The 72,089-nt window shown below is 41.6% G+C and overlaps 3 protein-coding genes and 2 long non-coding RNA genes across 10 annotated transcripts; 2 read left to right on the top strand and 3 right to left on the bottom strand.

Moving 5' to 3' along the window:
* Positions 1-5,919: 5,919 nt before the first annotated feature.
* LOC147857300 (uncharacterized) lies at positions 5,920-9,777 on the bottom strand. 2 transcript variants are annotated; one of them, XR_015530610.1, is made up of 3 exons: positions 9,541-9,777; positions 6,532-6,668; positions 5,920-6,438 (listed from the first exon to the last, which is right to left on the bottom strand). It is a non-coding gene; the product is annotated as an uncharacterized LOC147857300 (long non-coding RNA). The 2 variants fall into 2 exon arrangements; XR_015530609.1 differs by having other exon boundaries at positions 6,532-6,630; positions 9,541-9,776.
* Positions 9,778-19,937: 10,160 nt separating this feature from the next.
* LOC147857301 (pentatricopeptide repeat-containing protein At4g13650-like) lies at positions 19,938-22,705 on the top strand. 2 transcript variants are annotated; one of them, XM_087328847.1, is made up of 2 exons: positions 19,938-20,910; positions 21,046-22,705. In XM_087328847.1, the coding sequence occupies exons 1-2, from the start codon at positions 20,034-20,036 to the stop codon at positions 21,867-21,869; spliced, it is 1,701 nt and encodes a 566-aa protein (XP_087184973.1). In that variant the 5' UTR covers positions 19,938-20,033; the 3' UTR covers positions 21,870-22,705. The 2 variants fall into 2 exon arrangements, with proteins under 2 accessions (XP_087184973.1, XP_087184972.1); XM_087328846.1 differs by having other exon boundaries at positions 19,938-22,705.
* Positions 22,706-24,731: 2,026 nt separating this feature from the next.
* Positions 24,732-28,365, bottom strand: LOC147857302 (pentatricopeptide repeat-containing protein At2g33680-like). The gene is made up of 2 exons (XM_087328190.1): positions 28,023-28,365; positions 24,732-27,614 (listed from the first exon to the last, which is right to left on the bottom strand). The coding sequence occupies exon 2, from the start codon at positions 27,580-27,582 to the stop codon at positions 25,183-25,185; it is 2,400 nt and encodes a 799-aa protein (XP_087184316.1). The 5' UTR covers positions 27,583-27,614; positions 28,023-28,365; the 3' UTR covers positions 24,732-25,182.
* A 5,554-nt stretch (positions 28,366-33,919) lies between these two features.
* LOC147857303 (putative serine/threonine-protein kinase PBL7) lies at positions 33,920-39,601 on the bottom strand. Of its 4 annotated transcripts, none has more exons than XM_087328574.1 (5): positions 39,438-39,601; positions 38,862-39,088; positions 38,585-38,774; positions 38,050-38,441; positions 33,920-34,703 (listed from the first exon to the last, which is right to left on the bottom strand). In XM_087328574.1, exons 1-5 carry the CDS (start codon positions 39,562-39,564, stop codon positions 34,236-34,238), a joined length of 1,404 nt encoding a protein of 467 aa, XP_087184700.1. In that variant the 5' UTR covers positions 39,565-39,601; the 3' UTR covers positions 33,920-34,235. The 4 variants fall into 4 exon arrangements, with proteins under 4 accessions (XP_087184700.1, XP_087184699.1, XP_087184698.1 ...); XM_087328573.1 differs by having other exon boundaries at positions 38,585-38,777; positions 39,438-39,600; XM_087328572.1 differs by having other exon boundaries at positions 38,862-39,115; positions 39,438-39,600.
* Positions 37,761-38,129, top strand: LOC147857304 (uncharacterized). The gene is made up of 2 exons (XR_015530608.1): positions 37,761-37,913; positions 37,954-38,129. It is a non-coding gene; the product is annotated as an uncharacterized LOC147857304 (long non-coding RNA).
* Positions 39,602-72,089: the final 32,488 nt, after the last annotated feature.

Genomic DNA, 72,089 nt, shown 5'->3' on the forward strand with positions numbered 1-72,089 from the left:
TACTAGATCACACGCATGAATCACCCACTCTACTAGGTCACACACATGAATCATCCACTTTAGGACACCAATTGTTCTAAAGGACATGGTTCATACATACACATGAGAGATGAAATGTAGCAAAACATAATGCCGCATGGAAATCATCGCCGTAATTAAAACAATTACGGATGTCGATTTAGACGGTTCAATACATGTAACTTTCAGAATTTTGGAGCAACATAGAAATTATATCAAATGATATATTTTCTTTTACTAGAATATATTTGTTCATGAAAACACTTGGCTAAGTAAGGTCAATTGGGACATGGGTCGATCCTTATGCGGGACAAGGAAGCCATCCCCTTCTTCCAATTCACAACCAAATTGGATTGCCACGTCCTAGCTGCTCAAATAGATAGGGAATAGGATGTTACAAAGATATGACACACATATCATGTCCCCCTTACAACTATTGCCAAGTTTTAACAACAATTATGGAAACAACTGTAATAAACTAGGCGAATTACCACGTTTCAATGCCTATTAATACATAGATCACTGCCGGTTGGAGTGTGGCATTGTGGGATCCTTTGCTCTCCTAATTGTGTAGCATGTCCCAATGAAATAGAATCAATCCGACACAATCTATGGGACTACCAAGAGACTCATTGAATATGGCAGGGGGGTTGGTCGACTATTGCAATTATGCTAGGTGTAAGGCACATTCAAGCGGGGGAATGTATGTTGGTTATCATGGCAAGCCCCAATTGACACATACAAACATCAGGAAGAGGGAATGACGATGGTGATAAATGCACAAGAGGTCTCGCTTTCCACCACCAACCATGTTTACTCAACTCCCATCAATGCCAAAGATCAAGTCGTGCTAGAATTGGTCAACCCAATAACAATATGGACTCTCCAAAAACAATATTATAAGTGGGTCTTCTCCAATCAACCCGTGCCCTAGGTGACATTATTCTAATAGATAGTTATAGCCATGCTAAAGAGCCAATACGATGGCATCATAGCGGATCCAATGTAGCCGAAAGACAACGATTAGACTTCATCCAACAATGGTTGTCCTCTCCCTCTCTTGAGTCAGTGGGCCTCGAGTCTCTTCTAGGAGTTGTATATAACATTCACAATTAAAATTTTTTAATACTAATTGAACGAGTTTTGTTTTTTGGGAAAAAAAGAAGAATATAATGGATAGACATTGCCAACAATTCCGCCTCTTATAAAAAACACTTCGCCCACATACATAAGGTAACATTTGTATTGATATATAATCATTCAAATTGACTCATAATAATTTCATCTTATATCTCTTCTAATAATGGAGATGTCAATTTATTACTTTATTGTTATTGGAGTGGAAAACAACAATGTGTCTAACAAATTGGGCAAAAGCACATGGACAATGTGTCCGGCCGATAGGATAAAACCATTGATAAATATAAATAGATTACTCTACATAAACTATGGAAAAGAAGTTAACCACATGGGCCATGTCTCTAACATGTAGGGCAGACAAAAAACAGGCAATATATTATGAAGTCTTAGATTGATAGAAAGTCCAAAGTTATGGTTTCCTCGAGGATTCGATGAAAATGACAAGATTGACATTAAAAGAAAAGCAATTGAATGTTTTATAACTTTGATCGTTTTGTTCCAAAATCCCTCTGAACAATTGCACGGACACAAAGAGTATATACATATGAACACATGTGTGTGCGCACATGCACTCCATTCAACTTTTAAACAAAAAACTTCAAGCGCTAGATGTACTAGTAATGCTTTTTAGTCAACAATTCCATCCAACAAGTTTCTCCATTTTCGTACCTTACAAATTATATTCTTTTTCCGCGCGTGCATGTTGCATGCACAGTACACCGGGCAACTATAGCATTCTATAATCCTCACATGATTCTCTCATTTGTGCATTGCAACTCCACCCTTTACACAAAATTCAATATGTTGTTCAAAAGGTAGCAAGTTGCAACTACTCTCTAGCTATTTCTCACGTGTGCTTCATGTTCTTCAAATTCTTTACACATCTTAAAACTTTGTAATAATCACATTCTAACATGTTACCCGCGTATGCATATTCCATGTTGTATCACTCATTTTCAAAGTAGAAATCACCACTTCATTCTAGCATCTACATACAACAAGCATTGCCTTTTTCCTCTAGGCTTTACTCATCTATTGACTCATATAGTCAAACAAGACTTAATCTGTATGCCGTACAATGATTGATGCCATACAATATCATCTTCTACTAGGGCACATGTAATTCTACGTTCAAATATGAAACACAAAGTACATATGTTTCAACGTGTGGATAGTGAGAATCGATTATCTTTTTTGACATTATAGATTTGATTACATTTCAATTACTGACCAAAAAAGATATTGTACTTTCTTATTCACGTTCTTTAGCAAATACATCATACTCTTTTTTCTTCTTCCACTTTCTTGCATGATATGCTCGAGAGTCGAGAACATATAACAGCTAGCAAGCAACCAAATAAAGCCCTTATGGGCTCAAAGAAAGTAAGTGGAAAATATTCTTATGCATCCCATAGAGAAAAATTGCAAATCTTGTATTTCCTTTTTATCTCAAATCTTATACTTTACAAGTGTAAAATCTTTATAAATATCATTAAGATAGTTGTCAAGCATCACATATGACTAATACTCTATTAGTTAAGTAAGAGGGGCACTAAGCATATATGTCAAAAGTCGATAAGCATGGTGAGGTTCTTGTGAGCATTTCTCTCTTGTTACCTAGTTCCCCAAAAACGTACATGTGGACAAAGAGTTTCCCTTCATGGCAAGCTAACCAACCCTTTGTATCTATACATCCAATTTGAAAGGGTGGGAACATTTGAATGTGATTTGTATCCCATTTGAATGTGATTTGGAAGTTAGCCCTAATGTGAGTAGGAACACATACATAGTTTCAAGCATCGTGATCCTTTGTCAAACAGTGTAGGTAAGTCTATAATGTTTTTTCCTCGGGTACTTAAATAATGTTCGCATATGAGTCAGTATGTTTTTCATCATAATTTGATTGAAGGAATGAGAAAATAAATCTATGGGTGAAGACAAATAAAGTTGGAATGTGTGTGACTATAGGTTTAGGTACATGTCACTAAAACTATCAATGGTTTGTACAAAGTTTGACAAGCCTATAACAACTATATTTATTGACCAAGTGAATTGGATGGAATGTTCCATCTATTATCAACTGCACAAAAATTTGTGAAAATATTCGAAATGTGTCAACCATGGCCCATTTGTTTGCTCTTTCTCCATGACATCAATTACATTGAGGTTAACCTTTTGCTTCCCCTTCTTGACCATGGTAACATTGGTGAAATGCATTCTGTTACATTTGTAAATAATAAAAACTCAAGCACATACATCTTAAAGAACTCATTTGCCAATCCATCCCAACTAGAACTTTTATTGTCTAAGAAATGTGATTATATTGATCTACCTCACCCTTTGTAAAATATGTGTTAAAACTCTTTGTAATCTCTTGCTATACAAGATTTCTCACTCCTAGCATAAAGGCATTAGAAGCAATATCTAAAATCCAAGTAATATTTTGCATAGTTATTCAATTCCGATCTGAATTAATAGTTGTGTACAATATTCCTTGCATTTTGTTGCAACAATGTTCCACATGCATAATTCCATTCCTCTCTATTCTTGCCACATTATATCGAGAGTATGATTAATGGAGGGCATGGAAAAAGTAATGTGTTTTCACAAATTTTACCACCCATTTCTTGCTTCATTTCATACACATGTGCATGCTAATAATTTCGCATTTGAAAATAAGGAAACTAGGAGGGTAACACAATTTGAAATTTCGGTAATACATTGTCCCTTGGCGAATAAGCTAGCAATGCATTACTTCTATCAAGACACTTCTTGCACATTGCTAACACCTCCTATGCATCTCTACCATCAATTTAGATATGGTTTGAGAATTCAACTAGTAGTTGCATCATAGATCTATGAAAAAACTCACGATGAAGAAAAGATGAATTGAACCTTGATGTGGGCTTCACTCAAGTCTGAGTAAATTGATTCATAAGTTGTATATTAAACTCCAAAACATGTGGAAAATGATAAGAGCTAACTTGACCATTAGAAGTTGTGATATCCATTATCCTTGGAAAGAACTCATCATTATGTGTTACGTGCATTCGACGTGATGTTGACGTAAATTGTGATTATTGAAAAGTATTGTAAACAATCGGGTATGATTCTTGTGTAGCGGAAGAGATGTGTGTTATGTGTATGTGTGAGAGGAATTGCCCACATAACATAGTTGATATCCCTTTCTAGAAAATATAAACCTAAATTCCTCATATACTCCATATTAACTTTATTAAGCATTAATCCCATCATATCCTAACTTTTCCCTCTTCTTCAATGCCAATGTTTCAACCAAATTTTTGAAAAATATACAAAATTTGCTTAAGAATTATGATGAGAATGTAAAGTGTTGAATTAGATGGGAACTCGACTGAATGTTGTATTTGTTTTTGTTTATACCGAGGCAAATTTACTCAATCCACAATGAGAGATGTTAACCTCATAAGGTGTTTGGAATTACACAATAGTACTACAGTATGAAGATACAATCAAAAGTCCAGCCAAATTACAATACCACAAAGTGAGAGGCACTCAACATGATTTATTGTGCCAAGTCCACCATAACTTGCTAGGGGTGTTGTTATTTCACAAAGAATAGAATCACAATCATGGATTGTACCAAAGCTTTTGGATCCAAATTCAATGTTCTTGTGGACCAAATCCTCAAATGTTTGTTCACAAATGCCACAGCTTATAGAAAATTTGGAGTTTCTGCATGGAATTTATAGAGTGCTTTGGTAGAAGTTTCTTCCGAAGTTGCAATGGTCAACATATGTAAGTTTCAAAAAAATGTTGGATTTTTGAAACCTATAACAATTAAAAGAAAGACATAAGCTATGTAAATAGATTCTCAAAATCCATAATTTTTGTAATGAAAACATTTATAAACAACTGAAATTTAGAATTAACACATGAATTAGAAGAGGTACAACTAAAATTTGTAGTAATTAGGTTGCAAATTTTGGCAATTATGAAATGCACCAAGGGTTTGCATAGCATGAACAAATTGGTCATGAAAATGAAACGTAAGCATGTGCATAATACCACATGAGATCTCTTTCAACTGAGATGCATAAACTTGTATTGCTGATTCACATCATTACCATACACCAACCAAAACATGGTAGTAAATGTTGTGTAAATGAGAGTTCTTTGTAAACTACAGCTCAATCAAGAAAGATTTCCTCAAATGTCTATAACTAAGTGAAATTAATGGCATACAAACATAAATATGAATTCTCAGGCATTGTTCAAGGCGTCTGAGTTTTTTTACTCGTCGTCAGTCAATGCTACAGGGAAATGTGTCCAGTTTCAATTGTCATCAAGCAATGCTCAAAGGATATGTTGCATGTTTCGATCATTCTTGAGCAATTGTCAAGGGATATGAGTCACATGACAATAGAGGAATCAGTTTCAATTATCATCAAGCAATACTCAAAGGATATGTTGCATGTTTCAATCATTCTTGAGCAATTATCAAGGGATATGAGTCACATGACAATAGAGGAATCATAAAAGCATCAGCCTTCATGGAAAGCATGACACAAACAAAAGGAACCCAATCCCCCCATCTATGGAAATACGGAGACCATCAACTATAGTAAGTAATTGTGGTCCTTGAAATATGAAATGCCAATAATACCTGGGAACCAAAACAGTCGAGAAATTATTTGTATCAATACTTGATGAGCCAATCGCAAGGATGTGCTAACACCATGCTTCTCTGGGAAATAACATCCAGGACTTTTTCCCAAACTTTCAAAATTTAAGTCATGATATTTCATTGTTATTGTTTTACAAGCATTATGAGTATAACTTGTGAAACCACAAACAATCATTGAAGGGACCAATGTGAACATGAAGGGTGAGATTTCTATTCACATCAAATGTCAGCATATTACATTATTCTCAAAGTGATACCCCATCATATGGTGCAAATCATAGTAGAGGTAAGGTCCAGCATGCTGATGTATGAAAGTATCAATCACAGAAGGCAGGGCATACCAAATCACTGTAACTCCCTGGACATTGTGGAAAGAAATGCTCCCTGGATATGTTATTATCTCGATGGATCTAGATATCCTTCTAACATAGCAAAATTACTTGTGGTTTAGCAGCAGCAACATAGGGAATTACAACTACGGCTTCCGTATTGAGTGGGGTTGAGGATCTGGGCCAATATCTCGAGAGCCTGTGTTGACATAGGGTCCTCTCATAGCTGCTTGAGGTGGCAAAGCTTTTGTAGTATCAACCACAGGTTTCTTGTGTTTTCCACCTCTGTTGTAATTTTAACACCCGATGAAACCTGCATATTAGTCATAGATATATAGAAGTAAAGAGAATGTCCTAAATGAATGGAGAAATACTTACACCCAGTAGAAGGGGAATGCAACCCCTGCAGCAGCAAAACCAAGGAGACCTACAGCTAAGACGGAATTTCTGAGGCGTGATGCCATGCCCTCTCCGCACCTCTGCACCCAATGACCACCATGTAAATATTTTAGCACCTACAAGTATGAAGAGAGCACAAAGAGCTGTGTAGCGCATTGTAAATGTTGGTGGTGGAACAAAATACATGGTGTAGGACACATTCCATTACCTCCGATGACTACAATGTGCAACTTCTATGTGACTTTATCTATAGGTGTTAACATTATATGCGTGCATACATATGAAGCAACATCAATTGCATGAGATTCATAACTATAACTGATGACACTAGGATTGCTGCCAAGTGTAAGAACTCCCCCAATGTAGCTTGTAAGTTGTAATGTATGAGGAAACGAATCTCACATCCTTCATATTCAACAAAAAGGATAAAATAAGGCAGTATCATTTGGGCATGGCTTGGCAATATTAGCAAATTAGATGTTGCAGAATGGTCATTGCTAGAGACTCAAAACATCTTACACAGTTTTACTGCACCATTGTAAATCTTAATAAAGCATGTTTACATCAAGAGTGAGAACATCGTATGTATATTCAATTGTAACATTTTTTCTTCTAGAATATAGTAAAGAAGGCAGTAATTTTACAAAATATTACATTAAATCCTTCCTTAACATCCATATCAAATTGCATTTAGACCAATGTTACAAATAAGTTTAAATCTAGGTAACATCCCCTACAAACTGAATTATATAAAGAAAATACCAAATACTAGTTCTTGTAAACTTTCATGCAATGGCTGTGATCTTTTCCATGATGGTCATGGAAATTTCTTATATATCTAGAAATTCCTGAATGGGTTACTCTTGGAATTTTTTGACTTCTTCAATCATTTCTTCATCTACTACACATCGGCTCATTCTTTGAGTGCAGTTTTTATTGTTTGAGCACTTTCGATGCACCTCGGCCCTTTAATGTGGAAAAGTCATGTGGTCATTCCTTGCTTCCTAGCTGACAATGGAATATTAGCCATGTGTCCATTCCCTAAAAGTTTTTCATTTTGGAGAGGATTGACCATGTCACTCCCTCAATTCTTTTGATGTGGGAGAACGAATGGCCAAATGGCTATGGCTTGTGTCATAATGAAACAACTAGACACTCCTCCATTGTTTGTTGTGAAAAGGAATGGTCATGTAACCAGTTCTTGTTTCCAGAGGCCATTCTATCCCAGTTAATCAATGAAAGGTTGCTCTCTGTTACGTCTATGTCGTAGAAAGAACCTATCTTAGGAACCTAGCTGGGATGGTATTCAATATTCAGGTGGACAAGTGTGAAAAAGTGGCTGAGCTGAAGTCTCACAAATGGCATATTGAGCTCTCATGATATCTAGCTCATAATGGTACGCTATAGTAGCTGCTGAAATTTGTGGTTTTCTAGATAAAACATTAATCAATATATTTTTCTTGCCTTCAACATAAACAATTTGAGAATGAAACATGCCCATACAGATGTTTTGAAGGTGAACTTATTTCAGTGAGAAAGTATCTGAAGGACTGACGATCAGTTTGACAATGAGCAAGTAGTGCTTCCAAGTGGAAAGAGAATGTATATCAGCCAAAAGTGCTTTTGCATAGGCAATAAAATATCTGTCTTGCATTAATACTGCACTTATATTGTTACCACATGCATCATATTGGGCGAAAATGGCTTATATAAATCAGACAATTAGCTTGATGTTTCATTTGCTCAGAAGCTGCATTTTCCTTAAGAACCCAGGTAAATGCTACTCCTTTCTTAGTTAAGCATGCTAATGTAATGCCACTTCAGCAAAATATCTTCTGGCTTAATAGGAGCACAATCCAAAATGCCTATGTACATTATGATATTCCTTGGAAATGCAAAGACTTAATGATATTCCTTGAGATCAATATTGCTGAAAATTACTGCATCTTGAACTCTAACCAAGATACTGCTGATTCTTGGAATAGGACAAACAGTTTCTTCATGGTTATTTTAGTTAATGTTATGTAGTTTATATAGATACTCCATGAACTATCCTTCTTTTGCACAAATCGCACCTTAGAACAAAAGCCTGATGAGCTTGGTTGAAGCAATCCCATTTCTCACAAATACTTTCCCTTACTTATTATCTACTCTGGTTAAGCTGTGTAACCCTATATGGTGCCATATCAAAGGAGTCCTATCAGATATGCAATGAATAATATACCCTTCAAGATGTTCTAGTGGCAATTCACTACACAACGACTCTGAAAAACGCTTCTCGTATAGATTAAGAAATTCGAACATATCTTTATCGAATTGGGATAAATTAGATTTGAACTTCTCATCATTTTCTTTAACAAAGATCAAGTACACAGAAATCTAATAAAAAGACCCCTCACTCCAAGTCAATGAAGCAATACTCACTCCCTCAATTCTCTGTGGCCGTTCCCTCAAAGATTTTGGTTCCAAATGAGGCCCATGTGGATATTCTCTCGATTCTGTTGTGAAAAGAGGAATGGCTATATGGCCACTCCTCCCGTGGTTCATGAGAATGGAACAGGTATAAGGCCATTTCTTACTTCATATCAAGCAATTAAGGCATAAACATTCCATTTCACATATGCATTCCCTGGATCGTTTTGATCAGAGGAAAGCAATTGTCATGTGCATATTCCTTCCTGCATAATATTAGTCAAAGCAGCAACTAATAACTATCTCCTACAATATGTTTGGTGGAAGATGATTGATTTGAGATTGTTTGTGATTTAATCCAATTTCATAGAAAAGAATATGGAAGATTCTTGAGACCATTGATACGCATTACCAAATATACCATCCATCCACAGGAACAAACATTTAGGACTCACAATCTCCACAATGTTGGGGTTTAAAGCAAACAAACGAAAACAAAAACAATCTAGTGCATTATTTCCATGCAGAGAACTGCATCCAAAGTAAACAATATAGAAGAATTTGAGGGTAATTTACCTGGCAGCAAAAAGAGAACAAATTTCTGGGCTCTCCGAGGTTGGAACTCTCAAAACCACAGCCTCTAGTAACAAATCTCTGAGCTTGAACCTCCGTTTGGATATACACTCAGTCAATCTCAGACCCACAGGTTCATTCAATTTTCCTTCTTAAAAAACTGGCCTTCTGGCTTTCCAGATTCTGACTCTGATCTTCATCAATGACATTCTGATCAACAAACAAACATTTAACAAACAATCTCTCTGTCTCTCTCTCTCATCTGATTGATTCACTTTGGAATTAGGGCTATATTTATATGTACTCTAATGGTAAAAAGCTTAACTGATAAGCTTTTATTCATCAACCATCAATTCACCATGGTTCAAATCTAGGCCACTCCACATACATGGTTAAGCTTTTACTCATCAATCAATTAATTCACCATGGTTCAAATCTAGGTCACTCCACATACATAGTTAAGGTTTTACTCATCAATCATCAATTCACCAGGGTTCAAATCAAGGCCACTCCACATACATACATAGTTAAGCTTTTACTCATCAATCATCAATTCATTGGGCATCCTTGACGAGGTGCTCATTACCTTTTAGAAGGGTCTCTGGCGTCTCCACATGCCTCAAAAAATCAAGCTCTTTTGGTGGCAAATCGGTCATAACGTGGTTCCTGTTGGCGAATGGCTAGGTAAAAGTGGCGGCCCTATAGGTTGCCCACTTTGCTCTTCACCTATTGAGTCTCTGAGACACTGTCTTTGGGATTGCCCTCAAGCTCAAAAGGTATGGGATAGAGTCACTCGCCTCCTTGTGGCATGGGAAGTGGAAGGAACAACATCGTGGAGTGTTGCGGCATGGATTGATCACTCAGCTGATAGGTGGACGGACGTCTTCAATGTGGATAGTTGGTGCTATTGTTGAGAGACAAGCTCAACATCGGCCGGATCGGCTAAAGAAGCCGAGGACCAGATCGGTTGGGACCGATCGGTTAGGCTGAGTGCATAAACCGGGAGGCCATTAGGAAAGATATTCCGTGAGGAATATATTTGGGAGTTAGTGTAGGAGCTCTTGATGAGCATTGAAGTACTGTCAGTATTTCGGTTAGTCCTTCTAGGACTTGTATAAAAGTGCTCACTGAGCACGTCTTATGTACAGATTGAGTATTATTGTTGAATATAGTTTTTTGTGTTTCTCTCTCTGTCTCTCCCGAGTATACTGCGTAAGCTCAAGCTCTCCATTGAACCTGAGTTTCCTTCCTTCTGTTCGGTCTTCATACTTGCTTCCGCACGTTACTTTCTACATGGTATCAGAGCGCGAGGGTTGAGAACCTCTCTGCAGCCGACACAGCTTGACGAAGAAGAACAAGAAGAACGATGGATAGAGGCATGGCGAGCTCGCTTCCAACAGAGAAGCTCGATAGAACCAACTACGCGTCTTGGTCCTACAAGATGCACTAGTACCTGCTCGGGCACGGCTACTGGAGTTATGTCGAAGGAGCTAATGACGCGGCACCCGAATCGACACACAGAGACTTTCCGTCGTGGGAGCAATCGGCGAGCAGGGTATTATACTGCTTCGCGTCGTGTGTGGGCGAACAACTATTGAGCTATGTTCGGGATGCAAAGACGCCGAAGGGTGCGTGGGAAAATCTGAAGAAGATCTTCGCCGCGAGCACCACAGCCAGGAAGCTTCAGCTCCGACAGGAGTTGAGCAACCTACGACAACACGACTTGTCGGTGGCGGACTATACCTCGAAGATCAAGGATATCTGCGACTCCCTCACCTCCATAGAGGTGAACATCGAGGAGAGCGAGATGGTCCAGATCTGTCTCGGAGGTTTGGCGTCGAAGTTCGGAGCGTTCCGAACGGTTGTGCGTACCCGGGAGAATACGCCGTCCTTTTTCGACTTACAATCGATGCTCCTGGTAGAGGAGAACCACGCGGGTGCGTCTACAAGCACGCACACCGACAACAGAATGTTGTACACGGAGGGAGATAGGCCCCGTGGACGTGGAGGACGAGGCGAGTCGGCACGCAATGGAGGCGGCCGACGAGATCAAGAAAGAAGGCACCGAAGTGATGCCGACAACAACTCCGAACCCTTCGGAAACAGGGGGAGTCGATGCGATGAGAACCGGCAAGGGAAGTCCATCGCGGAGTGCTGGTACTGTGGCAAGAAAGGCCACAAGGAAAGTGAGTGCTGGAAGAAGCGCGCCGATTCGGAGAGAACTGGTTCCGGGAACGGCTCCAGACATACCGACAAGGGAAATCGGCAGCGATCGCACTACGCCGAAGACTCTGGGAGAGCCGGAGAAGGAACTGCCTTCGTGACTAGACATGAAGCAAACTCAATGAAGCAGACCACCCCGAGATCGGACGAGGTGTGGTACGTAGACTCCGGCGCGTCAAACCACATGACGAGCCATAAGGAGTGGTTCTCGTACCTTGAAAAACCGATACAACCTGGAGTAGTCGCAACAGGAGACGACACTCCGCATCCGATCGCGAATGTCGGAGAAGTTCCCCTTAGCCATGTCGGGCAGAAAGGGAAACTCATGAACGTGCTGCACGTTCCAACAATCACGAAAAACTTGGTCTCGGTCGGACAGATCGTCGACCAAGGGATGGAGGTTCGGTTTACACACCTCGGGTGCTTCATTGAGGAAGAAGGCCGTGTGATTGCGCAAGGGCGCAGAGACGGGAGGATGTTCATCCTCGACTCCACTGACGGCGGCACCGCAATGTTCGCGAAGGGACAAAAGACCGAGTCGGACATCGACTTGTGGCACAAGCGGATAGGCCACGTCAACCTCCAACGGCTTCAAGATCTGCAATCGAAACAGGTAGTGTTCGGATTGCCCAAATTTAGTGGCCGAAAGGCACAAATTTGTGAAGCCTGCCAGCTCGGGAAGCAACACCGACTTCCCTTCCCCAACGAGCGAAACCGGAGCCGGAACAAACTCGACCTTATACACTCCGATGTGTGGGGGCCGACACAAAACGTTAGTCTTGGCGGGAGCCGATATTTCGTCTCCTTCATCGACGACCACACGCGGCACACGTGGATCTACCTCATTGAGAGGAAGAGCGAAGTCTTCGACTGTTTCCAGGACCTCAAAGGGTTCGTGGAAACTGAAACGGGACGAAAGATCAAGTGCCTGCGGTCGGATGGCGGGAAAGAGTACTTTTCCGGTCAATTCCACGGTTACCTACAACAAATGGGAATTCGCCGCGAATTCAGTTGTAGATACACGCCGGAGAAGAACGGCATGGCCGAGAGAAAGAATCGGTCGATTGTGGAAGCGGCACGGGCGATGCTGGAGGAGAAGAGCTTGCCCAAGTTCTACTAGGCCGAGGCGGTAAGGACCGCGGTATATATCCAAAACCGGATCGGAGACAAAGTGTCGGCGCACGAGCTATATTTCGGAACGAAGCCGAACTTGCGACACTTGAGGGTGTTCGGTAGCATTGCGTATGTGCATATACCGAAGGAGAAAAGGAGGAAGCTGGACGCAAAGGCCGAGAAATGCATCTTGGTCGGTTACTCAGACGAGCAGAAGGGTTATAAGTGCTACAACCCTCGCACCAAACAAGCGCGTGTCAGCCGCGACGTGGTGTTTGACGAGTCCGCGTCCTGGTACCTGCCCCCGACTACGAACCTAGACTCCAATCCGAGTTCTGACGATGAGGTCAACGAGGCCGAGATGCCTCCGAATGAGCCCGAAATCGAGACCCGCGAAGAGAGTCCGATTTCACTCCGGTTAAGTGGACCGATTGGACGACTGAGTCGGTACGACCAGTCCGATGAAGAGCCGGCGAGTAGTGGAGACTCGGTCGTGCATTCCCCGCGCAGGAAGCCGAGGAGACGGCTTACGCGCAAAGAGAAAGGGAAGAAGAAGGTGTCGGATTCCGGCACGGAAAGGAACGAGTCAGACCGACGCGAGTCCGACTTCGAGGGAACCGGTGACGGGTCTTTAAAGGTGAAGACCGTGTCGACCGAGAAGGCCTCGACATCGGCTAATGTGAGATTACGCCGATCTACCCGCCAGAAGAACCTAGTTGTGCGGTTCGGATACAACGAGTACATGGCGCATCATTATGCGTACATGACCCGTGTAGCGGAAGTGCGTGAGCCGGAGAGCTACGCAGAAGCGGCGAAGGACGCGAATTGGCGCGCCGCGATGGAGGAAGAGATGCACGCATTGGCGGAGAACGAGACCTGGGACCTAGTTGACGCACTGAAGGGTGTGAAGCCGATCGGGTGTAGATGGGTGTACAAGGTCAAGTACAACACCAATGGCTCGGTCAACCGGTACAAGGCTCGGCTAGTGGCAAAGGGATATGCGCAGAAACACGGCATCGACTATGATGAGACGTTTGCGCCGGTCGCGAAAATGACGACCGTCCGTGTTTTGCTTGCAGTAGCTGCGGCCAAGGGGTGGCACCTACATCAGATGGATGTAAAGAATGCGTTCCTGCAAGGTGACCTTGAGGAACAGGTGTACATGGTACAACCCCCCGGATTTCACTCTAGAACGAACTCCTCGGCAATATGCCGACTGAAGAAGTCCCTTTACGGATTGAAGCAAGCCCCGCATGCCTGGAACGCGAAGATCACGCAACAACTGCGTCGGTTGGGCTTCGTTACGTCAAAATCGGACTCTTCCCTGTTCATCCGGAAAGGTCGACTCGGACCGGTTAGTATTTTACTGTATGTTGATGACTTGGTCATCACCGGCGCCGACCTAGGTGAAATCGACCGCGTGAAGCTCCAGCTTGCGGCATCGTTCGACATGAAGGATCTGGGGGACCTTCATTACTTCCTCGGGATCGAAGTGATCCGTACCCCCGAAGGCATATTGATCAGCCAATGTCATTACGTGTTGAGTATGCTCTTCAAACTCGGGATGGCCGACTGTAAATTCATCTCGACTCCTCTGGACAGAACCGTCAAGCTTCGTCCCGATACGGGAAAGGTATGCGACCCGACGAGGTTCCGACAAATTGTCGGAAGCCTTATATACTTGACCATCACCCGACCCGACCTCAGTTATCCGGTCGGGGTGATCAGTCAGTTCATGGCGCGACCTACCGAGGAGCACCTTCAGTGTGCGCAACGCATACTTCGGTATGTCAACGGCACTAAGGACCGGGGACTGCTATATCGGACCGGTGCAGCCACGCGGTTAGTCGGCTACACCGATGCTGATTGGGCTGGCAACGCCGCCGATCGCCGATCCACGTCTGGATACGCGTTCTCCCTCGGGAGTGCCGCGATCGCGTGGAGCAGTAAGAAGCAGCTGACAGTTGCATTGTCGAGCACCGAAGCCGAGTACCGAGGAGCGGCTGTCGCGACATGCGAAGCCATATGGTTGAAGCGGCTACTTAAGGACCTGCAAGAGGAGGTGTCCGATCCAACGACGATCTACTGCGACAACCTCAGCATCATCCAACTCGCGAAGAACCCCGTCTTCCACGCACGGACCAAGCACATTGAGGTGCACTACCATTTCGTCCGTGAGCGTGTCCTTTCCGGTGAAGTCGAACTTCAGTACGTTCCGACGGATCGACAGACTGCCGACATCTTCACCAAGCCTCTTGGTCTGGACAAGTTGTGGCAATTCTCAGGTGCGCTCGGATTGCGTCACCTCGACGTGCCAAACTTGAGGGGGAGAACAGTCCCGAACGACCAAGCAAAGCAGAAGGAAAGGAGCGGAGACCGCGACACCGAGTTGGTTGTTGAATTCGACTTCGGATCGGCTGAAGAAGCCGAGGGCGGACCCGCCGAGTTGGTTCGGATGTTTGATTCAGACACGCTGAATCAACCAAGGCCCAAGCGGAAGAAAAGGCAGCAGAAGAAGCGTCAACACCGCAACAACAGAAGAGCTGATGAGGGCCACATGAGCAAACAAGCCGACCGGAAGGGTCGAAGCGCGCGGAGTCGAACAGGTCGAGGAGCGCGAGCGAGGCGAGAAGCTAGGAGGAACCGGTGCTGTGAAGATCCCGAAGAGCCTCAAGTTGAGCTTGAGGGGGAGTGTTGAGAGACAAGCTCAACATCGGCCGGATCGGCTAAAGAAGCCGAGGACCGGATCGGTTGGGACCGATCGGTTAGGCTGAGTGCATAAACCGGGAGGCCGTTAGGAAAGATATTCCGTGAGGAATATATTTGGGAGTTAGTGTAGGAGCTCTTGATGAGCATTGAAGTATTGTCAGTATTTCGGTCAGTCCTTCTAGGACTTGTATAAAAGTGCTCACTGAGCACGTCTTATGTACAGATTGAGTATTATTGTTGAATATAGTTTTTTGTGTTTCTCTCTCTGTCTCTCCCGAGTATACTGCGTAAGCTCAAGCTCTCCATTGAACCTGAGTTTCCTTCCTTCTGTTCGGTCTTCATACTTGCTTCCGCACGTTACTTTCTACAGCTATGTATGCACGAGAGGCAAAATTGACAAGATCCGTTTTGAGAGAGACTTGTTGTCCGCATCCCCTAGGTTCCTGGAAATTTGGAGGTTGATCGTAGGCTTCACCTTGTGGTATGTCTTGAAAGCACGATGCCTAAAGGTTTTCCAAGATCTGGTACAACCCCCAGCGGAAGTGATCATGGATATATGGTTCGCGCTTATCAGCTGCCTACGAGGGCATTTGGACAAGGCTTGCAACCACTCCAATGATGTGGCCACTGCCTGTTTGCGCTTTTGGCAGAAATGGTAGAACACACCTATGGTGACAATAGGAGGAAGTGGCCCGAGGTGGAACTACCAACCCCCACGCTAGTTGTTTTCTTCTCACATTCCACCCTCCCTTCGTTGTAGGCCCCAGGAGTCGGCTCATATTGACCGACACTAAAGACCACTACTTTTAGTTATAGGTATCTACTTACTTTAGGTAGTCTGTTTGAAAGACTATGTAAGTAGTCTCATTTTCTTGATCTTGATCGGAGGGAGATTCCCGTTTTGTGTATAAGTTTCCTTGTATAGTCTCCTTATAATAATCCTTCCTAACTAATGGGAAAGTAGCTTCATTTTGAAAAAAATAATAATTCAATCATCAATTCACCAAGGTTCAAATCTAGGCCACTCCACATACATAGTTTAGCTTTTACTCATCAATCATGAATTCACCAGGGTTCAAATCTAGGTCACTCCATAGAGTTAAGGTTTAAATCATCAATCATCAATTCACCAGGGTTCAAATCTAGGCCACTCCACATACATAGTTAAGCTTTTACTCATCAATCATCAATTCACCAAGGTTCAAATCTAGGTCACTCCACATAGGTAAGGTTTTACTCATGAATCATCAATTCACTAGGGGTCAAATCTAGGCACAATGTTAATGGGGGTGAGTGAGTGACCTCTCTTGTCGGTGCCTGATAACCTTCACCTAGTTGTTGTAGGCCCAAGCTTTTTTTGTAACCTGATATCAACTCAACTGTCACTACTATATTCATTACTGAACTAGATGTTGTTATTACGGAATGTTCGGGTGTGTTATCGGCTCCTCTTGGGTTGAGGTTGTGGGTTTTGGTGTGAGTATGTTATTCGGTTGTTGCCATTCTTCACGATTTTGTCAATTGTAACCCTCTCTCTTATGGAATCCTTGCATTTCCTAACCTACCCCCTTAACAAATACACATTTACGCACTCAGTAGTGTATGTATACCAATACACACAAATCCACATTTATCGGACATGTCATACAAATTCACACACACATTGATACATGTATGCATAGAGATTAATTGAAAATACAAGTTACCTCATGTGCACATTTGTTATCACAGGGTACTACTTGGTAGTTGGCATTTGTAAGCTCTTACACATCCATGTATATGCATGTACATATTTCCATGTCATAACACAACACAACTTCTATTGTTCGATTTTCTTCCTCTTCTTCTCCTTTCATCCTTTCTCTTCCATGAATTTAAACATCAGACTTCTATCATTCTAGATTATAATTATAATTGTTCTTTATTTCTCCCCTTTTTTTAACATTTAGTGTGACCCACATTGAATGTTGATCTAGTTTCATCCATGCTAGGATGGGTGAGAACATGGTGCCACTTGTCATTTTTTAGTTCTCACATATATATAATTTCTTCCATGCCATTTATGTTCCAAGTAAAAACACTTACACTACTACATATTAAGGAAACACACCTAATTATATAGGAATATGGGTTTCAAAACCCAAACTTGTTATTATCATTATTTACAAACATAGAAAATCTAATACTAATGTCAAAGGGGAGAATGTGCTTGGTTTGGAGGTGGTGCACTTTGTGTGCCATTGGCATCACAACTTTTGTTTTTTACTCATTTGCCATCAATAACTTGATGTATGACTTGGTGGACATAAGCTCATGCATTACACACACAATGAGTGTGATGAGGAGGTTCATGCCAAAACCTAGCATGAATGACAATGGCACCTTCAAAATAGAGTGGTCACATACTACAATTTTGGACATGAGCCATCACTGATGATGAAGACAATGGTGATACCATTCCACTTTATGACCTTAGAGAGAGTCGACAAAGAACCATAAGTCGATATTTTACTACTTCTCACCTTGTCATATTACACCATAAATACATTGTAACCCTAAGATCTTACATTATGAAGGTTATCCCGGCTCACATTAATAGAGCAATGCCCTCGTAGTAAGTAATTATGCCTAATGGAATAGATGTCACCATATTACTATTGTCAATATCTCAATATTGCCAACAATGTCATTGCCATTGGGATGTTGTCATGATGGGACTTTTTGTTGACAATGGCATGTCTCTACCATTGGTCCACCATTGCTACTAACATAATGGGGGAAGTTGTCATTGCATCCAATGATGCAAGCGACAAAAGAGAGGGAAGAAAAGAAGTGGCCCGTGGGTGATTGAGTGGGTGAAGAACAATGCAAAAGGGCTGCTCATAAAAATGCACATTACAAAGATGTGGAACGAGAGTTGAATGACCATTAAGATCGAAACTTGAACAATTGATGATCTTTTATACAAATTGAGAGTTGAGCAATGATTGATTGTAGAGCTAAGCAATAATTGACAAATCATCAATAACCATTTGCCAAGAGCTAAACCTAACCAAGCCAAGTTATAGCCAATTTGGCAATCAATAGCCATTTTTGGAGACTTGAGTGAAAGTAATGATGGAGAAATAAGTGTTGGATCTGTGCATGAGTGTGTGGAACTACCGGAGTTTCGAACCAAGAGATGGCTAGGAAAACTAAAAGAAGGCTTGAATCACTTCAAGAGGACTTGCTTCACTCAAATGCTAACACATCTTCAATGTCCCACATGTTCAAGCAAAGGTGAATGGAAAAGAGGTGATAAAGAGGCTTATTTGTGCTAAAGTGGAGGCCTTCTCAAGGTTTATATGTGGTCTTATAGCTCGACATAGCAATGGAATCTTCTCAAGGTTTATATGTGCTCTGCTAGCAAAGGCGTTATTGGCAACAATGTAGTTTTTTTGATAATATATATTTGTGCAGAGGAAACAGTATTATGTACTATTTGTATATTGCATTTGGCTTTTTATTAATACTAATGGATCATATTTTTATGGAAAATAAAAATAAAAATGCTAACACATCTTCTTCTACTAATTAGTGATGCTCAACAATACCTTTAACGTTGTCTACTTAGGTTCTATTTCCTTTGTGAAGAGATCCACATGCAATGATCAGTTGACCGACAGAATGCTCCACGCCTCCTCATTCTCATATGAGTTTTCACATGCAATGAAGTGCTTTCATGAAGTGATCCACACACAAGTATCGGTTGACACCACAAAATGCTCCACTTCCTCATTCTCATATGAGTTTTCACATGCAATGAAGTGCTTTCATGAAGTGATCCACACATAAGGATCAGTTGACACCACAAAATGCTCCACTTCCTCATTCTCATATGAGTTTTCAAGCGCAATCAATTGCTTTCATGAAGTGATCCACACACAAGGATCGGTTGACAGGACACAACTGGCCTCATTAGCAAACGAGTTCTCTCACAGTATCACAATGAATGATAAGGTTGATGGGACACAATGAAGTGATCCGCACAATGAATGGTAAGGCTAATGGGACATAATGTCTTGGCGTCTACATTCGCAATGAGTTCTCACACGATCAAGTGGTATTGAATTTGAGACATGCTTTCTCTTGAATGCATTGTTACAACTTACATACATACATACATACATACATACATACATACATACATACATACATACATACATACATACATACCTTCATACATACATACATACATACATACATACATACCTTCATACATACATACATACCTTCATACATACATACATACATACATACATCACTTCACTAGTATGTATATATCTGAATGATGAATCACATGGAGAGAGAGAGAGAGAGAGAGAGATTTGTATGGCATGAATCTATGGTGATGGGCAGAGTAGATGAAAGAGAGAATAGATGTATGGTATCTATGGTGATGGGCAGAGTAGATGAATCATCCATGGAGAGAACCTGCAGTTGCCCTTTCTGCAGGGGAAATCGAAGCAGAAGCAGAAGCAGAAGCAGAATCAGAAGCAGTCCATCCCCATATCCTTGCAGCAGGAGGAGGAGGTGTGCGGGATCTGCACCCTCCTCCTCACCCATTGTACCTCACCTTCGCCTCCCTCCTTCAAGCTTGCGGCCGCAACAGAGCCCTGCTTCAAGGCAAGCGCCTGCACTCCCGCCTCCTTGAGCTTCTCCATCCCCACACCTCCTCCCCTTTCAGGGATGATGGGCAGCTCAGAAGTAGCAGCATCATCATCCTGTGCAACCATGTTATCCGCATGTATGATCTGTGCTGTGCCCCGGGCCTGGCTCTCCGCGCCTTCCAGTCCATGCCGGCCCGCAACCGTGTCTCTTGGAACCTGGTCCTGGCCGCCCATGCCCATGCCCATGCCCAAACTGCCTTCCGCTTGCTCCTTGACATGCTACAGCAGCAGCGCGTGGACCTATCCCCCGACAAGTTCACCTTCATCACTGTCATCTCCGCGTGCGCCAAGTCTTCGCCTGCTTGCTCTCTCGAAGGTAAGATCACACATTTTCTTCTTGTATGCCACGGCCTCGATCGCGTTGGCCATGCCGCGAATGCGCTCCTCGCTTTCTATGGCATGCGTGGGCACCTCGATGATGCCTTCCGAATTTTGGGTATGATGCCGAAGAGGGATGTTAGTGCCTGGAACTCCATGTTTACTGTATGCTCCCAACTTGGGGAGGCTGAGATGGTCTTCCAGCTTTATGCTCAAATGCAGCAAGAAGGAATCAAACCTAACAAAGTCAGCTTTCTCACGCTCCTCTCGGCTTGCCGCACCCTCGCCAAATTGGACGAGGGTAAGCAGTTACATTCCCTCATTAAAACCTCAGGGATGGCAATAGATGTAGTTTTGGGTACTGCTCTCATGGACATGTACAGCAAATGTGGAGACTTTGATGCTGCGTTGAAAGTGTTCACTGGAATGCCCGCAGGAAACCATGTTTCGTGGTCAGCCATCATATCGGCGCATGCCAAGCATGGGTATGGTGAGGAAGCTTGTTTGCTTTATGGACAAATGCACAAGGAGGGCATGAAGGCCAATATAAACACCTTACTTTCACTTCTTGAGACATGCTCTGCCACCGGAAACCTGGTGGCTGGCAAGCTATTGCATTCGTGCATTGTTGATGATGACAATCACAATGAAGAAGACATAGGCAGTGGCAATAACAATGTTGCTGTGAAGAATGCGTTGATCAGTATGTATAATCGCTGTGGAAGCCTTATGGATGCACATGCTGTTTTTAAGAATACGTCCAACATATATGACACTGTTTCGTGGAATGCAATGATATCTGCAAATTCACAGCATGGAAATAGCTCGAAAGCAGTCGACCTTTTCCTGCAGATGCAAATGAAAGGTATAAAACCAACAGAGAACACCTTCATTAGTGTGCTTTCAGCATGCAGTCATACAGGCTTGCTTACTGAAGGCTTACTATATTTCTGTTTCATGTGTTATGACTGTGGAATTGTGGCAACTTCTCAACATTACACATGCATAATAGATCTCCTTGGTAGAGCTGGGTGCCTCGAAGAGGCTGAGGAGTTTGTGAAGGAAATGCCGTTAAAGGCAGGGGTTCTAGATTGGATGTCCTTGGTCAGTGCCTCTAGAGGTCACGGTGACATGGAGAGAGCCAGATATGCCGCAAAACAAACCCTTGAGCTTAACTCGTTGGTTACGGGAGCTTATGTAGCACTAACGAATATATTGGCTGTAATCGACAGTGAATGGGATGATGAGTCTGAATATTGACCAAATCTCATAACTTTGTGGGTTTTTTATGTCAAAGACTTGCTGTAATAAGGGAGCATCATATCCCACTTGCGAAGCATTACACCCCAAATTCATAGGAAAGATAGAGAATGCTTGTAATTATGGCTGACTCAGGGTATATCTAGTGGCACACAATGCATGAAGGCTGGTTACCTATGTACGGTAATTGTAAATCTGGAGGTGCATATACTAACGGCCGAGCATGAGATATAGATTCATGAGACATTTTGTTAAATTATCTGCCGTTGAGGAGAGCTCTGTTCAAACAAAACAAAAGTATTTGGTAGTTGGGCAACCAACTCAACAGGTAGTAGTAGTCAACCCGTGGGTGAAAAATTAAATAAAAAGATATGGCGACACGATAAGAATGGATGATATGCATCATATGCTTTACATGCTTGTTTACTCATGAGGTGTATTCAGTCTCCCTTGGATGTTAAATAACCTCTTCTTTCTCTCATGTTGTGCTCAAATGTCCAACATATACTCTTTATCTTAGGATAATTGTTCCATGCTCCAAACTTGTGAGAATCTCCATCAAATTGGCAAAAGGTGAGCCACTATCATTGTTATGCCTTCGTGTTTGGAATTACCTTAGTGGCAAGCCGTTAGTTATCAACACAAGGTCATGGACTCAAATATTTACATTCACACATCTTTGCATACCAGGAATGTCTTCTCTTAACGTCACGCCACATGGATGCATCAAACTAAAGATTGGGTGATACATCAACATTGGATACAAGGTACAAAAATCAATAAGAGCAAAAGCCTCTCATATGGTTGGGTGCTTGACATTATGAAATGGTTTACAAGATGGGGAGGTAAAGATTTCTTGGAGCTCTTAAAAGTATGTGATGATCAAGGATAGATTACAAGAGGCACTAATGATGAAATGACAAGATGTTAATACGTCAAAATTAGAATGTTACATGCTCTTAATGTTGGCTCCAATACAAAGTGAAAATCTGTGAATGTATCCAACTGCATCTTATTACCCCCATGAACCTTGGCTCTTAGAGAACCGTAACACTTAAACTAGCTCACACAAGTTACATGTAGGCACAACATCAGTGCATCGTCACCCAAGTATGAAGATATGCAAAGTATGCAATGAATACCTAGTGGAGGATGGATATTACTTACATGCTCAACGTATATGGTAATTTGTGAGAACTAGGAACTTAATAATACTTAAATGTGAAATGCAAATCCCCGCCAAGAAGGGTGGGCACATGTATGCATGCATTATTTTCATATGGTGGATTTTTTTATTAATGATCAGATTTGGTCTCCTCTTGGATGATAAAAAATATATTATATTATATTATCTCTCTCTCTCTAAAATGGGACAATAGATTGCAAATGGGAATCTTTCAAGAAAGTCAAATAGTTCAAGATCGTTGACAAATATAAAAGTGGTCACACTTATGTTGATTGGCATCACTTAATTAACATTGAGAACATCCCTCTCAATTGTAGCGACTCATCAATGACAATTCTAAAACCTAATCCACGTCTGACAACCAACGACGGATTGGATGCATCTTTTGTAACGATCCAACCCATCTATCCCACACTTCTTAGCCATTCATTAAAAATTGAAGGAATGAGTTGAGAAAGAGGATAAGTACCAATGTATTTTAATTTTAAACAAGGGAAGTACATTTAGAAGTATCCAAGGTTTAGAAACGATCCGTTTGGGTGGAGACTTGGCAAAAATCATAGATCTATTCTCAACATAGGTTTTAGATTAATTAGATCACCTTTATGACGTAAAGGACATTCACAGCTAAAATCTTGCATTAGTATTGTCCATCAAGCTTTACAAACTTGACCTCATCAATGAACAATTCTTTATTGTGACCTTTCTACCTCTGAATGTGGTAAGTCTGTTGTCCCAATCAATTGTAGTGCTCCCGTACATAAATCTATTGCCATCTATTTTCACCTTCAAAGTTTATTTGGATCCATGATCCAATAACATGGGTGGCATGACTACACAAAGTTTTAATTTCTAAGAAAAGCACTCAAGTTTATCAATTCATTGATTGGACATGCCAATAGAGAGACTTTTCTTTGAATCCTTTTAACAAATGTGTCAAGAAATTCAGAGATGTGGGCATGTGTTTTATAAATTTTTGAGAAAATCTCATGTCCATATCAACTCGAACAACCTCATGTGGTACTAATGTTTCAACCTCCATTCTTCGTGGACAATCATCATAACTATAATCTTTCCATGTTTCTCTGATTCTCCACATTGCAAATTGAACATTCGCTTACATGTATCCAAAGGAAACACATTCATGCAAAGATAAATGACACTAGTTCCAAATAGTGACTAGCTTAGATTGCAAACTAGCATGAGTTGCATAAGCTAACCAATTCGAGTTTTTACTTTACTTATTGATCAAAATACATGCAAAAAATTATGTATACCTTCCAACAATGAGATATAATGGAATCAAGATAATCTTCATATTCTTACATAGTAAATGTAGACATACGTCTTGGTTGGCCCAAGTATTCTATATCATCCACTTCCCATGTAGTAAGTCATAACAATTCGTTTGTCCAGCTTGCCTCATTGATGGTGACTTTTTCTCCCTTGCGCAAGCTAAATGCTATGAAAAGACTATGTGATATATTGTATTTTGAAAATTGAAGATGTCGATGTGTTTGGGAGAATGGGTTTTTCGGGGCGATTCACCAGAAACACACATAAATTGAACAAAACTTTGTAAGTCACACTAAATCACCCCATAAACACGTGAATGAACAATTTGTTTCGAAGTGTAGCTAACAAGCTATTTACATGTAAGAATTTACCTACACACTGACACACTGAAAGCGTAGGTATTTTTGGAGCCAAAACTCATCACGTTATTGACAAGTTTGGCTTTGTTATATCTCCCACATGAGAAATCATGTCCATGCAGATACATCCCAATGATAATGTCTCTCCATCTCAACCTCCACATATGGCATGACACAAGCCAACTTCACAGTAAACAGCCAAAAGAGCAGACATCAGAAAACTATGGAACCAATATGGGTTCATTCTAGGCATTATCAAATAGACTACTAGCCTTTGTCACAGGTGGGAATCCCATACTTCCAACCCACTTTCCATACAAAACTAATCTTCTGGCAAGAGTCCAACTTCCAAAAGTGGTGATCACTCAGTGATTCATGAGGAATCTGGTTCCCATAAGAATCCTTAATCACCTCCTTACACCACCTAAAAATGCATTCTCCATGCCTATTTGATTTTTGAAAACCTCTATTTTCACCGAGCAGCGCAATAACATTTTCCATCCTCAAACACATGAAGGGAGTCAGGATCTTTGAGTGTAATCTTTCGTCTCTCTAATTTTGATATAATGGCTATGGCAGCATGGCAGTCAGCACAAATAGGCATGCTGTTCATGATATGTATCGTTTCCTCTTGGAAGGCATTTACGAGAGCACATGCAATGGCAAGAAACTCACTTTTCTCAGACAGTGTAGCAAAAGCATATCCCTTTTGTGATGTTTTAAGGATGATATCATTAACCTTCGCATGGATAGCTCTATTATTTTGACAATGTATTGTATCTCTGAGAGGAAATGAATGGATATTTCCACTCACATCAACCCACACACTAGCTCCTTGATGCTTTGAACAAGCAGTGTATTTCATCCTCATTGCTTCGACCCTTTCTGCATCCTCTTGCATGCCCGCAGCTACAAAAGTATTAGCCATAAGAACATAAGCTGCAATACAACTATCATCTAGTTGTACTGTTTGATCAAAAGCCAATCTACCAAGCTCCACATTTCCCCATTTTCTACATGCACCTAATAATGCAAGCCAAACCGCTGGATAATCCGAAGATGGCATCACTTGAATAAGTGACAATACCTTGTCAAAGAGTCCTGCACAGCCAAGCACAACCACCATGCAAGTGTAATGCTCAATCTTTGGAGTAACACCATATTGTTTTTGCATGTCCCCAAAAATCATTTGAGCCTCATTCAATAGGCCTGAATGGCAACATGAGGTCAAGACACATAAGAAGGTTACCTCATCTGGAAAGATGGCTTCCTTTTGCATCTCTTCGAAACAGCTAAGTGCTTCAGGACCTAGCCCTTGTTGGGCATATCCAGAAACAAGTGCATTCCACGCGATTACATCTCGATGAGGAAGCTCTTTAAGCACATCTCGTGCTTTTGTAAGTGCACCACATTTGGCATACATATCGACCAAACCCGTACCAAGCATGATATCCTTCCCTAGGAAACCCCTACTCATAATCTCGTTGTGAATTTGTTTACCTTTGTCTATAGCGCCTATGCTGCCACAAGCCTTCAAGACACAAGTGAAAGTGACTACATCTGGAAAGAGGCCCTCTCTCTGAAGGCGTCCAAAACAGTTCAGTGCTTCGTGGCCTTGTCCTTGTTGTGCATATCCACCGATAACCACAGACCAAGAGACTACATTTTGCAGAGGAAGCTCCTCAAGCACTTGCTCAGCTTTTGCAACGAGACCACATTTGGCATACATATCCACCAGAGCAGTCCCAAGCACAATATCCCACTTTAGCAAGTTGGCATCTCTAATCTTGTCATGAACTTGTTTACCCTTTTCAAAAGCCCCTATGCTCCCACATGCCTTCAATATACAAATGAATGTGACAGCATCTGGAGAGAGACCCTCGCTTTGCATTCGTTCAAAGCAGTTCAAGGCTTTATGACCTTGCCCATGCTGTGTATACCCAATGATTAGAGCCGACCAAGACGAGGCATTTCGCATGGGAAGCTCTTCAAGTACTTGTTGTGCTTTTGTGAGCATGCCGCATTTGCAATACATATCCACTAAAGCATTCCCCAGCACAACATCACTTTCAAGGAATCTTAGGCTCACAATCTCATCATGAATTTCTTTTCCTTTGTCAATGGCTCTACAAGTGCCACATGCCTTCAAGATGCAAGTGAAAGTGATGGCATCAGGAAAGAAGCCCTCACTTTGCATCCGTTCAAAACACTTCAGTGCTTGATGAGCTTGCTGATGTTGGGCATATCCTGCAATCAATGCAGACCAAGAGATTGCATTCCTGACTGGAAGGTCTTCAAGCACTTGTTGGGCTTTGGTAAGTAGGCTACATTTCACGTACATACCAATTAAAGCATTTCCAAGCACAACATCCTTCTTTAACCATCCCCTACTCACAATCTCATCATGGATTTGTTTGCCTTTTTCTATTGCTCTTGCACTTCCGCATGCTTTCAGGATGCACGAGAAAGTGATTGCATCGGGTGAAAATCCCTCGGTTTGCATCCGATCAAAACAGTTCATTGCTTCATAATTGTGTCCTTGTGTAGCAAAACCTCCAATTAGTGCATTCCAAGAGACTATATCTCGAAACGGAAGCATGTCCAGCACCTCCTCTGCCTTGGCAAGCACACCACATTTGGCATACATACTTATTAAAGTGCTGGCCAGGTAAGGATTCTTTTCGAGTATTCCCCTTTTCAGAATATCAACATGTAGTTTAGTTCCTCTATCAAGATCCTTCTTTCTTGAGCAATCCTTCAGTAAGGCCACAATAGCAAAATCCTCACCACCATTTCCGTTGTTGTTTCGGAACCCATCTGTTGGAAGTGCAAACGAGCATCTCCTTGCCATGTTTCTAGTCTGGATTTCCATGAATCCTTAAATGTTTCGAATTGACTTCACACCTGGAACAAGAATGAATCGATCTCTTTTTTTTTTCTTGAAGTGCATCTATTAAAACAAAACGAAAATACAGAAAAACCTTGGCATCCCTACTACAATAGTGAGGATCTTATGGCAAGGTAAACCCTCTAAAGTGATGTAAGACTAGCTGACATAATGACAACTCCACAGAGATCAGATGCGAGAACTGCCAAATTCAATTTCCTACCTCACATTTCATGCTTATAAACCATCTCAAGAATCATAGATATAAATTCAGTCTCCAGTGGATCATTATAGAATGTATCTGTAACTTTCTGTCTCTCATGGGTCAATTTTAATACATATAAAACTCTCTCTCTCTCTCTCTCTCTCTCTCTCTCTCTCTCTCTGACTTCTTCAATACGCCTATACCACCACTGAAAACGTACCACGGAGTCACCATATCAGGCACAGTGTAATGCTAACAATAATGGAAACCGCGAGCACAGGGATGCAGGTTATGGAGATCATTGCTTGCCATTTGCAATCCATACGACACCCAAATGCACTTTGTGAACTTCACCTCGCTCCATCACACAAACCAACCTAGGTTATGATATCCTATCACAACCAATCAACCAAATACATATCAGTGCTGCACTTCATGATTGTAAAGCATCTCCAAAATCGTTCCACCACATGCATTGAGATCATTATCATGTCCGATCTGTATGGAACACAACTGCACTTTGTGAACATCGCCTCCATCCACCACCACAACAAACCTCAGATAGGATGTCCTCAACCCACACATATTAGTTCTGCAGTTCATGCTCGTAAACCATCTCCAAAAACCATTGCAGAACATGTATTGCGATCATTGAAGTGGACATTTAGGAAATCTAGGGTTTTTTTAAATTTTGTTTCGGTATGGATAACATGAATTCACCCATATTTTGCTCCATAGGCCGATTTTTTGGCCTTCTCGCAGACGTTAATATATCTTTCAGTCTTTCTTTCTCAACAACTGTGGCATTAGAAGTTCACATACCTTGGTGGGTACAATTTGCAGTAAATAAGGGAAATGCAATCTCCATTACCCTTCCCTCTCTGATTCTTAAGACCATATCAAGGGTTTAGGGTTTAGGGTTTAGGCGGAACCATGGAAGCTTCGTTCTATCTCCCGTTACAAAAAAAATCATATGCTATTTAGAGCTTCCATGAAATTCACAACACAAACAAACATCTCTGTAATTTCAAACTCTTCTTCTCCTAGGATTATCAAAATTCTCTGCGAATGCCCCTCCATTATCCCCCCCCCCCCCCCCCCAAAAAAAGACTCTTTTTCTAAACTTCCCCAAAATACCCCTGACTCTCATAGACTCACTCTGAAAACACAATCACGACTGGAATTTTTTGGAAGGTACTATGCATCGCATGGGCTTCAACAAGGCATGGATTAAGCGTGTTTCTTGTCTTTATAGGAATGCACATAGTCATGTGTTGTTGGCAGGAGGAGTAGAACCTCGGTTTAACATCACTCGGTCCGTCCGTCTGTCAGGGATGTCCACTTGCTCCATTTTTGTTTCTCTTGTTTGAGGAAGCAATGCATGCATTTCTATCAACACAATCTATGCGCTTGCGTGGTTTGGCGATGCCAATAAGTGGACACGATATATTGGACTCGGAGTTTGTAGACGATACTTGCGTTATATGTGGATAGGACTCTAATGAATTTGCAACATGTAGAAGGGGCTTTTGTTACAGTTTTGTACAACATCCGGAGCTAATCTAAATTGGGAAAAAAGCGTTGCATTTTGGGTGAGCAAGGAATCACCGCCTCGTTGGGTACCGCATCCTACTTTCCAATGGACTCAAAGAGGAGTCTCGATTAGTTATCTTGGAGTGCAAGCCGGGATTGATTTGGCCCTAGAATTACATGTTGTGCCGTTATTATTAACTTTGAGGAAAAAGTTATTCTTGTGGAGCCATGCTAAGCTATCTTTGGCCGGTAGAGTGATAGTTGCCAATCATATGCTACTATCTACGGTGTGGTATATAGCTTCCTCTTGGATCTTTTCAAAATCGTGCATTGGACAAATTCGAAGGCTGGTTCGGAATTTCATATGGGCAAGGGAGGATAGGATTCATGTAAGAGCGAAGGTGGCATGGTGTACGTTGATAACCCCGAAGCAACATGGTGGTTTGGGAATTATTGATCCCCTAGGTCAATGCATGGCCTTGTTGCCAAAGATAATAGTTCGTGGCCCTTTACTAGGACACACCCCTTGGAAGCAATTGCTTATGCACACACTGTATCATTGTGCTCCGGCTATGGGTGGATTATGGGGATGATAGTATAAGATGGATCTTTATACTAGACTAGAAATATATTATGACTAGGAATTGGGAAGACAAATTTTTTAATAGTCTATTAAGAGCATGGGAGCATGTACATAAAGGGTTGGGACATGGGATACCAACATGTGAGGAGGAATACGTGAGACAAAACTTAGTGTGGAATCCGAATATGTGTTTCCCGTCAAGGCACATGTTGGGGTCCTGTACGAGATTGGGTTGGGCCAAGTTCAATGCAGGGCTAGAAGCGTCGGTTGATGCGTGGAAATTCTTTCTTACTTTGCATATAAATGAAAGGTTGGAATATTTTACCTCCATGAGAGGGGGGTGGACTATGTGGGACTAGGTGCAAGTGGTTTTTGGGCACTCATCCTCTATGGTATTGTCATTTAATCCTCCCAAGTGGGAAGGGGCATTTACGAGGCTTCAAGTGATGGTGGGGGTAAAGCTATCTTTGTCTTGTGAACGGTTTCAAGACTATGATGTGGAGGAAGATGGCGTTATATGTAGATCAACGATACAACCAAATATCTTGCAATATGCTACATTCTCTAAAATAAGGGTCCTTGCTTATGATGGATCTAAGTGGATCATCGACCCACAAGTCAATATAGTCATGGAACATTGGAAATTGAGAGTTTTTGAAAAGAAACCTTGATAAGGTTGCAATAGGATCTGGGGGAATTTTGGTGGAAAGATCCATTTGACCGTTTGGAAAAACGGTGTGGTTTTTTTCAGTACTCAGTTAAGAATGGATGACACATTTTGGCAGCTCAACACAGGACTACACTATGGGCTAGTCAATTTTGGACCCATCAAGGGGTCACATCCAAAATTTTAGCAAAGTTTTGGAGGACATTATGGGCAAGGAAACAAGATAGGAAAATAAATGTCTTCCAAGGGCTAATAATACATAGAGCATTACTGGTCGGCCAATGGTTGCAACAATCAGGTGGACCAATTGCATGCATCTATTGTAGTTGCCAGATAGAGACATTGAAACATTGCTTGTGGGAATGTTAGGCTGCACAACGAGTTTGGAGAAAAGTGTTTTGTGTAGGGATGAAGGTTTTTCGTGGGGTATAGTAGTATGGGCTACGATAGCACAAATATTATTAGAATTCAAAGAGGAAGGATAAGGGTGGTGCAACGAAGTCATATGGAAATTCCTTATATGTTAAAGGCAATGCAAGAGGTATGGGGCTGTTATGCACCACCACAATGTGGTTTATTTGGAGTGCTAGATGTTCTAAGGTGTTTGATAATACTATAGTTCATTGCGTGGAAAGTGTACAGAATGTCTGGATGCATATGGTGCATACCTTGAAAGGGCGGTATGATGAAATTAAAGGTGAGACAGATGTTGCAGTGTTGCAATACCTCGAATTTATCCCCTATTGGAAGAAGGGCCCTTTTCTCACACTACAAAATGCAAGACCCATGTGGTGCTTAGCACCACCAGTATGGTTGTTCACACCACCGATTACATAACTACGTTATTGAGTGGTGGAGTGTTGATACTATCTATCTTTTAGGGATGGGAACCCATGGCAAAGTACAACATATCAAGGGAAGCTTGACGGTAGGTCAACATTCTTGTAAAAACTGTTTATAACTAATGAAAGGATATTTTCAAGGAATATATATATATATACATAATACATATATAACATTTTCAAGAGTTTAGGGTTTAGGATATAGAGATGGAAGTGTATTTGATTGAAATAAGAAAGGTATCTCACTGTATTTTGGAAAATTTCCTAATTTTAAACTTGCAAATTATTATAACAATTTGCTCCACCTTCTATTCTTCTCGAACCACTAAGAATCAACAACAATTTGGTTTCGGCTTAACTAGTTTAGCATTGTCCAACCCAAACCAATTTTGCTTTAACCAGTTTAGAGGAGTTCAAAACCTAAACCGAATCGAACCCTAAACCAATTACTAATTTATCTCTAGTTCATTTCTTCTTGAAATGGCATCTCGTTGTGTGTGTTTTTGTTGCTCTCTCTCTCTCTCTCTCTCTCTCTCTAAGTTTTTGGGAATGTATGGATGAGGTGCCTCTCTCTCTCTCTCTAAGTTTTTGGGAATGTATGGATCCAGGAAGAGGTGCCTCCCTCTCTCTATCTCTATCTCTCAATTTTTAGGAACAATGTAGGAATGTGGCACCTCTCTCTCTCTATCAATTGAAAAATATATAATTGACTTGACTGGTTAATGAAGGCTCAAACCAATTAAGATAACTCTATAATTGAAGTACTTGGGTGGCTTCTCTAGATTTAGACAATAATGAAGTAAGTTTGCAACTTTGAAGAGCATTGGGAGTATTCTTAGCAGGTTTCCAAGTATGGTTGCAATGAGGATACCTTTCCTGGCCAACTAAATAATAAAGATAAAATTGTCAAGACTTGGGAGTCCAAAATTTCTCAAACTTATTAAAGATGACATTGTTGGGTGGTATTTGTTAAGCGAATGTTCAAGATTCTAAAATGGATCCTTTCATTACAAAGGGTAACATGTCCATATCATTGTATCTGTTTTACCTTTCTCAAAGGGAGGAATCGCCGATGATGAAATGCAACTCTCTATGCATTGCTTCTTGAGTATTAACGCTAAAAGCTTGATGCAAATGTGTAGGCAATAACACTCGAGTTTATGTTAGATAGGCTTGAATCTCCAAACAAATGTTAAATAGCCTTAGGGAAAATAACTTTGTAAGATAAGTATAAAACTCACCTTTATGACTGTTCTCACTTAATCTAGAGTGCTTCTTTGAGTTTTCTCTCTTTTAGTCACTCTTGTATGAACATTATTTCATTAGTTGAAAATGGTTTTTCTCATTCCTATGGTGAGACTATTGCATTCCCTAAGCCATTAAGGTCTTCGTAAGAGTATAACTCTTAAGGATATTTTTAAAATTCTTAACCTTGGTTAACAAATGTAAGGTTAATGGCTGAATGCCTCAGTGACCAGATCAATTTTATTTCTTTAATTTTTGCTTGATTGTATTTTAATTTTTTACTTGCAGTTTCTAGGTTTCCTTAACCACATGATTATCTTTATTTGGGTTGTCTTCCTACCTAGCTAACCATACAAAAAGAACAATGGAGTTTAAGAGGATTTTCTATTTAAATATATTGAAATATTCCTAAGAAAAGTTCTAGAATATTGACAAGCCCAACAAAAAGTACTTTCAATTGCTCTCTCAAAGAAACACATGCACCCTAGAGACACGCGCATTAATGTGTTCACTCTACTTGATGCCTTCACTCTAATCATTCTAAAAACCTAGGTGAGAGATCCCATTATGCTTTCTTTGTGACATTATTCTAAAGAATCAAGCTTATAGGTCAAAAACAGTTTCGCAAAGATATCTATAGTGGTTCCTTGGAGGGCAACTGTTGGTTGGTCTTCATTGACATGAGATAATTAGATGTAAGCTTTTCGTAGGCAACAATATGTCATTTATCTATGTCTTTTAAAGCTTAATACCATCTCCCCTGCAAAACAAAAGAAAAAGATTGTTACTTTTCTCTATATTCTTGACTCCTGAATCTTAACACCTACCTCATCACAAGAACAGAAAAACTAAGGTGTCCAGATAATGGTTTGTTTGTATCACTAAACCACCTAATCAGTTACAAACTTTGACATGTAAGATTAGAAATAAAACCCACAACTTAGCTGCTTTACATAATTTGAATAAACATGCAAAAAGATGACACTCGGATATCAGAAACAATTTTACAAATGCGAGCATTCATTATCAATAATAATACCATGTACAAACCAAGATATAATTCCTGTGAAGAGCCCTAAGAAATTTTGCATACAAGAGAAATAGTAGGAACAAAACCTACCTTGCATTTTCATTAGCTACTTTACATCATTTTGATCAGGCAGTATTGTCATATAGAGTTTGTTTTACAAAGGCTAGCATTGTCAAATAATACCTGTTCTCAGTCGGAAATACTTATGAAAACACTATATACAAAAAGCATCATGATATAATTACTGTAAAAAACTGTCCAGAACAATTTCATGTTTAATTGGATTAATACAACATACACTTAAAACCGGAAACTCCATAACCAAGCATGCTATTCTGGCTTGGTATTTTACCACCCTAAGCTTTCGACTGGAAAAAACCAGGGGCATCAGGATGTGAAGACCAAAATCTGCCAACCTAATTCATCTGTCTCGAAACTGCTGAGGTTCCAAATGCCATGGGATCTTTCTGAAACTCAAGAAAACATGTATTTAAGTCACATCCATGAATTTAACCATGTTACATGATTTTTCATTACGTGGCCACGGATTTCTCTCTCCACGCTTCACCCCATATCCTTGCTTCTGCAACAGCCTGCTCTCTCTCTTTTCCACTTGCCGGAGCTCTCCAGCTTGTAAGCTCTGTCTCACTCTGGATACCTTGTCTCTCACCATCATCCTTATTATCAAGTGGTTGCAAACCACCAGCATCTCTAGAGGCAGCAGCTTGTTGCCCAACTGCATCAGATGAAGGCCTTGGTGAAGACACTGTGACTGAACTAGTTCTATTAGGTGTCAGTGAACAAGCATCAGTAGCTTGAGAAGCTAGAAAGTTGAGTGCCGTAACCACATCGGCGATCAAGGGTCTTGACGCGGCTTGCTCGTGCAGACACATAGCTGCTACAGCTAATGCTTGGAACAAGCCCCTTGCAGGATAGTGACCTTGGAGATTTGGGTCTACCATCTGACTAAACTTCCTTCTGTCTTTGAAAAGAGGCCGTGCCTGCAGTATCACTCTATAAGGAGTCAATGATAATTTTGAGATGCTTGACTCACAACATAAGAGTATCCAGCTTGGATAGATACTTCAATTGAAAGATCAATTTTAGGTATATAATCATTTCATATTATTATAGTGAAAGGCAAAAATGTTCAGAGATTACATATACTATCATGATGTACACAAAGACAAATTTTTGGTTTATTTAATTCACTGCACACTCGAGAGATCATCATTTTCCACTTCTGAAAGGTAACACCTATGCCTTATTCAATATTTGACACGTGGAAGCAAAATTACCAGCTCTGTTTCTAGCCTTACCAAACAGCCCCAGAACCAGATAATACCAGTGGAGTTTCTGGATCTTTTCAGTAGTATTTCCTGAAACTTGGTACCAGGAATCCATAATTATTGTTCTTTCTTAAGATCTGGAATAGCCCAGGACAGGAAGACCTTTGGAAAACACAGTCAAGGAGTCAAACGGATGGTAAAAGCAGCACTAAGGTATAGCAGCTTGCAGGGCAGCCACGCCAAAAGCAAATCTTAAAGCCATAAAATAGCCTTCACCACCTGTGCAGTTTTGATCATTTGATCAGTTAAAGACTTGTTCGCAGTAACCTGACTTTTGCCATTATAGCCTTGATTTCTACTCAAAAAGGGCTGATTTGATGCCACTGTATTGAGCCAATTATATAAACTCCATAGAGTTATAGTAATCTGCCCAATTAATATAGATATCCTGCTGGATATCAGCTATTGGGGTCAACTATCTTTATTTGTTTTGATTCAGCAATATGCTTTGAATATACAATTGCGGCATATTATTAAGTATGCCATTTTGGTAAGCCTGCATATTCAGAGCGAAAAACAAGAGAAAAGAATCCTTTCACAAGTCTAATCTCAATCATTTCTGCACATTTGGATGTCTAGGTTTTGGCACATTTCAATGTAAGCAGAATATTTCAGAGCGAAAAACAAGAGATGTACCTTCATTAAATGTCCATCTGCATTTAAGATGGATGGGCTAAGAAAAAACATTGGAAAGAAGGGTTGTGAGTGCTTATCTAATGGGTACAATCAGATTTGACATCAAGGGGAGCTTACAGCGTCTTGTTCTATTTTAGTACAGTTTGCAAACAAAACCACACATCACCAACTGATTAGCATCACCAACAAAACAAGAGATGTACCTTCATTAAATGTCCATCTGCATTTACGATGGCTGGGCTAAGAAAAAACATTGGAAAGAAGGGTTGTGAGTGCTTATCTAATGGGTACAATCAGATTTGACATCAAGGGGAGCTCACAGCATCTTGTTCTATTTTAGTACAGTTTCAAACAGAACCACACATCACCAACTGATTAGCAAAGTCGTCAAAGTAATGCATTGCCAAATAACACTTACTCTGACAGATCACAATAATAGTGATCAAATTTATTTTAGAAGGATTAAAAAATGGGTCCATGTAGAATGAAACTGAGCAGATTGGATAGAGTAATGTCAATTGAAGCTCTGGATGCTTTGATCAGGATTCAGATATTCATAACTAACTTTTAACATATCATCAAGTGTGGGTTATAAAATTTCTTCAAAATTATTTGAAGTTCAGTGACAACCAATCATGTGCCTTTCAATGGCCTGAAACCATGGCAAAGCTATTCAAACCAGGTTCCATAACGTCCAATAGAAACACAAATAATACCATGCAAAATCAAATCTACAAACAAGGGTATTGATCAAAGTCAAAATAATTGGACCATATCAAAGAGAAGATCTATATAAATCCAAGGTATATTGCCGGTTTATATTCAACAACACCTTCAGCAGATCCGGGCTTTTTCCTTTCTTTGTTGGGCTTCGACTCATACTTCTACTATTTTATTCTATTCTGAAATTTTATGAATGTACTAAGTGAATGCACAAATTTTGATTGCAAATAGCAATCAATGCTGCATGTGGGCTATTAAGAAATGTGGTCATGTCAAATGTTGGTGTTGAAGTTGGAAGGGAGGCAGTCTTCTCTGTCCCTGCTATTCCTAGACTCTTTAGTTGAACATTGCCTCCTATGTTCACACATCATGCCGAACATTTTGGCCATCCTTAAGCTCCATACTTAAGCTAATTCTTCACACCCTACCTCATTGATTTCCTAGTAATTTTGCGTGCACTAGACATTATATAACCAAGCATTGCTGTAAGTTTCTGTGCCATTGTGAATTTTGTGTAGCATGCATGGCATTGCTTTCTTTCTAGAAGCTGGAGGATGAGATTGTGTACTACGAGGGGTACTGCAACTATCAATCCTAAGTAACCAACCATGGGTGGCGTCCACACCATCATCAGTATCATTCATGTCATTTTTGTTTCCCACCTCCTGTATCATCTGCCTGATTGCTACATTTGCAGTCTCCTTTCTGCAGGACCCATATAATTACTTCAAAAATTTCCTCAGTCCTGTTATTAGAGGTTCTTACCTCTACGCCCATCAGTCTGATCTTGTTATTTTCTTGAATGGAACTTTGTCAGACTATTGGATCTTATTGTCAAGAATTAACTAAAGCATCTTAGATATCTATGAAATATCTATTTGAAAAAATTTATAGTAGCTCAAAACTTGTAAGGGACTGGATCCTAGACCACAAATATTCAAGATATAGTTTAATGAAATTAGAAGACATACATATCACATATTGCATAATACACATGATACATTCTATATTGGAAGAATTCTAAGAGGATGGCAAGATTAATGATGTGGTCCATGAATTTCAAAAATTTCAAAGACCTACTTGGCAAGCAGTTTCCCTTAGAAGTCCATAACATTGTGTAGGTACCTCTCTTATGAAATTGATTATTTACCTCATGCACACAAGGGAAAATTCTACAAAGTCTCCCAAATAAAAGGTAAAAAAAGGAACAATGATTAAATGGCTTGAGATCTTCATCATTCCTTGTCTCTGTGGTACTCAATATGGTGCCAATAGATAATTTTCAATGCGCAAGTCATCATAATAACGTAACATGGCCTAAGCATGCCCAAGATTAGGAACAAACCAATATACCTTCTCATTCCTCACTCAGATTACAAAAGCCAATTAAATTTTCAAACATGATAATGAATGTGTATCTTGTCAATAATTGCAGTTTGGAAATCAACTCAACAGAAATAAGTGATAAAGACCCTATGTTTAGAAATTTAATAAATAAGAGAAGTGGATGATCATCGTTTCTGTCAAAACAAGAGTCAGAAAGGTTTACACAACACCAAAAAATATTCATCGCCCACATCATTCTAGAAACAAAACATAAGGAGTTATGTGAAAATATAATATCCTTAAGAAATCTTACCCATGCGACTAGATTGTGTTCGCCTGATGGTCTGGTTTGGTCAATTGCCTGTCTTCCTGTGATCAACTCCAGCAACACAACCCCAAAACTGTAAACATCTGATTTCATTGTCAATTGACCTGTCATAGCATATTCAGGAGCACAATAACCATACGTCCCCATCACTCGCGTAGATACGTGTGATTTGTCCCCAACTGGCCCGAGTTTTGCCAGCCCAAAATCGGACAGTTTTGGATGAAAACCATCACCGAGGAGTATATTGGAAGATTTCAAGTCCCGGTAAATCACTGGTGGCTTTGCAATATCATGCAAATGCTCTAAACCTTTTGCAGCACCAGCAGCAATTTTCATGCGTGTCTTCCAATCCAAGGGTTCTTTACCCGCAGGAAGGTCTGCATTACGTTTTAAGATATGAGCTACATCGGATGTGCACATTATCAGCAACGAAAACAGCAAAAGCTATATTTTTCCATTGGGCCAGTGTGAAGAACATATAGTTAGAAATTCACACACAATGGATGTATCTTCATCTCACCATGCAAGTGATCCTCCAAGGATCCCAAAGGCATATACTCATATACAAGGAGCCGTTGATCACCTTCCGCACAGTATCCTATGAGATTGACAAGATTCTCATGTTGCAAAAGACTAAGCATCAACACCTCCACTAAAAACTCCCGGTTCCCTTGCAGCCCATTTCTGTTGAGTTTCTTGATTGCAACAACCTGCTAGATATTCATGCAAAGGTGGAGTCATGTTTCTTAATAGAAAAAGACACGGGATTTTACTCTCTCTTTTTATCTTGGTCAAACCTGTCCATCATCCAAACAGCCTTTGTATACAGATCCGAATCCACCTTCACCAATCAAGCAATCCTCCCTAAAGTTTTGAGCAGCTGAAGCAAGTTCTTTGAATGTAAACGTACGTGCCCTTATATTCAATCCATGAGGTATCTTGTCTTTAGGCATTTCAGATGGCCGTGGCCCAGATTCTGAAGAATCATTTGTTCTTTCCAGTGGAGCCACTGATTTTGTATGATCTGAAACATATGCCCCATTCGATTCATCTACATAAGCAAGTAGATCTAGTCATTCTTTCAAGAAGATGAATTCGTTTTCAAACCAAATTTAGTTACTCTCTGTTCATGCCTAGCCACTATTTCTGTGTTATCTAGCCATAGCATTCATTTATATGCAAGTGGATGTCAGACGTTTATATAACCAGGTGAATTCCGGCATATGCATTCAAAAAGAGCGCTACTTTCAAACAACAAAAAGTTATGCATAGATAAGAATTAGAAGCAGATAATTTTTCTATTTCCAAACATAATTTATATGCTTAGATGAGTGGCAGAAGCAAGAGACAGAACTGGAGATTAAGAGAGCCACCTGGTTGAACCTTGCCGATGAGTGAAGGTTTGACAGCTTGACGATGGCGTGATTCATGTTCTTTGTCCTCCTCCTTCTTTTTCTTGTTTTTGTCTTCCCAACAGCCATAACAAGTGAAGCAACCCATGGAAAGGAAGCTCACTGGGGACCAAAACAACGAAGCAGGGAAAAAGCAACAAATTTCACAATTCTTGATCTTCGCTAGCTAAGCAGAAGAAGCTGGTTGTGATCAGAACTTAGATGTTATTTTTTTTGGGGGGGGGGGGTGGGGAAACAATGATGGGGGAAGCATTGAGAATGGCGGGGGGACAGCGATGATTCGCATTTTCTCTCACAGATTATGGGGTTGTGAGATGTGATGTGATGAATGTGAGGAAGGAAGCAGTGGAAGGGGGCAAAGAAAACGATGAGGATGATGGTGGTGATGGTGATTACAGACGACAGGGGCGACTGAGATTAGGTCAAGAAAGCCAAGATGAAGATGAAGATGAAGATGATGAGGATGAAGGTGAAGATGAAGATGAAGATGAAGATGAAGATGAAGATGATGAGAAACAGGGGGAGGGGGGCAACAGATTATGATCTGAGGAGGAAGGAGGAAGAGAATGGAACAGAGAAAGACTCAGAAAAGCAGAAAATCAGAGACAGGGGAAGGGGAAGGGGGGAAGGGATTTGCTCTTTTTTTTCTGTTTTGGGTCTGTTCTTGTGTTTTGATGGTTGCGTGTTGTTGTGGGAGAGAGAGAGAGAGAGAGAGAGCTGTTTGAAGAAGAAAGAAAGAAAGAAAGAAGAAGAAGAAGAAGAAGAAGAAACAGGGGGGGAGTCAGTCAGTGCTTACCAATAGTAGTAGTAGTAGTTAGTAGTAAGTATGTACTACGTACTAACAATCGACAACGGTTCGGTTTGAACCGAACCGCGCACCCACGGCTTAACAGTTTAAAGTTGAACCATAGTATGAACCATACGTGCATTCTCATCGAGAATGTTTCAGAACCATTCGCGTAAGAAAAACACTCTCAAAGAAGGATAAATACCATACTTTTGGATTAACTATTTATTATGAGGTAAATAAGCCTAAAAAATGGAAAATAAATAAATAAATAGAAGAATGTTTGAATAACATTCGCATTCGTTTTCCAACGTAGGAAAACGAATGTTATGCTAAACGAACATGAATTTTACGTACGATGGAACTTTAAACTTTTCGGTTCGGTTCGGGGTTTTTTTTTTAACGGTTCGATTCGATTTCGGTTCGGTTTCAACAGTTCGAAACCGTAGTTTAAACGGTTTAACGGTTTTTTTTTTTTTTTTAATTTAAGAAAAATTGTTTTTAAACAATCTTTTCATTTTCATGCCTTATTCTCACATTTTAGGAAAATCTTTAAAATTTTGAAAATTTAAATAATGAAATATTTTAATATTTTAAAATTTTAAATTTTGACCTAAAGCTGAAAACCGAAACCGAACCACGAAACCACGGTTTTACCGGTTTAATGGCTTAACGGTTTGAACTTTTTTTAATGGTTCGGTTTAACAGTTTCGTGGTCCGATTCCGTTCAATTTAGGTTTCTAAAATTTTAAACGGTTCGGTTTTGACCCTCTTGAATCAAACCGAACCGAATCGTTGCCAATTGTTACTAAGTATTAAGTAGTAGTATTAAAGGTAATAAGACCATTCTAGCAATAAAGAAGAACAAGAAGAGCAAGAGGAGAGAGAGGTAGAGGAAGAGGAATGCTTTCTCTCTCTCTCTCTCTCTCTCTCCCTCTCTTAGATTTTGAAGGTATCTGATATACTTTTCTTAGTAGAAACACATCATAGTCCAAATCGAGGACTCCCATGAGTTGAAGGCTTTCATTGGGAGTCTGTTTTTAGACAAACCTCATATTGACACACTACTAGAGGATCTGGAGGTATTGCAATATTGTTTTGGAGAGAGATATATAATAGGATAGGAATACTAAGGACAAACCCAGAAACCCATTTTATGTGGGTGAAAGTCCTCACTAGCAAGGATCGGGCAATATTTATTGTCATTTGTTACTTTCCCCCCTAAAGGATCCCGTTATAATATGGCTTGAGAAGTGAGTTTAGTTGGTGAAGGAGCGCCAGATGGGCCTTCTCCATACAAACCTTTATCAGATGACATAATCCAATATTCTTCTCAAGGGGAAGTCTTCCTCGTAGGAGATTTCATTGCGAGAACCCAATCCCGACAATGCACAATATTTTAGATGGATAAAAACCTAGAAATGGTGGATTTCAACCCTTTAGCCATATGCATCACATGTAGATCAAAAGACCAAGGTATGGGTGCCAAAAACTTTGGCCATCATCTGCTCGAACTTGGAAGTCGACACCAGATGATCATATATAATGGTTTAGCCAAGTGGCTAGGCTCTGAAGAGCTTACATGTTTCCCACATGGAGGAGGGAGGGGATAACACAGTTGATTATCTAATAGGACACCCTAAAGCTACCCACATGATTAACTCCTTCTGGGTGGCCCCATTCCCTATTGGTGCAGACCATATCTTCCTATACTCTGAGCTAAAATATGACATCTCTAACGACACCAACTCTAGTAAACCAAACCATCACACCACAATACATTTCACACATGAGCTCTCTGACATCTACTCCCGACATATTCAAACCCATCTCTCCTCTCTTGATTCTTCCCCACCTTTAGAGAACCTTACTATAGAACTCATACACATCCTTCACTCCGCAACAATTAGAAGTTTCCCATACACAAAACACTCCAATCAAAGTAGAATAGGTTTTATGCCACAAAATAGATGGTGTGATGAGGATTGTTGAGAATTGTATAGACAACTTAAAGTATCGCAACTTAATGGTACTATTTCCTTAGTACAGGCTCGCAAAGAGATGCGGAAGATGACAGGTCGTAAAAGACGAGCGTGGGAAACATCTCAATATTGGGAACTCTACCACATGCTCAATACTAGGGATTGCGCCCTTGCATGGAAGAGACTACGGGAACCAAGACCACAAACACCCATCGAGGAGACTGAGGATTGTTGAGAATTGTATAGACAACTTAAAGTATCGCAACTTAATGGTACTATTTCCTCAATACAGGCTCACAAAGAGATGCGGAAGATGACATGTCGTAAAAGACGAGCGTGGGAAACATCTCAATATTGGGAACTCTACCACATGCTCATGACTAGGGATTGCGCCCTTGCATGGAAGAGACTACGGGAACCAAGACCACAAACACCCATCGAGGATCCCAACACTTGGCACAAATATACATCGAGATCTATGCTTTATATGAGCAAGTCTCCGGGTGCGTAAGATACCCAGGTGGGCTATCCGATTGCTTCACTAGCACCATTGGTGTAAAACAAGGTTGCCACCTATCACTGACTCTTTTTGGGATCTACATTGATGAGATCACTTATTTTATTGCATGATGTAAGGGAGGCAACGGAGTAGTCATTGGGAGTACGCAAGTTAGTCTCTTACTCTATGCAAACAACATAGGCTTGCTCTTGGAGTCTGAACATGACCTACAAAAGCACCTTAAATGCCTTAGATGACTTTTGCACACAACGAGGATTGGTAGTAAATCTAGGGAAAACTAATTTGTCATTATCTTTCACACATCTGCTCGAGTTAGGACTAAATGTCACCTAATCCTCGCTCATAGACAAGTTGAGGTAGTTGGATCATATGTATATCTTGGAGTCACTTTCAGTGCTCGCTCGGGTAAATTTTTGATGATATAGGCAACCAAAGATAGGGTAACAAGAGGATATGCACCCCTCTCACTCTTAGAGAGGCAATGCCACTAGACATACTTTCAAGAGCCACAAACTAAGGGATGGCTCTTCGACTCATTAGTGACCCCTTCCCTCATGTATGCATTAGTAATTTGGGCTCCAGGTCTACCATCTTTCATGTGGACACAATTAGAGAGACCATTGGTGATGATGTTATCACGTCAACTCCGAAACAAATCAATAGTACCACATGACATTATTAGACCATGGGGACACTTTTCACAACCTCTAGGGTCACGAAGGTGATAAAGAAATTACAACATAGGAAGTCCATGGACAACACATGATTGTGAGCAGAACACATCATATATGCGTGAGAGTGCCTAGCTCCCTTTCTAACTCTAATCTTCAATCATGAGGGTTTTCCACCACGATAGACTATGACCACAGTGGCCCCCATACATAAAGGAGGGGACCCCATGGACCCAAATATATATAGGACCATCATGATAGGTCATACACTCGCTAAATTGTGTGGTGTAGTAATGGATGTTGAGCTTAGCGATTATATGGAGACCTTAAATCTTCAAGAACTTGAAGATGCTGGCTTTACATGAGCCTTCTCTACTATTGTTCATATATTCACACTTAGATGCTTAATTGACCAGACAAAGGCTCGCAAGAAGAAACTATATTGTTGTTTTGTGGATTTCTGCAAAGCCTTTGACACAGTCCCTAGAGAGTGGTTGTTTGATAGGCTTAAAAGCTTTAAGATACCAGATGACATGATTTGGGCCATCTACGCACTATATGAGCAAGTCTCCGGGTGCGTACGATGTCCAAGTGGCCTATCCAATTGCTTCACTAGCACTATTGGTGTAAAGCAAGGCTGCCTCCTATCACCGACTCTTTTTGGGATCTACATTGATGAGATTACATATTTTATTGCTTGTATGGGAGGCAATGGAGTAGTCCTTGGGGGTATGCAGGTTCGTATCTTGCTCTATGCGGACAACATAGGTTTGCTCTCTAAGTTTGAACACGACCTACAAAGGCACCTTAATGCCTTAGATGACTTTTACACACAGTGAGAGTTGGTAGTGAACCTAGGGAAAACTAAAGTCCTCATCTTCCACACATCGGCTCAAGTTAGAACTAAGTGTCACCTAACCATCTCCCATAGCCTAGTTGAGGTAGTTGGATCATATGTATATCTGAAGTCACTTTTAGTGCTCGCTTAGGTAAATTTTCGATGACACAAGCAACAAAGGATAGACTTACAAGAGGACATACATCCCTCTCACTCTTAGAGAGACAATGCCATCAAGCATACTTTCAAGAACCACAAACTAAGGTGTGGCTCTTCAACTCATTAGTGACCCCCTCCTTCATGTATGCATCAGTGGTTTGGACTCCAAGGCTACCATCTTTCATGTGGACGTAATTAGAGAGACCATTGGTGATGATGTTATCATGCCAACTCCGAAGCAAATCGACAGTACCATATGACATTATTAGAGTTGAGTTCACTTGACCCCTGATGTCAGTAGAAGCATTGTTTCAACTTTTAGTCTTTATTCATAGGATACATAGCCAACCACATGATAGGATATCTCGCCAAGCTTTTAAGGCATCTCGATCCCTCTATGAGACCGGAGATACTAGCTCTTGCTATAGCATTGTAATGAGTTGGCTGCTTGCCAACGGCCTAGAAATTAATAACCTACCTCCCCTTAAGTACTACCACGAGACTGATAAAACTTTAATCTCACATGAGAACTGTAATAAAATAATATGCCAAGAAAAATGACAAATTTACACTTGATATAAATGAATCACCCCAAGAGGGCCACTCTCATCTAAAATGTTGTGCTATAAGTAACACTTCATGCACTTCTCTAAGTTAGGTTTTATTACACAACCAACATATCTAGATACATTCTTATCAAATGCACTAAGGGTTGTCATTCGACAACTTAGGATATCATCTCACCAACTTGAGATTGAGAATGGTCGTACTAATAGAGTCCATAGAGAGGAAAGGATATACAGATTATGTCACATATAGATAGAGGATGAGTGTCACTTTATATGCAAGTGTCCAACTTACGCTGAGATAAGGGCGAAATACCAAAACATACTAGGACCCTCTCCAAACTATTAGATACCTCAGATATAAAGAAACTAGGTAGGTATATCTTAGAGCTAAAACAACATAGAGAGAATAAGCTACACTGTTAACCATAACCATTCTAATATTCACCAACATGTAAGTAATGAAACTTTTAGGAACAGGGGGAGATGATGAATGTGGACACAACTACACCACCCGGCCTCTCCCTTGCTGAAGCAGAAAAGCAAAGAACAACGAAACACGCTCGGATGTCGGGCTTTAAAGCAACTCGACTTGGAGTGGAATAATTAAGAAGATAAGGGGACATGAGCTACGCCACCTAGAAGCTATGGTTGGGGTATCTTTTACATTGGAACCATGGGCCACATCCACATTGAAACCCTTTGACCTCCCTCTTCTTTTCAAGAGACTTGGATGGAAATGAAACTAGGCTTAGTATAAAGTCATTTCCTCTGTAGAATATGTTTACACCATAATATGTTTTTGTATAATACTAGAACTCTTGAGCTTAAGTTCTATTTTATTTTATTTTATTTTTACTTCCGATGAATGGTTAAATACCCATTTTGTTGTAAACCAATTGTCTCATGGGCCAATTCTGGTCTTAGAAGACGTTAATATATCTTTTTCTTTTTCTTTCTCAATGGGCCTAATGGCTAGAACTATTTAATGGGCCCAAGCTAGGTGCAGAGTTCAAATATCTGACAACGTGGCACATATTAAGATTTTGGTCTTAGAAGACGTTAATATATTTCTCTCTCTCTCTCTCTCTCTCTCTCTCTCTCTCTCTCTCTCTCTCTCTCTACGAAGGGCTTGCTTCTTGTATCCCGATCAAGACATGACTTCGATTTAATCGTTTTGTGAGGTTGATAGCTCAGGCATGCATCGCTTTCATAACCTCTTTGTCCCCTGAATCTCATTCTTTATTATGCACTTCCTACATCTTATCCATATGTGTCTTTGATCCAACTGTTTGTATCTCATTCTTAGGTGGTTAACGCCTTCCTATGCAACCTCAACCTTTCGACGACTTGTGAGCTTCTCATTTGCCCTCTCGTGAGGGGACTCGCTTCTAGGAGTGAGTGATAACCTTCACGTGCAACTTTGCATTTCATGTTGTGATCATGCCACCATTCACCCAACTCCCCCTTCCCTCTTGATGGATATGCAAGCACATGGGTTAGGGTTATAATACACGAAATGTTGGTACCATAGATTTAATTACTTTGTGGTGATCCTCAAATCCTTCTTCTTAGTACAAAAGATTTGATGATGGCAATTAAAAGGTATGATACGATTGTATGTATAGTTTTTGAATGAGACATGACAATGTTGTTGTGATTTGCACCTAGCATTAGTTGATGGCGGTATTGTCAAGTGTGGTGGGAGATCAAACAACGGAGATAATGGGATATATTGACGACGCTCTAAGAGGCCAAAACACGATACGACAAAATCTACTGGAAGAGGAAGTTTTACCAACATCGAACAATGGAGTAAACTATAGTGATAAACCACATCAACACCCTCATCACTTTATATTCACTACAACCAAAGGCAGATGAACCTGTTTAAATTCATGTGCATAACCAAAACCTATCTCATGACTAGTTATGGTTATGTATGTAACACAATGTTAGATGAGAACGAAGAGAGAATAATAACAATGTATTGAATGATGTAACAATTATTATTAATGCCTTATCTTAGGACCTTTCTTGTAATCAATCCGTCAATTGACTTATTTTAAGGTAACACAACCTTTGACTTGTATATAACATACTCAGAACCTAGCCTCAATGGTTCATAAATTATTTGGGTAACTATTTGAACAAGTGGTTAGTTGATACAACCAATTCAACTTAAACCAGTTTGTGCCATCAATGCGTTGCAAGTGAATTTTTTAGGTTTGCTTTGCATTGAGAAAAGCCCTCCCCATGATATCTAGCATTTTATAACTTAAACCATGAACCAAGAGAGCTAATAGCTTTCAACCGATTACTACGTTAAAAACACATTCAAAAGAGTGTGAGAAAAAAATAAGATTCAAAGTGGGACAATAGTCATAATTCAAACTACTCGACCATGTCAATATCCCCAATCTAGGTTCTTATGATCATTGTAGATAATGATCTGGTGAGGAGAACCTTCTAGGAGGTGGTGTGAATCCTCAAAAGAATCTATGAAGGCCAATAACTCATTGTCATGAATCTAGTAATTGATTTTCACGACTTCATCCCCCCTTAATGGAAACTAATTGGATGCAATTGTTTTTGGTTTGTGACACGACACTTCCAAGTGCAAAATTAAATGTATCAACTTAAGCATAAAAGGCTTGCTTGGGTTAACGTGGACCAAATAGAGGCATATATAAATGCACACTTTAAGCTTTTAAATGCATTGGCTCCACATGAAATATATGGTTGGTTCTTTTGTGAATGTTTGGTGATTAGTAAAACCATCTTTGAGTAATTATTGATGAATTTGTCGTAAAACTTTGCAAACCCATGATGCATTGGAGAACGTGTATGGATCATAGTGTTTACTTATCTAGAGCCACCTTTAGTGGATTCACAAAGATACCTTCATGTGGAGAAGACTATGTATCCTAAGAAATCCACTTGATTTTAATCAAATTTGCACTTCTTGATCAATTTGACATAGAGACCATATTCTTGTAATCATCGTAGAACTTGGCAAACATGCAAATCATATTCCTCTCCAAGTCTTGGAAAAGATTATCTACATAAACAATGTTGAATATGTCAAAGAATTCCTAAAAAATAAAATTGGCAAATGTTGAAAAACCATCAATGCAATCGTGAGACCGAAATGCTTCCACAAATCTCATGTACACATATGAACAATATTATAATTACATTGACGGTCTAATTTTTTGAAGTATTTGGTTCCACTTAGGCTCTTCAAAAGAGTTGATGTCAAATGGTGAAGGAACCCATCTTTCTTCGTAACAAAGAAGATTGGTGTGCTAGCAAGAGATTTAGAATGTTGAGGTAATCCACTTGCCAATTTCTCATCAATATATTTTTGAGGAACAATGAGTTGTAATGGTGAAAGATTATGGATTGGTCCCCACCACAAATCTTTCCATGGTTGAAGATCGATAGGTCAATTGTAAGGTCAATGTTTAGGGGGTATATTATCCATGTCCTTATCAAATACATATATAAATTCTTGATACTTCATTGGAAGCAAGGATTCGGGGTTCGAGGTCATAATTGAGAACCACATCAAATAAAAAAAGACTAGAGTTTGAATTGGAATGTTTCATTAATACTAAAGCAAAAGTTTATACTTGGAATTTATCGAAGCATGTCTTTTGGCATACAAGGTGGTGATATCTCATAATATTACATGTATGGTTTAAACTTAATATGATATAATATATCTTAATAGTTAAGGTAATAAGTATTCTTCTAAAAAGTCATGCGTTTAAATCTTTACCATGATTACACCATTTTGTAAACATGAAGAAAGGGAGAGGACGATTGTTGTTGGATGAAGGCTAATCGTTGTCTTTCGACTCCATCGGTTCTGCCCATGAGGCCATCGTATTGGCTCTTTAGTGTGGCTACAACTTCACTCCATATCTCATGGCAGTAACATCGTTTGATGTACAGTTTGAATGGAGAAGACTTGCCTACACTGTTGTTTCCAGAGAATCCAAAGTGTTCTTTAGTGTGGCTACAACTTCACTCCATATCTCATGGCAGTAACATCGTCTGATGTACAGTTTGAATGGAGAAGACTTGCCTACACTGTTGTTTCCAGAGAATCCAAAGTGTTCTTTAGTGTGGCTACAACTTCACTCCATATCTCATGGCAGTAACATCGTCTGATGTACAGTTTGAATGGAGAAGACTGGCCTACACTGTTGTTTCCAGAGAATCTAAAGTGTTCTTTAGTGTGGCTACAACTTCACTCCATATCTCATGGCAGTAACATCGTCTGATGTACAGTTTGAATAGAGAAGACTCGCCTACACTGTTGTTTCCAGAGAATCCAAAGTGTTCTTTAGTGTGGCTACAACTTCACTCCATATCTCATGGCAGTAACATCGTCTGATGTACAGTTTGAATAGAGAAGACTCGCCTACACTGTTGTTTCTAGAGAATCCAAAGTGTTCTTGGGCTGACCAATTCCAACACAACTTGAGCTTTGGCATTAATAGGAGTTGAGTGGATATTGTCGGTGGTGGAAAACAATATCTCTTGTGCCTTTATCACCAACGTCATCCCCTCCTCCTGATGTTTATATTTGTCAACTGAGGTCTGCCATGATAACCAACATACATTATGTTATGACATATACCAAAACTCCAAGACTTGTAATAGAGATTCAAACCCATGACCTCTTGAAAGAGGATGTGTAACCTCAACCACTAGGATACAAATTACATACATTTATTAATTTATAAATTCTATTAGATCAATTGGAAACATATATAATATTATGAAATGTCACCACTGCATAGACTAATGTATGATTACCAAGTGTCATGCTTGCATGAATGCCAAGTGGCGATCATGCATGCCTATGAGGTGGTGAACATGGATGGATCCAAAGCATGCTATATAAACATGTACCTAAGTATTGATGAACCATTCCGGTTCAAACTATTAGGGCCGTGGCCAAAGACAACTTTAAAGTGAAGAAGAGAATGCTAAGTGGAAAATAAAAGAGGAATGAGAGAGAAATAAGAAGATTTTGATAATGTATTAACAATGAGAACAAGGATTACAAGTGTTTCTGTGGTGTGTTCGTGACAGTTTCCAAAATGTGGAGATAAACCGTGGGCCTCAATCACTAATGATATCGTTAGAAAGACCATGATGCCGAAATACTTCACGCATAACTAAATCTGTTGTCTCTTGACTATTAATAGTGGTTGTGCATGGTAGAAAATGTGCCATATTAGTGAACTAATCCACAACTGTAAGGACGGAATCAAAACCTTTGGAAGATGGAATATCCGTAATGAAATCCATAGAATTTGACATAGACTTCTAGGGACCATCAGGAACTACTCAAAGAAGGTTCTGCCTCTTACACAATTAATACATAAAAACCAATGGCACCTTGTTTAGGGTAACATGCTTTTGATCATCAAAAGTAGAGAAATTCATAATGCTCTTTCTCATCACTTACATAATGCTCAAGCCACCTATAAGAAATTTGCAGATCCACATCAACTTGATTCATCACCAGAAAGACCCAAATTTCAGGTTGGAGGTCGTGCATGGTTCTTACGACGTAATGTGAAGACCACTAGGCCTAGTAACAAGTTGGATTCATCCAATGTTCCATGTCTCACTCTTGAAACCTTATGCTTCAAACTCTATTCTAGATTATGTTATTCCTCCTCCACCTCCTATTGAGCTTGATGATGACCTAGAATATGAAGCGAAAACCATTTTGGACTCCAAAGTTGTGAACAACAAATTGTATTATTTTGTTGATTGGTTGGGTTACACACCTACAAATTGAACATGGGTGCCAATTGAAAATCTCAATAATACTAGAGAACTTGTAGCTGAATTTCATCAACGATATCCGAATAGCCAAGTCCTAGTTTGTGCATTACGACTCGTAGAACTCGTCGTCAAAGGAAGGGGATAATGTTATGAACATATCCAAAACTCAAAGACTTGTAATAGAGATTCAAACCCATGAAGATAAATAGGAAACATATATAATATTATGAAATGTTGCCACCGCATAGGCTAACACATGATTACCAAGTGTCATGTGTTCCCTAATCCCTAGGAAGCACGGGTTGGATACTCAATCACTGAGTACCCTTCACCAAAGATCGTGTTCAGAGGGGATGGTTACAATGCACAAACCACAATTAACAATTATTGTTAGCCGAATCAAATATGACAATTCAGCTACATAAACATAACAAGATTCGACCGATATACACACAGTCTAGATCGGCTAATAAGCAGACAGTTGAAATCGGCTATACCGCTAATCGGTTAATAATCATATAGTAATTCAAAGCTTGTTAGGAATTTTCACACAAAGATCAATAGCAACAGGGTATTGTATGCACAAAACTCTCTCTCTCTCTCTCTCTCTCTCTCTCTCACACACACACACACACACACACACACACACACACACACACACACACACACACATTAGGCTTCATCTACATACCACTTTATACAAGATTCATGCCCTTTTTTATAGGTAAGCGTGTGATGATACAATGCCAAATCACATCGGCACATACTTTTGGATCCTATCTCTTCGTCAAGAGTCATAGCTATTTTATCCTAATTAACACACAAAGATCAATAGCAACAAGGTGTCAGAGATAGTACTAGAGGCAAGGAGAATTAGTACTAAAGATAGAGGAGAAGAATGAGGAATAGTACTAATAAGGGAGAGAGTGTGTGAGACCCACGTGAGAGGAGAGAGAGAGAGAGAGAGTAGAGAGAGATAATGATGACAACAAGAAGTATATCATATTATATGAAGAAAGAGATAAGAACAACTAGGAGGCTTAAGACTGGCGTTGAACCGAATTGGTTCGGAATAATGCCTTATGCCTCTATTTATAGCGTTGTCAAGATTACACTTGAAGTTTCTAGAATGTTCTAGAGTAATCTAGAATATACATGAATTTCCTATAGAAATTATCAATGAAACAAATATTTTTTATATTACAATTCATGGTTTAATGGTAAGGGTTCAACCCATGTAACACAAGGTCATGGGTTCGAACCCTTTTGGAGCTATGCCATATCATGACGCTTTATCTATAGACCACTTTATACAAGATTCATGCCCCTTTTTATACATAAGCATGTGATGATCCAACATCGAATCAAATTGGCACATACTTTCAGATCCTATCTCTTCATCAAGAGTCATAGCTATTTGATCCTAATTCTTCCATATTGCTTCATATCTACTATTATTTTAGCTACAATTTATACTAATATTTTATCTATTAATTTTTCTCCGGCTTCACATTGCTCCCTCCAAATTGGCTTCGGTTTGAATTGGCTTTGGCTTCTATACTATAGCCAACTCTTATCCGTTTCGGCCTACTCCTTGTTAGCTTCCCGCTCCTAAGGGTAACACATGGCACGCATGTGGGACAATGCCTTGCATGCCGAACCCACAAAAAGTTCTTCAACTATCTTCCAAAATATCCATGATACTCGGCTTCGGCTCCTTGTTCTCCCTGTCGGTCATTGTCTGCCCTTTTCCTTTGGATCGGCTCCTATTCAACGTTTTCCTCTTTGACTCCCAATTTCAGCTGCTCTTCCTCAATCTTCTTGATCAACTGCTCTACTTGTTTCATCAGTTCCTCAATTTCAATGTTCAACATGGCCTACTCTTCCCTTGTCGGCTGTGATGGTTCCGACTGCGTCTCCTCTGCTTCTCCAAGTGGCTGCTCCTGCTCCTGTTCATCGGTTCCTTGCCCAACTTGAAAGACAAATATGTGTGCGGAAACGTATGTGAGGACCTGTCGGTTGTGCTCAGCAAACAACACAGAAGGAAGGCAAGAAGATATAGACTGATAATACACACACACACACACACACACACACAGATGAAGCTTTAATGGAAGATCTCTTTATTTTTGTTTCTCTCTCTCTCAGAGACTCGATGTATAGGATGATCAAATGACTCTCACTTTACAACGTTAGGTTATCACTTATATACTAAGCCCTAACTATATGTACGAGTTCATACTAGGATACAAAGTGGAAGGAGTCGGCCTTTTATGTGGGCGACAAACTCCCCTGTGAAAGGACTACTCTTTCCTACATGTACATATGTTTGGGGTTGTCTCCCCCGTAAACCTAGATTACAACAATAATCTAAATTTATGTTACAAGTCGGTCGGCATATAGTCGAGTCGGCATAGGTGAGGTCCGTGTTGAGCCTAGCCTGGCTCATTATCATGATTGATTCGGTCAACTCTTGCCTTCTGCTCCTCATTCGACTTTCTTATGCTCAGTCGCTTGTCATAGTCCCATATTTGTCCTTAGTGCTTCAAAGCGTTGATCTAGGAGTGGCTTCGTTAGGAAATTGGGGATGTTCACCTCGGTGTCAATCTTCCAGACTTCGAGCCTCTTCTCGGTTATGAGCTCCCGAATGTGATGATACCGTACCTCAATATGCTTTTTCTTTGCATGATAAACAAGATTGTTGATGAGGTGTATTGCGCTCTGTGAATTGCAGTAGATGGTAGGCGTTGGTCGATCGATTCGGCCTGTAGCTGAAAAATCGGCAGACAATCGGTGCAGCCAGGTCGCTTCCTTCACTTCCTCTGATGTTGCTATGTACTCGGCCTATGTGGTCGACAGGGACGTTGTGGTGATGTGGCATGTCTAGTGCGACAAAAAGTCAAAAATTGAGGATCCACACACATTTCACGAATACTTGTAAAAATGAAAATAAATAAACCTAGGTCGCAATCGCATTGAGTGCATGTAGAGGGTTGCAAGTAGGATTTGAACCTTGCACCTCTAAGATAAGAGGTAATTACCTTACCACTAAAGCTACTACTAAGTGCTTTGGATGTTCTATATTTCTTTCTCATATTCAGTATTCCGTAGGAAACAAACAAACAAAACCGTGTACACAAAACCACGGTTTTAAGCCCATGGTTTCCTGCATGTCACAAAGCAAAACTGTGTGCACAGATACCATGGCTCCAAGCCCATGGTTTTGTGCATGGAAAAACCTATAAAACCCTTAGTACGTCTTGTGTAAGGGGGGGGCTCAATATGATATGACCATCATCATCACCATCAATAATATAAGCTTCTATTTCTTCTTCTTCACATCTATTTCTTCTTCTTTGCATCTATCTTGTAATTATATATCTACTTCTCAAGTGTACAATCTTCAATCTTCTCAAGTGTAATAGGTCTCTCCTCCAATCTTACATTCACATCGTCCTCTTCTCAATACCTTGACGAACATCCTCCTTGGTCCAAGACCCCGGTGGTCCCGCTCAAGCGAAGCATGCTCGCACGCGCATCTTCGCGACATCTTTGGTGAACCCGACGTGAAGAGCGGTAAGGGAGGATGAAGATGGACGAGGAATATCTAATGAAGGCAATGTCAAAGATGATGATGGAGTTTTCAAGAGAATCGAAAACACGAGATGCGGCCCAACAAGCCGTTGAAAGCATGATCAAGCGAGTCGGGTTTTTCGATGGAGGCAAAGTCCAAATATTTCTAAAGGCCTACAATGCCGAAATGGATTCAAGGGGAGTGGAGGAAGCAATGAGGTTGGAGTACTTTTGTCGAGTGGTGGCCGAACCGATCTTCGAAGAGATTAAAGAGATTCAAAAAATTCACGATTCGTGGGTGTCCTTCAAAGAAGCTTTATGAGAGTCATATGGTTACCAAGAGCAAAAGGGACGAGGTCTATATGAGTTTCACGAATGGGTGTCATCGAGAAAGACCCACCAAAGTGCTATGCATGCATTCGTTGAGTTTGAGTATCGCTTCGCTCAACTCTCGGACTAGGATCGAAGATTGGTGGGGGCGAATAAAGTTCCGTTGTTTGTAAAGTCAATCGATCGGAATGAAAGGAAGGCCATTGGAATCCAACTCGAGGATGAGAATGGTGAAAATGGCCTCACTGAGGATTGGGCCAAAGTGGAAAGGGTATGCCGACAACACGATAAGAGGGAGATGAGATTCTCATTGACAATAAAACGACCCACAAGGGATGTTTAAAGGAGAATGGGATGTGGCAATAAAAACCCACCGAAGGAAGAAAGCTCGAAGAGGGAAGCTTCGACAGAACTCAACATAGAAGCCTTGATGAGAGAGGCATTCATGAACTTAAAGGAACAAGTCCAAGTTGAAGAGAAGCTGAAAACAAAACTGAGGAAAATGGTGATCGACGAAGAGGAGACCTCCCGACAAATGCAGACTAATGATGCGGCCAATACGAAGGCCCAAGTTCGGTATGATAGTACCATGGGAGAAGGTGTGAAACAAGCCACCTTCTCGAATTATGGAGGAACGACGGTCAAGAGAAAGGCCGAAGACTCGAGAGCGGGAAATGCTGCTTTAAGAGTGGACGGGCATTTCGGAACACATGTTGTGTCCGAAATATCGAGTAATGAAGGTGCAAGCATGAGGGAAGCTTGCGTGATCAAGTGATGTAAAGAGTGTGAGGTCGACATGATTGAGGCGGTAGCCACGAGGAACGACATCGTGTCGCAGATGGCTAAGGAAGATTCCATGGCGAATGACCGTGTCGAGACTTTCCCAACACTTGATCTAGAGACTTGGGCAGTTGCGTCCGAGAGCCAACATGAGACCCAAGAGACAGAAAGTGGCGGGGAAGAAAATATTGAAGACAATGCGAATAACAACATTGAGCGAAAGATGGCTATGGATGAGAAGACGGTGACCGATGGTGTTGAGGTTCTCACCACAATTGTTCCTGAGACTTGGGTAGTTGTGCCCGAGTGTCAACGTGGGACCGGAGAGATGGAAGGTGGTGGTTGGAAATCGAAGGACTGAAACGACGATGAGGAGGATGGCCACAAACGAAGGAATCCCTCCACACCAATTCTGGAGACTTCGGCAGTTGTGCCCGAGAGCGAACATAAGACCGGAGAGATGGAAGGTGGTGGCGAGGAGATGAGGGTCGACGGCAGCGCATACGGAGGAACGGTGGCCAACAAGGACGCCAAAAACAAAGCTATAATAGAGTTTGATGAAGAGCCAGATAGCGGCAAGAAAGGAAGAACCGGAATACGATCCAGATGGAAGATGACGCGGTTGGTATTCCGACCCGAACGGAAGCCGACCCGAACGAGAGTTGATCAACCGGGCCCAACCCAACCGAAAACCGGATGGAAACTGACCCGGATGAAAGTCGATAATCTGAGTCCGATTCGGCCGAATGCGAATCCGGACGAAGGCCGACCAAGCCAGAAGACGATTGGTCGAGATAGACAAAATTTGAACCGGCCTAGACGGAGGTCGAAGTAGACGAGCCGCGACACCCGGTCGAGGCTAGTGAGCATAAGGAAAGGCAAGCATGAGACGAGAAAAGATGATAAAGGAAAGTTAGGTGACCAAGGAGATGGCCGAGATGAAGCTGGCACATGCACGAGGCATGAAGCGTTATGCTCGGGAGGAGCAAAGGGAGCCATGACAACTAGACCTGGCAATAAAAAAGGTGAGCAAATGATATGGTGGATCGGATGGCAACGACAATTCGAAGTAGACGACAACAAGACGGTGCGAACGAGGCGCAAGAAAGGAGGAAATCAAACACCAACCACCTTTGACCCTTCCACATCACTCTTTTCTTCTTGGCACATACCAGAGGATGTGCGGTTTGGTGGGGGTGGATGTCGTGATGTGGCATGTCTAGTGCGAGAAAAAGTCAAAAATTGAGGATCCACACACATTTCACGAATACTTGTAAAAATGAAAATAAATAAACCTAGGTCACAATTGCATTGAGTGCATGTAGAGGGTTGCAAGTAGGATTTGAACCTTGCACCTCTAAGATAAGAGGTAATTACCTTACCACTAAAGCTACTACTAAGTGCTTTGGATGTTCTATATTTCTTTCTCATATTCAGTATTCCGTAGGAAACAAACAAACAAAACCGTGTACACAAAACCACAGTTTTAAGCCCATGGTTTCCTGCATGTCACAAAGCAAAACTGTGTGCACAGAAACCATGGCTCCAAGCCCATGGTTTTGTGCATGGACAAACCTATAAAACCCCTAGTACGTCTTGTGTAAGGGGGGGGCTCAATATGATATGACCATCATCATCACCATCAATAATATAAGCTTCTATTTCTTCTTCTTCGCATCTATCTTGTAATTATTTATCTACTTCTCAAGTGTACAATCTTCAATCTTCTCAAGTGTATTAGGTCTTCCTCCAATCTTACATTCACATCGTCCTCTTCTCAATATCTTGACGGACATCCTCCTTGGTCCAAGACCCCGGTGGTCCCGCTCAAGCGAAGCACGCTCGCACACGCATCTTCGCGACAACGTACAGAGCTTGCTCCTATGATATTACTCTCACTCAGAATGATCTAGGTATCTCTCCTCTCTGCCGAGGTACGCAAACCTCGGTTTATATACTTTTTCTTCATACAGAGCCGAGCCGTCAACTGACTGTGAGGCTCGAAACTTGGCGTTTTCCTACAATGTACCTTCCTCACCTACTCTCCTTACCTACCAGCATATTTAACTAATTTATATTTCTAGCCTATGGACAACACCTGGCACGCCCGTGGGATAGGACTTTGTCCGTTGGACCCACGGTTCACCATGGATTTGGCAAAACAACACGAATCACAAAAATTGCCCGTTCCTACGAGGGCTTATAGGTTGGTTTTATTCCTCTTCCAATATGTCGAGGATATCCTCGGGGGCGTGGGGTTGGTCTGGCTGCTCGGCAGGTGGGGTTGGTGATGGAGGGTGTGTTGCCGAGTCGGGGATGGCTGTGCCGATGTGTGCGGCCTCCTCTATTGGGATTGGTTCAGGCAGGGTCGGGGTTATAGTCTGTGGCTCCGGTGGGATGTGGAGGTCTGCAGGGGCAGGCTCCTCTGGTTGAGCTGCCGTGGGGAGTGACTCGGTTGGGATGTGGAGGTCTGTAGGGCTAGGTTCCTCCGGTTGAGTTGCCGTGGGGAGTGACTTGGTTGGGATGTGCAAGAAAATGTCTATGTGTGGGGTGTGCTTGGGGTAATTGTTTTTTAGCGAACGCCTAGGGTTTTGTGCATGAAGAGGAGCCTAGAGATTCTTGATCATGGATGCCATAATAGGATATTATGGCCACGTGTCCTAGGGAGTTAGTGTTGTGCCTTGGATGCTGTGCATGTGCCTTTAAATACTTAAGTGAATGTGAAAGTGACTAGTGCGTGCCTCTAAATATGACGTGATTTGGGTGATGTGGTAGGTGGTTTAGGTGGAACTAACTAATTGCTAAAACTATGCCTAATCCTACTTAATGTCTACGTTGGAATGTTGGTGGGTTCTTACCGAGGGGTATGCGTGGCCTCCTTCGTGGCATTGTCCGTGCCGTGAGACTCGGCGAAAGGGTTGGCTGGGGTATTTCCCTGGTATGGTCGCAGTCGGAATCCATTCACCCAGCTTTTGACAATTTCCCCGGCGAGGGTGCCGAGCTGGAACATGCCGTTAAACTCGTCAATAATCCAGAAGGGGCCGGTCCATCGAAATCGTAACTTTTCTGGCATAGCATCGAGTCGTGTCTGGAAAACGAGGATCGGTTTGCCTATGGTCAGTTCTTGTTCCAATCCTTTCCATTGTCAGTCCACAAAGGCTTTCCGTTGTCGTTGGTGCTGTTCAAGTTGGGCCATGCTCGCTACTCGGTCCTCGCCAAGTTCGAGGAGTTGTTCCAGCCTCAATTGTTCGTATTGGGCCTTGGGGAGCCGTGCTTTAACTTGAACTCGGAGACTCGGAACTTGGAACTCGATGGACATAACGGCTTCGAGACCAAAAGCCATCTGAAAGGGGGTGGATTGAATGCTCGTTTTGAATGTAGTGCAATAAGCCCATAATGCACTTTGGAGCTTGTCATCCCAATTGGTGCGGTTCTCGTTAACGATCTTCTTCAGGATTGTTTGGAGAATTTTGTTTGTCGATTCTTCCAATCCGTTTGCCTACGGGTAGTATGGTGTACTTTTCTTATGTACAACTGTGTAGTGTGTCGTAAGCTCGCGTATTATATGGTTTATAAAGTGCCCACCTTGGTCACTAACGAGCTCAATTGGGCATCCATAACGGCACCAAAGATGTTCGTACACGAATTTGGTCGTGGATGCTGCCATGTTGTCTCGTAAAGCCTTTGCCTCGACCCATTTTGTGCAGTAGTCCGTGACCACGATGATATACTTATTACCGGTTCGGGCCGCGGCTGGTTTGAAGGGTCCCACAAAATCTAACCCCCATTTTTGAAATGGTTCCAATGGAAGAATGGGTTGGTGTGTCATTCGAGCTTGTTCCATCGACTATCCCAACTGTTGGCACAAGTCACACTGCCAACAGAACTCGTGGGCATCCTTTTTCGTTGTAGGCCACCATAACCCACTCTGCCATACTTTCCTTGCCGTGAACTCTCCGGCGTAGTGTCCACCGGTGATTCCTAGGTGGGCCTTCTTCTCGAATTGTCGAATTGCCCGTCGCCATATTCCATCTGAGCCTTTGTGGTAGAGGATGTCGGAAACGAGACAAAAGTTTCGGCTACGTACTACGAGTCGTTTCTGCACATCGAGGGCCATGTGGTCGGGAGGCAGGCCAGTACTAAGGAAATGGGTCATCTCCGTGATCCATTCATCTTCTTTGTCGTCTGGCAGCGTTGTGAGATGAAATAGGCTAGCATCGCGTAAATCGTCATACGTGGACTCGGTAGGGTCTCCTGACTCGAGGCGGCTTAGGTAGTCAACGACGGCGTGTTGGACTCCGGGTCGATGCTGTATATGAAAATCAAACTCTTGTAATAGGAGCATCCATCAAGCTAGTCGACCTGTCAGGGCTTGTTTATTGACCAGGTAAAGGAGCGCTGAGTGATCGGCGTGAAATGTGAATTTTCGGCCTAAGAGGTAATGCCAAAATTTACTGATGTTGTAGATCATACCGGGGGCCTCTTGTTCGGTGGTTGAATAGTTCTTTTCCGCGGCCGAGAGACGTCAGCTAGCATAATACACTGGCCGATACCAATTTGGGGGCGTGCATTGCATAAGTGCGCTCCCGATGGCGATATCTAATGCGTCCACGAAGACGTGAAAAGGTTCTGACCATATCGGGGGCTGCACAATTGGGGCATGTGAGAGCATTAATTTCAAACCTTGGTAAGCCTCATCCTCGATTGATGTCCATTGAAAGGGGAGTTGATGCACTATCGCGTGTAGTGTTGTCGCGAAATCGGCCAAGTGGCGTATCATCCGGTTGCGCCATCTAATTTGTCCCAGAAATCGGCTGAGGCCTTTTGCGTTCGAGGGTGCGGGGGCGTTTAGGATGGCTTGTACTTTATCAGGGTCCATGGCGATACCTTCTTGACTGACGATGTGCCCGAGTAGGTTGCCGCTTGTGACCAAGAACACGCATTTTGCCGGGTTTAAACTTAACCGAGCCTGGTGACATCGATCAAGATAGAGATGTAACTGGGTCATGTGTTCCAGTCGCTGACCATATACGGCGAAGTCATCGAGAAAGACTTGCATGAACGCCGGGATATACTCATTAAAATTTTTGGTAATGATGCGTTGGAACGTGGCCGACGTTGTTTTTAAACCGAACATCATTACTTCTGCCACGAAAACACCCCATTCCGTGACAAATGTTGTTTTCTCCTGATCATCCAGGTGCATTCTGATTTGGTTGTAACCACTGAACCCATCTAGAAAGTTGTAGCATTCATGACCTGCCACCGTGTTGAGAACGCTATCCGTGAACGGGAGAGGGAATCCATCCGTGATCGTTGTAGCATTAAGATTGCGGTAGTCGACGCAGACTCGGATTTTCCCGTTTTTCTTGGGGACGACTATGATTGGGCCTAACCATGTGGCACGTTTTACAGGCCGTATGAACCCAACTCGGAGGAGCTTGTCTATTTCTTCCTTGACCTTAGCCGCATAATTGGGGTTCATCCGGTATCGTCTTTGCTGAACCGGCCAAGCGTCAGGGAGAAGATGGATCTGGTGTTGGTAGTATTGAGGGTCCAAACCCTTCATATCTGTGTAAGACCATGCGAATACATCCTGGTAATCGGTGAGTAAGTGTATGAGGGTTGCTCGTTCGTCGGCTGGTAAGTTATTAGCAATCTGTAGGGTGTGAGGGTTCTCGTTCGAACCGAGGTTCAGTGTTTCGAGCGTTCATGCCTTCACTCGTTGGGAGATGGTGACTTCACGTTCAAAAGAGTCCCGAGCGTGTCGTAATTCTGTGATGGTGGTGGGATCGGGCTCATCCTGGGGAGGTGTATTCTCCGTGACCTCCTCGTCTAGAGGTGTGCCGACGGCCGACATGGCGTCGATTTCGAAGAGAGGTATGATAGTGGGATGATCTTCTAGGAAGTCATCCACCTTGTCATCGGCTAACCCATTGAGCATGTGCACCCCTTCTGCGTATAACGGTGAGGTGTTGTGGGGCGTGGTTACGCGTTCTTCGGTTATGATCCGGACCTTGGTCTTTCCTCGGCGAAACGAGATCATGTTCGCTGCCAATGTTGTTTGATATTTACTGTGTGCAACCATGGTCTGCCCAGTAACATTGGGTAAGCCCCTTGTGGTTCGAGTCGTGATACAATGACCGAGATAGTGAACATGTGGCCTCCTAGAGTAAAGTCGAGGTGGCGAATTAATCCGATGGGGCGAACCGATCGTGTGTCGGCCATCCGAAGCCAAAAGGGGCAAGGTTCCCATTGATTTAGGCCGAGTTTATGATAGGTAGCCTCGCTAATGACATTCACGCCAGAGCCGCCATCGATTATGCACATGTGCAGGTCCCGTCCTTTAATCATAATTTTTATGGTTGGATTCTGCGCATCCATGAGGGGTGGACCCGTTCCTGGCTCGGTCAGGTGCACAGGTGGTGCGGTGGAATGGGTGTTGGCCGTGAGTGTAGCCAAGGTGTCCTGAAAATGCGGCATGAGTGGTAAGAGTTTATGCAGAGGCAGGGAGATCCTGGAACTGGTAAGGGCGTCCCACAGCTAGTCATCTTCTGTCAACGTGGATGGTGCTGAGGACTGTGTTACTCCGATGGTCGCGTCTCCCATTTCTGTTTGCATTCGCACCACATTGTTTTTGTTGGCCGTATCAATCCATTCTTTGGCTGCTTGCCGGACTTCATCTTGTATTTGCCATGGGGTGGCCTGGGCTTTACTGCGTGTTGTGACATTTTGCACGTTGGCCATAATACTATTCACGGCAGGAGCCTTTCCACGGTCTGTTGTTGGGCATTACGTAGCGTAGTGACCGGGTTGGTTGCACTTGAAGCAGGTAACGTTGGTCGAGTTGTTGGTGCTAGCCTGATCTGTGTGTGGGGGGGGTGCAGTTGATTCTCGGCCTCGTGTGTTGGTGGGTTGGTCCAGGGCACGTTCGAGCTGCACGGTTCATTTTGCGGGGGGTCCCGATGACGGTTGTTGCGCGATCCTCGGTGAGAGTTGCGCCGATCATTACGGGAATTTCTCTGATCGTATCGGTCATCCCGATCATCTTCATTCCGATCATAATCGTTGTTTGCCCGATACTGGTCATCGTGATAGCGATCACGGTGGTCGTCTGATCTCCGTCGGTTGTCGTTTCGGTAACAGTCGTCGTCTCAACGGTAATCGTCATCACGGCGCCGTCTATCTGGCGATCGGGGTCGTTGGTTATCTTGGTTCCGGTAGGATTGTCTCTCGTCCTGACGTGAGTATGTATCCCTGGACTTGATCTTGTGAACCGGGGCCATCATTGTGCGGTTGAGCATATTGTATTCACATTGCTCGACAGTGTGAGATCGGGACTGGCAAATCGGACACTGTGGCCGGTGAGGACATTCAAGGGCTAGATGGCTCGATCTCGAGCAAACTATGCATTGGAGGCTTGGCGGAAGCGATTGTCCTCCTGGGGAAGGGCGCTTTGCAGTGAACTCATAGAGAAAGTCATGCTTTGCTGAGTCCGATCGAGGGCAAGGACGCGCGCTATGACTTGCTCGATCGTTTGGTTGGCAAAATTAGTAAGTGCGAGAGTCATCCGTAGAGGCTCCCGTTAGCTGGACAGGAATGCGTCTGGAATGTGCTGTGCGGAGACATCGTCGGCCACTTGTCTGTAGAGATCCCAGAACCGGATCATGAACTGTGTGACCGTCTCGTGCGGTTCTTGTCACATGGAAAAGAACCGTCGGAGCAATTCTCGTTTGGGCACCTCACGATGGAATAGTTCTAGGAACTGCATGCGAATGTCGTGGAAGGTGAAAAAATCCCCTGTGTCGAAACGAGAATACCATCGCACAACTGGTCCATCGAGGGATAGCGTAAACTCGGCAATTTTTGAGGCCTCAATTTTGGTAGGCAAGAGTCGCTCTGTTGAGTGGTTGGCCTGCCAGGTGGACACGAAGGCACGGATGTGCGACTCCGCGTCGGGGTTGTCGGTGTATCGTGGGTAAGGATACAACATGGTATCGAATTCGGGATCTTCCGGTAAAACTTGAAACGGGTTAGGGTCAGGGTGGGTGACCTCTGGAGGGCTTGGTGGAGAGGTTGGTGTGGAATCAACTCACGACCGAGTAGCAGGTGGCGAGGATTGCAACCGGTGAGCCTCCGATATTTCTTGGAAAGACTGGTCCGTGACCGCCGAGTCGGAAGTTCCTTCGACTGGCTAAGGGCATCGACCAGATGGCCGAAACCGCTTGGTGCGATTGGGGGCCGTAATGGCGACTGAAGGTTGCCTTCAACGTAGTTCGCTGTGATCTCACAGCTGTAACCGGGCATGCCAAATTGTGTTATCTGTTCCTTTGGAAAACACCTTCGATGAGCCCATAGGCTATCGGTGTCAAGGGATCGTGTTACATGGAAGCTTCTTCTACACGGGAAAAAAGAGAACAAGGATCGTACACGGGCTACAACCCGTTAAGTATGAACGTAGCCTGAATTATGAGTACGGGGAGAATACACAGCTAGGAGTTTAGAAAAGACGAAACTTATATTCCATGATAAAGCTTATAGTGATTACAGTATTCGGCCTCAACCGGAAACAATATGTACAGAGCATCCCTTCCTCCCTCGTTCGAGACCCCCATGGTCCCGCCCTTTTGACACGCACACTCGTAATAACGCGACAACGTGTCTCGATTTCATCACATGTTGGCTATTTGATGTTATGATTTTTTTAAATATACGCATATGTGGTCACATGTATACGTATTTGATTGTATGTATGTGATAAATATACATATGTGTATGTTAGTTATTAGTAATTTCTATATCGAATGTTGTCCTTTTTGGGGAAAGGATCTTGGTGGCTGTCCTCACATTTTTGTGAGAATGACGTAGTCACCATCCTTTTTTCAACAATTATTTTTGTTGACATCCCCGTTGGTCACTTCAATTTTGTTACGTAACGAAATGCTCTTAGCCACAATGATGTTGAGAAAGTAGGGCTTGACCCACTTCATGTGAGGTTGCTCCTAGGACACACATATCCAACATCCCTCCCTCATTACATGCATACGATGCCACCATGAGATCATTCTTACGAAAGGCATTCGTAATGACGTAACCATGTGATGGGCTACGTGGGCCTACTACGAAAAGAGGGCTCATTTGGCTTGACCATTAGGTTGCACTTTGGCGTATGCCATCGTAATTAGGAGACATGAATGAGGTTTGGTAACGTACCGACATCGTTTGTGGTAAATGACAGGGAAATAAGGACTCCTTATGTATATGTTTCTTTTAAAAAAACATATATTTGCAAATGCCTCGCATATCTCTTATATGCATAAAACATTAAACATTCAACATGAGCAATCTATTTGGTTATCTTAAGTGTTTAATGCATTTGTTCTTGAGGTCTCGAGTTCAAATATGACCAAGAGCATACAATATTGTTGATACATATGACTATAATACATGTTTAGACTTTAGGTCTAAGTACACTTTGGGGTCCTCGTAATAGGACTTAAAGAGCTGAAACCACATACGTGGGCACAGAAACATAGTTTATTATTAAGATTGTTTTCGTGTATAAACTATTCATGACACAAACATACATGGTTGAGCCTCAGGGAGCTGCCATGAAAAAATCGATATAGAGATCAAGGAAAGACATTCATTTGTCACCCCCATGGTTTTTAAAACACTTTGTGTTGCCATAGTAACCTAATCTTGAACCTAATCTCATACGTCTAGAGGGGGATTGACGTGAGATCATGATATTGATTAATGTTTCCATGATATGTTTACATCACGACACGATGTTATGACTATTTGTCTGACCTTATCCTATTTATTTGCCAGAAATAATCATTGAATAGCTCAGAATAACGACCTGATGTCATCTGCTCCAGCAGAAGGAACTCAAGGAAATCCTCCTAGAGCAATCTCCATTGAGTTGTATTTCTTACCAATACAAAGTTTCCTTAGTTCAGCTGCTCATCAGATGTCCGAACTTCGGCAATCTCAAAGTGCTCTCGAGGCACGTGTCATTAGTTTACAACGTGACACTAATAGACCCGATGAACATCAGGGTGAACCATCATTTGTTGTCAAGCCATTTACAGGAGAAAAAAAAGGAAAGAACCGAAGAATCAACCTCCACGTGGTTGGGCCGATGGGTGTCTCATTTTGAGCTCTATCCCACGCAAGATAATACGAAGATTGTGTTGGGAGACAGGTCCCTCCGGATGGGAAGAGAGAAGAACAGTGCCGATGAACAAACTCGGCCGAGGCCGAAACCGGGTGAGGAGTACCCGGCTACGGAGAGCCGGATGGTGCAGACCCGGTGAGAACCGGATGAGGAGTACCCGGCTACGGAGAGCCGGATGACGCAGACCCGGTGAGAACCGGATGAGGAGTACCCGGCTACGGAGAGCCGGATGACGCAGACCCGGTGAGAACTGGATGAGGAGTACTCGGCTACGGAGAGCCGGATGGTGCAGACCCGATGAGATCCGGATGAGGAGTACCCGGCTACAGAGAGCCGGATGGTGCAGACCCGGTGAGAACCGGATGAAGAGACATATTCGTAAATATGTTTCTGAGAGTCCATTGAGGCTATATTTGTAAATAGACAAAAATTCATATTAGTATAAATATGACTTAGGGCAAACTTTTAGTTACTGTTGTTGTTATTATTTCTTGTCTGCGTGAGATCAAAGCGCGTAACAGTGTACAGAGAGAGAGAGAGAGAGAGAGAGAAAGAGGTTGTTGCCTCTGTTGTAACTGCCGCCTGTGGCGAAGATCGTGAGCACGAGGTCGTTGCCTCCGTGAACTCACTGCTGTACATACTAATCTAGTGATAGTTTGCAGCCTGTGGGCTGCCGTGGTTTTTCCCTAGTTTGGGGTTTTCCACATTAAACATCCTGCGTACTCTTCTCTTCCATTGTGTCGTTCTTTATTTCCCATTTTCTGTGTATGATCCTAAGCTCGGTTGTGGCCGAGCATTGCGTATAGGGAGCGTTCAGTTCTCGTCAGATTGCATATGTCGGCTAAGAACTAGGGGGTAAAGCTGCCGCATGGTGGTGTGGGCTCCGAACTTTGGGGAAATTGCCCAATACCTGGACAGATTTTGTCATAGTTTTTAAGAGCCATTTTCTGCAACCTCCCTCTTGAACTGAGGCAACTCAAGCTTTAATGAACCTCTCTAGTAGGAAGTTTTCCTTGCTAGAAGAATATGTTCACTGTGCTAGAACCCAAATCCAAAAATCGGGCCTAGTAAGGGACAAATAGTTAATAGCTTGTTTTGTCAATGTCATCCCCAATTCGGACTATCACTAGATAGTTCACGATAAGGATCCAAAATCCTTTGAAGAGGCAATTGAAATAGTTCTTTGCTATCAACGCACTTCGAAGAAGGACCATAACTAACCCAACGAAGCGCCCGTGACTAAGCAGTCACAATTCACTAGGAAACGCAATACACCCAACGAATTCGTAGATTGCGATTGTAAGCGACAATATCCTTTTTGCGTATTCTGCAAAAAGAAGGGTCATATAAAAGAACAATGTCGAAAGCTCCAACGCAAAGAGCACGACAACAAAGAAAAGGTTGCAGACCATAAAGGTCAAATTGCTAATGTCCTTGAGGTCTATACGCATCATTTAAGTAATTGTCAATGTTCGTTCCCTCACTATGTATTGGAACCCAATGATTTAGTACGTGCAAACGGGTATATCAATGGATCTCCCGTACAATTTTTATTTGATTCGGGAAGCTCACACGATTTTGTCAATGATCGTTTGGTTCAGATATGGGGAATCCAACCTACTGTAAGTAATCACACCTATAGGCTGCACTTTGCTGATGGACGAGTACAATACATCAACGAGGCGATTTATTCATTAGGAATTTCTATTGATACTTATATAGAGGAAGTAGACTTCCATGTAATGAATCTTTGTACCATTAATGTAATACTGGGTTATCCCTAGTTTTATAATAAAAACTCTTCTTTATCTATTGATTGGGTTCATCATTCAATTACTTTTGTATTGAACGATTGTACTCATTTTATTCAATGTGTTAAAAAACAATCTCTTTCGATTGTTTCCTCGCCATCAATATTTGAGTTGTCTTGGTCTTCTTTATTTTATTATGTACTGGATCCGAACAATTACGTTTATAATATTGATAACGTCTCGGGTCAATTTACATATTTTGAACAACAACAACTCGATAAAATCTTAAATGATTTTCATGATATTTTTCCGAGTGAACTACCACATGGGTTACCTCCTTAATGTAATATAGACCATCATATAGATATTGTACCTGGCGTTGCACCAATAAGTATACCTCCTTATCGGTTAAGTCAATTCGAAGAGGATGAGGTATCTAAGCAACTCAAGGACTATTTGCGAATGGGTTATATACGTTATAGTAAATCTCCATGGGGTGCACTTGTTCTCTTGGTAAAAAAGTAAGAGGGCTCATGGCGTATGTGTATTAATTACTGACACTTGAATAAAGTGATGTATCCATTGCCTTGGGCTGACAATCTAATTGACCGTCTCTAGGGAGCACGATATTTTACGAAACTTGATCTACGTACGGGCTACCATCAAATTCGTATAAGTGAGGACGATATTCCTAAAACAACATTTCATACGCGTTATGGCCATTATGAGTTTTTGGTTATGCCTTTTGGCTTGACCAATGCTCGGGCCACATTTCAACAAGAAATGAATGACATTTTCCGAGAACAACTTGGAAAATTCATCGTTATTTTCTTGGATCATATTTTAGTTTATAGTCGAACATTAGAAGAACATGCTAAACATGTCCGCTTTGTTTCACAAACATTGCGTGACAAACATTTTTACATGAAGATCTCAAAATGTGAGTTCTTCAAGAAATCAATTACTTATCTTGGGCATCTCATAACCGAACAAGGAGTTGAAATTGATCCTTCTCGCATCGAGAAAATCAAACTTTGGCCCACTCATCGATCAATCCTTGGTTTTGTTGGGTTTTTGTGAAAATCCCTTCATAATTACTCCCAATTGACGACGCCGCTTACAGATCTTCTAAAAGGTCAAACACATAAGTCTACAAAACCTATTGTGTGGAACATGAACACTGTCGCTGATGCACTAAGTCGTAAAGGTTCCATGAGCATTGTCATTGATGCACTAAATCACATCCATGAAGTTAACATGCTTAGCTTCATTGAAATAGCATCAGATCTTTATGATCACCTTCGAGGAAAGTATCCTGATGACAGTTATTTTGCGAAATACTGGGCAAGAGTTGAGTTTAGAACAGACATCACCACAACCTCGAAGGAATCCTTCCACATTGCTAACGGTCTACTCCACCGTAATGGGAAGGTCCGTGTTCCAGATTTGCCTAAGTTCAAAAAGAGAATTTTGTTTGAATGCCATGATGCACCATCAGCAGGGCACCCTGGATTACATCGCACACTCCTTCTCATCTCCACTTAATTCTATTGGCCTAAGATGTATCCTGACATACATAACTATGTGACTAAATGTCACCAATGTCAAGTTAACAAAGCCGAGCGACTTAAAGCCGGAGGACCTTTACATCCCTTGGACATTCCCAATAATAAGTGGAAAACCACGGTAACAGCTCCTGAATTGGCTTACCAATTCGTTGATGAGTTATTTCGTTTTTATGGGTTATCGATGGATATCATGAATGATCGAGATCCAAAGTTTACTAGTGACTTCTGGACACAAGTTTTCAAGAAGTTAGAAACTACATTGAGCATGAGCTCGACGGATCATCCTCAATCCGATGGACACACATAACGAGTAAACCAAATTATTGAGGACATGCTTCGAGCATACGTTGGTGCAAAACCAACAAAATGGGAACATTATCTCCCAATTTTGGAGTTTGCTTATAACAACTCCAAGCATACGTTGACGGGATATAGTCGTTTTATGTTGATGTATGGGTTTCAGCTACGAGCCCCAATTGAAGTACGCAAAACTTTCTTCGAGATATTTCGGGATATGCAAGATATGTTGCATATCGTGAGTGATCGAGATCCAAAGTTTACTAGTGACTTTTGGACGCAAGTCTTTAAGAAGTTAGAAATGACGTTGAGCATGAGCTTGACAGATCATCCTCAATCTGATGGACAGACTGAATGAGTAAATCAAATTATTGAGGACATGCTTCAAGCATACGTTGGTCCAACAAAAAGGGAACGTTATCTCCTAATTTTGGAGTTTTCTTATAACAACTCCAAGCATATGTTGACGGGATATAGTCGTTTTATGTTGATGTATGGGTTTCAGCTACGAGCCCCAATTGAAGTACGCAAAACTTTCTTCGAGATATTTCGGGATATGCAAGATATGTTGCATATCGTGAGTGATCGAGATCCAAAGTTTACTAGTGACTTTTGGACGCAAGTCTTTAAGAAGTTAGAAATGACGTTGAGCATGAGCTTGACAGATCATCCTCAATCTGATGGACAGACTGAATGAGTAAATCAAATTATTGAGGACATGCTTCAAGCATACGTTGGTCCAACAAAAAGGGAACGTTATCTCCTAATTTTGGAGTTTTCTTATAACAACTCCAAGCATATGTTGACGGGATATAGTCGTTTTATGTTGATGTATGGGTTTCAACTACGAGCCCCGATTGAAGTACGCAAAACTTTCTTCGAGATATGCAAGATATGTTGCATATTGCATGAGATAATATAAAAACAGCTCAAGATAGAGCGCCTTTTTACGCCGATCATAATAGGCAACCTCATGTATTCAACCATGGAGAGAAGGTATTTTTACGTGTACGTCACAATTCTAAGACGTTGTGTACAGGTAAGTGCGCTAAGTTAGCCCCACGGTTTTGTGACCTTTTCAAGTCCTCAAACGCATTGGTTCATCAATAGATCATGTCGCTCTTCCCAATGTCGTTGAAATTCATCCATTTTTTCATGTAAGTCATCTAAAAGAACTTCTAGGTTCCGACGACAATACAGTTATAACTGAAACTCTGGTTACTTCTGAAGAATTATCTTCTAAACCACATGTACCAAAAAGAATTCTCGATGTTAAAACAAAAAATCTAGGTACTAAGATAATCTGAGAATTTAAAATTAAATGGATGGATAAATCTATGAAAGATGCCACATGAGAACACGAAAATACTCTTAGAACTAACTTCCCTAACTTTCCATTTCAAGAGTGCAATGTTTTAAAGAGGGGGAGTATGTTACGGGCATGACCATATAATATCCTGTGGTGAGAATTTACCATAGTATTCTATACACGTGGATAAGTGTGAGGGTTAAATGAGAGTGTAAAGAAGGGGAGGATTACTTTTAATCCTCAGGATTGAGATAACCCATTAGGCCAAGTGTGAACTTGCCTGGGGGCCTTGGGTATCGTTATAAATATGAGACCTAACTACCCTCATTTCATCATCTTTTGACTAGGTCGAGACTCTGATGTTGTGGTGGGTCAACTATTGTAGCGAGTGCACCAGCACCAAGTATGACTCGACGCCACAATGGTGGTATGGGACGCCGATCGAGGCTCAAGTCCGTTTGGATCCCTTCGCTTGGGGGTGGTCGGGTGGATTGGCACCCTTCTTTCTCTCGTTCCTTTCTATCTATCTATCTTTTATCCTTATCATACGCTTACTTTAGATCATAACTCTAACATAGTTTATGACCTTTGTGACCGTAGAGGTTGTGAAAAGTGTCCCCATGGTAGGTCGAGGTGTGAAGGGCATGGGGATGGGTGGTTGGTTTGGGACGTGGTAGAGTTTCTCTGTATATGTGTGCCAAGTGTTGGGATCCTCGATGGGTGTTTGTGGTCTCGGTTCCCGTTGTCTCTTCCATGCAAGGGCGTAATCCCTACTCATGAGCATGTGATAGAGTTCCCAATATTAAGACCTTTCCCATGCTTGTCGTTTATGACGTGTCATCTTTCACATCTCTTTGCAAGCTTGTACTGAGGAAATAGTACCATTATGTTGCAACACATTAAGTTGTTTATACAAGTCTCTACAATCCTCATCATACCACTTGTTCTATGGCATAGAACCTATTCTACTATGATTGGAGTGTTTCGTGTATGGGAAGCTATTGATTGTTGTTGAGTGAAGGATGTGTGTGAGTTCTATAGTGAGGTACTCTAAAGGCAGGGAAGGATCAAGAGAGGAGAGATGGGCTTGAACATGTCGGGAGTAGATGTATAGAGCTCATGTGTGAAATGTATTGTGGTGTGATGGTTTGGTTGACAAGGGTTGGTGGCATTGGAGGTGTCAATTTAGCTCAAAGTATAGGAAGTTATGGTCGGCACCAATAGGGCATGGGGCCACTCGGAAGGAGTTAATCATGTGGGTAGCTTCAGGGCGATCTATTAGGTAATCAACTGTGCTTTCCCCTCCTCCATGTGGGAAACATGTGAGCTCTTCCGAGCCCGGCCACTTCGTTAAGCCATTATATACGATCATCTAGTGTCTACTTTTGAGAGAGAGAGAGAGAGAGAGAGCACCACAAGCATGATCGACTCCTCTTCGAAGTAGTCCTCTAATGTGTAGGACGAGCTACAAGATGGTGGGAGAGA

Source organism: Azolla caroliniana, unplaced genomic scaffold (genome assembly GCF_043228905.1).
Source record: "Azolla caroliniana isolate FFs.n. ecotype wild unplaced genomic scaffold, voAzoCaro1.0.p SCAF_12, whole genome shotgun sequence".
NCBI classification, from domain to species: Eukaryota; Viridiplantae; Streptophyta; class Polypodiopsida; order Salviniales; family Salviniaceae; genus Azolla; species Azolla caroliniana.

Bases quoted from the DNA above. Each gene is read 5' to 3' on its own strand.
- LOC147857302 (XM_087328190.1), bottom strand. From the start codon at position 27,582: ATGGAAATCCAGACTAGAAACATGGCAAGGAGATGCTCGTTTGCACTT.
- LOC147857301 (XM_087328846.1), top strand. From the start codon at position 20,034: ATGAATCATCCATGGAGAGAACCTGCAGTTGCCCTTTCTGCAGGGGAA.
- LOC147857303 (XM_087328571.1), bottom strand. From the start codon at position 39,564: ATGGGTTGCTTCACTTGTTATGGCTGTTGGGAAGACAAAAACAAGAAA. The intron at 38,778-38,861 runs GTTTGACCAAGA...ATGAATATCTAG, and splicing joins GCTGTTTGGATGATGGACAG to CAGGTTGTTGCAATCAAGAA. The intron at 38,442-38,584 runs GTGAGATGAAGA...AACGTAATGCAG, and splicing joins CTTGGAGGATCACTTGCATG to ACCTTCCTGCGGGTAAAGAA.